This window comes from Saccopteryx bilineata, chromosome 1 (genome assembly GCF_036850765.1).
Source record: "Saccopteryx bilineata isolate mSacBil1 chromosome 1, mSacBil1_pri_phased_curated, whole genome shotgun sequence".
NCBI classification, from domain to species: domain Eukaryota; kingdom Metazoa; phylum Chordata; class Mammalia; order Chiroptera; family Emballonuridae; genus Saccopteryx; species Saccopteryx bilineata.
Window position 1 is genome coordinate 127,404,738 of NC_089490.1, and position 70,907 is coordinate 127,475,644.

General features: G+C 46.5%; 1 protein-coding gene, 1 non-coding gene and 1 pseudogene across 10 annotated transcripts; 2 read left to right on the plus strand and 1 right to left on the minus strand.

Moving 5' to 3' along the window:
* Positions 1-4,836: 4,836 nt before the first annotated feature.
* On the minus strand, positions 4,837-38,760 carry GALNT6 (polypeptide N-acetylgalactosaminyltransferase 6). 9 transcript variants are annotated; one of them, XM_066265227.1, is made up of 14 exons: positions 38,703-38,760; positions 35,139-35,275; positions 31,127-31,250; positions 27,618-27,702; positions 26,525-26,931; positions 24,791-24,963; positions 16,166-16,315; positions 14,926-15,160; positions 11,536-11,653; positions 9,974-10,174; positions 9,308-9,439; positions 8,568-8,669; positions 7,355-7,507; positions 4,837-6,408 (listed from the first exon to the last, which is right to left on the minus strand). In XM_066265227.1, the coding sequence occupies exons 5-14, from the start codon at positions 26,845-26,847 to the stop codon at positions 6,295-6,297; spliced, it is 1,701 nt and encodes a 566-aa protein (XP_066121324.1). In that variant the 5' UTR covers positions 26,848-26,931; positions 27,618-27,702; positions 31,127-31,250; positions 35,139-35,275; positions 38,703-38,760; the 3' UTR covers positions 4,837-6,294. The 9 variants fall into 9 exon arrangements, with proteins under 9 accessions (XP_066121324.1, XP_066121310.1, XP_066121277.1 ...); XM_066265213.1 differs by having other exon boundaries at positions 26,525-27,018; XM_066265180.1 differs by having other exon boundaries at positions 26,525-27,117.
* On the plus strand, positions 19,568-19,643 carry TRNAV-AAC (transfer RNA valine (anticodon AAC)). The gene has a single exon. It is a non-coding gene; the product is annotated as a tRNA-Val (tRNA).
* Positions 22,002-22,106, plus strand: LOC136321459 (U2 spliceosomal RNA; annotated as a pseudogene).
* Positions 38,761-70,907: the final 32,147 nt, after the last annotated feature.

Genomic DNA, 70,907 nt, shown 5'->3' on the forward strand with positions numbered 1-70,907 from the left:
TTCATTTCAGTTATTTTCTTCATTTCCAACTGGTTCTTTTTTATGTTTTCTATCTTCTTTCTATTTTTACAACTTCATTGTTGAAGTTCTCACTGGGATAATCTATTATTCCCCTAATTTAATTGAGTATCCTTACAACCAGTGTTTTGAACTCTGCATCTGATAGATTGCTTACCCTTATTTTTAGTTCTTTTTCTAGAGTTTTGTTTCATTCTTTCATTTGGGACATGTTTCTTTGTCTCCTCACTTTGGCTGCCTGTTTGTTTCTATGCCTTAGGAAGATCTGCCATGTCTCCTAGTCTTGGCAGAGTGGCCTTACGTAGTAGGTGTATTGTGGGGCCAAATGGCACAGTATCCCTGTCTACCTGAGCTGGGTGCTCCAGAGGTGTCCCTTTTTTAAGTCGTGTGTGCCCTCTTGTTGTAGTTGAGCCTTGATGCTGTTGGCACATTAGTGGGTGTGATTGACCTTCAGGCTGACTGGCTCTGAGGAATGGCTATGACCATAGTGGACAAGTTATTGTGTGGGGGCTGACGCCCATGAAGTGGAATTCAATTTAGGGAAGTCTGGTGCCTGCCAAGTCCACCTCTTGGGTGTCTCTTTTGTGGCACTAGTTCAGTGGTGTGGTCTAAAGCTGACCACCAAGTGAACTGGTCCTGGGGCCTCTTGTGAGGGGCTCCTGTGCAGGCCAAGGTCAGCTGCTGCCTGTATCCAGCCCAGGGCCCCCTGATAGGAGCTACAAAATGATCTTGGTAGCTGCTTGTGCTGGGCTTGGAGGTACCTGGAAGTGGTTATGTTGTGAACCAAAGCTGGATGCCATTAGAGCTGGGCTGGGGGCCACTTAGTAAGAGGTAAAAAGCACAGTGAAGCCAGCTGCTGTTTGCTTGGGATCTGTAAACCTTTGAGAGATTTTTAGGAAAGTCCTCAGTAGTGGTTCAGGCCAGCAGCTTGTGTGGATCAGCCTCTGAAGAAGGTTCAGGCAGACACATGAATGGGGTGAGGATCTGAGGGAATCACTATGGACTGGGTGAACTGTGTTAGCCAGGTGGGTGGAGACACTGATTTGGTTCCTGTCTGAGCCTGCCTGCTATGTGGGGGGAGGGACAACAAAGGAACAGTGGTGCACTTTAGTGGGGAGAGAGCTGCCCCTCCAGCTCTTGCCCTGAATCCAGTTCCTCCCTGTAATTCCCTGGTGCTTTTTGAACAGCTGTCCCTTCTCTGGAGCTTTGGGTGTTTGTGAGTCTGTGCTTGGCCCCTTTAAGAGGGTTCCTGGGTCTACAGCAGGCCTGCATTTCATGAGGATTGAATCTCTGATTTTCACAGCCAGCTGTTGTGGGGACTCTTCTTTTCAGCACTGGTGGTCTGGGCTGGGGAGCCTGGTGTGGGGCTGGGATCCCTTGCTCCTTAATGGGACCTCCACAGCAGGATATCCCTCCCAGTTTTTAAATGCCACTCATGGGAATGGGACCTTGTTTGCACCCCTCCTACCAGTCTCCAATTGGCTTCTTTTTCTTTACAGCCTTAGTTTTAGGAATTCTTTTCAGGCAGTGTTCAGGTGATTCTCAAGGATGATTGTTATAGAATTTAGTTGTAACTTATCTGGTCATGGGAGGAGCTAAGCACAGCATTTAGGCTTAACTCTCAAGGCACTGCATTTCTTCTAAGCAATTCTAATTCCAGGAATGAATCCTTTTGAAATAAGCACAAGCACAAAAATAAATGTATAAGGAGTGGGTTATAGTATAGTTTGTCACAAAACTTTGATGCAAAATTGGGGAAACCTTAAGTATTCATCAATAAGGGGAGGTTAAAGAAATTGGATATAACCATTTTATGGAATATTATGTAGCTTTTAAAAATAACGAGTTAGGCCCTGGCCGGTTTGCTCAGTGGTAGAGCATTGGCCTGGAGTGCAGGAGTCCTGGGTTCGATTCCTGGCCAGGGCACACAGGAGAAGTGCCCATCTGCTTCTCAACCTCTTCCCCTCTCCTTCCTCTCTGTCTCTCTCTTCCCCTCCCGCAGCCAAGGCTCCACTGGAGCAAAGTTTGTCCAGGCCCTGAGGATGGCTCTATGGCCTCTGCCTCAGGCGCTAGAGTGGCTCTGGTTGCAACAGAGCAACGCCCCAGATGGGCAGAGCATCACCCCCTGGTGGGCATGCCGGGTGGATCCCAGTCGGGCACATGCGGGAGTCTGTCTGACTGCCTCCTCGTTTCCAATTTCAGAAAAATACAAAAGTAATAATAATAATAATGAGTTAGACTTAAATAAACTGACATGAAAAGCTGTCCTTGATATATTAAAGAAATCAAGTTGTAAATAGTATGGCACTGGGTACATGTATATTTGTAGATTCATAGAAAAACAGTATGGAAGGACTTATACCAAGCTGTAAAGTTACTACATCTAGAGAATGGTTCAGTAGGTATAGGAAAATTGTCAGGATGACATTCACTTTTTAAACATTTTCTGGATTAGATTTCTCTACAGAATTACTTTGTAATTAAAAATAAGTAAAGAATAAATTCTGGGACATTTAGCTATTTTTGGCAATGGCACCAATACTTTTTTTTTTTTTTTTTTGGTATTTTTCTGAAGCTGGAAACGGGAGGCAGTCAGACAGACTCCCGCAAGTGCCCGACCGGGATCCACCCAGCATGCCCACCAGGGGGCAATGCTCTGCCCATCCGGGCAGAGGCCAAGGAGCCATCCCCAGCGCCCGGGCCATCTTTTGCTCCAATGGAGCCTCGGCTGCGGGAGGGGAAGAGAGAGACAGAGAGGAAGGAGAGGGGGAGGGGTGGAGAAGCAGATGGGCGCCTCTCCTGTGTGCCCTGGCCGGGAATCGAACCCGGGACTCCTGCCCGCCAGGCCGACGCTCTACCACTGAGCCAACCGGCCAGGGCCACCAATACTTTTCAAGAGGGAAACATCCCCAAAGAGGACCTGCCATTTAATGCTAAGGTAAGAAGCTTCTGGAGCCAGGAGATAGTAGCACAGGGCTAGCATCAAGGTTTTAAGGTTTTAGGTTAACTCTGAGAGTAGTCAGAGGAGTGGATTTTAAAGAAGAGTGCAGATGTCAGGTAGGGCAAGGCCCACCTCGGCTAAAGAGAGGCCAGGAAGCTGGTTTCTTGAGCCTTTCAAGCACTCTCATCAGTGCTCTCTCCATCTTCTTGCCTACCTCCTTTCCCTAGTCTTCTCCTCACCCCCAAACCTGAGCCCACTCTATAGGTATGTCATATGTTTTGTTCTCCTCTGCTGCATCTCTCACCTTCAGTGAGTTACTCTTAGCTGACTGCCTGAGGAGAGGCAATGATGTTTTGGGTAGAAGTGAGAAGTCACATCAGGTGTCTTGGCTGGGCATATATAAGATTGGGCTGGAGAATGACTGAATTGGTTCGAGCACATTGCACCTGGATGCTGAGGGTGGCTCTGTGGAGCCTCTGCCTCAGCTAAAAATAGCTCAGTTGCGAAAATGGCCCCAGATGGGCAGAGCATCAGCCCCAGACGGGGGTTGCTGGGTGGATTCCAGTTGGAGCACATGCAGGAGTCTGTCTCTCTGTCTCCCCTCCTCTCACTTAGAAAAGAAGAAGACGAAGAAGAAAAAAAAAAAAGATTGGGCCAAAGAGCTGTTGGGTGATATTATAGACTATGAGGAATTGATTGAGATGTGGCAAATAATGCCTGATAAATGATTGCATGTTTAATGCAACCAAGAGTAAGGCTAGGATTACAGTTAGGGACTATGGCTCCCTATGGCTTACCTGACTTATTAGCATGACATTCAAAGCCTTCTCAATTAGGCCCCAATCCCCTGCTCTATAGGGCTGACTTACCCAGTAGACACAGCAGGCACAGTACCTAGGGCCCACAATGCATTTAGGAGCCCCACAAAAATGTTTTTGTGTATTTTAAAATCAAAAGAAATAATATGAATACCATAACCCTGGCTTATATTCATCTTTAAACCAATGCAGTAACAAAACAATTTTTTTTGAGGGGGTGGAGATGAGAAGTATCAACTCATAGATGTGGCACTTTAGTTGTTTGTGGATTACTTCTCATATGTGCCTTGACCCAGGGGCTCCAGCTGAGGCAGCTCAAACCAGCGACTTTGGGCTTCAAGCCAATGACCTTTGGCCTTAAGCCAGAGACCCCAGGATCATGGTGATGATCCCACATTCAAGCTGGTGAGTCTTGCGCTCAAGTGGGCAACCTAAGGGTTTTGAACCTGGGACCTCAGTGTCCCAAGTCGACACTCTACTCACTGCGCCACCAGTCAGGCATAAAACATAATTTTAAATCTTTTTTTATGAAGGCAAAAGTGCCCATGCAAATCACAATGTGGCTCTGATCTAGCTTCTACATCCACTGCTCACTTACCCTGATGTCCTCTTGGTTTCCCAGATTCACTTGTACCTTTGTCCCTCTGTGACTCTTCATGTTAAATCATTTCTTGTCATTACTTACTGAGCCTTCCCATCCTTTGAGGTCTCAAATCAAATGTCACCATCTTTGTGTGGCCTCCCAACTCCTTTAAATAGAAGAAATTGTTCTAACACATCTAAGTACATCTCTGAAATTTCCATGACTTGCTTGTGTCTTTGTTTCCCCAACTAGAGTGTGAGTTCCACAGGGAAAGAGCATCTTATAACATATCTACATGTGCTTGATGCACAGTATGTAGGCTAGATTGGGGGCCAGAGGATGTTTAGGAACAAGAGTCAGTGGCTGTGACAGAATTTTTCAGATATGCATAGTTTTTCACAACCTGAATCAACTGGTTCTCCAAAGGGACCGGCTAAGGAACAATGTAGGGGGAGCAGGATTCCATGCAAACTTCCTTTACTGATGCCATAAAACCTTTATTTCCACTGAGATCTCAGGTCCAATCCTTTTCTCTTTTTGGAAAATACCATTACCCTTTCCCACTCCAGGCCACATCCTGGGAGAGGATATGTTGTCTTCTCCCTTTGGCTGGGTTACTCCAGAATATGTCCTCTACACTGTAGACTCTACAGGGTCCTAAAGATGCTTCAGGGACCTAGGAGACCTCCTGCAGCACTCAGCTACTGGGAATGAGGCAGCTGTGGTCCCATGGCACCCTCACGTGGTGACACCTGACAACCTCTACCAAAAGTCAGAAATCCTCCAGGAAGGAATTGTGAATCCGTGTGTGTGGGGTCTAACTTGCTTGGAAAAGAGCTGACATGCATGTCAGGTCTGCTCTACGTGGCATCTTCACGCAAGTATAGCAGACAAGGCCAGTCACGCAGTCATGTTTGACGATACACTGTCCCTGATTCCTCAGACTTCTCAGGGCTCTTGTTAGCCTTATCTGGGTCCTAGGCTCAGGGATGCCAGTGCCTTGCTGTGTGGCCTTGGTCAAATTACTTCACTCGTTTGCCCTTAGTTTTTCTTTTTTTGTTTTTTTTCCTAAGTTAGAAGCGAGGAGGCAGTCAGACAGACTCCCGCATGCCCACCAGGGGGAGATGCTCTGCCCCCCTGGGGTATTGCTCCGTTGTGGCTGGAGCCACTCTAATGCCTGAGGCAGAGGCCATGGAGCTGTCCTCAGCGCCTGGGCCAACTCTGCTCAATGGAGCCTTGGCTGTGGGAGGGGAAGAGAGAGACAGTGAGGAAGGAAAGAGGAAAGGGTGGAGAAGCAGATGGGAGCTTCTCTTGTGTGCTGACTGGGAATTGAACCCGGGACTCCTGCACGCCAGGCTGACACTCTACCACTGAGCCAACCGGCCAGGGCCGATGTTTTATTTTTTTTAAATGACCAGATTCCCTCTGTTACATCCGTCTAAGACTCATTCTTGACTCTTGTCTTGGTCACGTGATACATTTATCCGTCCTACCCTAAAGGCCGGTCCTTTAGGGAAAATATTTTCTGACATTAAACCGGTCCATGGCCCCAAAAAGGTGGGGGACCACTGCTCTAGATGACCAGGGATTCAGGACATGGCTGCAGAGGTACTTTTCTTGAATTCAACATTGCTGCCTTGGGCCTTAGCCAGGAGCTTTTTCTGCTTTGGAAGCTTCTGTTTCTAAGACAGAAGGAAAGCTCAGGCCAAGTGTTATATGTTCTACAGTCTCTTCTATCAATGTGGAGAAAAGGAAATGGGCCCAATGCCGTTGCACAGAGTAGGAAAATCCTGCTGCCTTGATATCTGAAATTTGGCTTAGAACTTCATCTTTAAGGCGTACAGAGAAGCTGGTGAGTGGGTTCCAACACATCAGGTTCCCAAAACCACCTTTTCCTGAGAGGCTGTGGGAACTCCCACAGGGATGATCTGGGCCTAGACAAAGAGCCAGTGCTGGTGCGGGTCACTGGGATTGCAGGAGGCCATGGCTGGCTTTTTGTCCTCAGACGTCAGGCAGGTGCCAGATCCCGAGTTCCTCATAAGGTGGTCCTGAAAGATGACATAGCAAAGGGTCAACCTGGGCCTTGGTCCTGTAACAGTGCTACCGAGGGCAGTAAGTAGCACTGTTTTAGGTCCGGCATCGTGCCAGACATTCTGATGGGATGCATTCCTGAATTTCCACCTGGGTCTGGTGCCAATTACTCACCCCTAGCTTTAGTCTGAATGGCTGGAATAGAGCAGGGACCTTGGGCTAACTGAAAAATGCTTTCAGGGCCTGCCTCCGCCAGATGGTCATTCTGAATGACCTGGGCCACTGCTGCCTACTTCCTCTTTCTCTGCCTCGGATCATAGACTCCTCCCTTCCCTATTACCCCAAAGTAGGGCTTCACTTTCCCTACGCCAGGGACTGGGGATTGAGGTAGAGTAGGGTGTGGAGGCCACTGGGGGTGCTACTTTAGGCTCAGTACCGGAGGAGTTACATTGTAAATCTTGAGACAGTGTGATATAAAAGGAAGAATCCGTGCTTTCAAGGCAGACTTATCTGGGTCTGCATCTCAGGTCCACCACTTAACAGTGATGGGTCTTGGGCCAGTCACAAGCTTGCTGAGCTTCCATTGGCTCATCTATAGAAATAGGAACACCACCTACTTGGGAAGAGCCTCTGAATATTAGCCATAGTTTCGTGCCTGGCACAGGCAGGCACCATGAGTGACTCTTCACTTTCATCTACTTAGGTTCAGTCTAAAAATACTTGAGTCATGACATAGCCGGCCACTGACCATAACCTCTGATCTTATCTTCACATCAGCCAGAACCAGTCATCACCAAACATGACTCAAGCCCTGGAAACCTCGCCTGTAATCAAGCCCACGCTCCATACTTTCTACATTGTCCTGATCCATTCCATAGTATCTCAGGCATAAGATGCAGAAAATATGGAGGGGGGCAGGGGTAACCTCAGGTTCTTGATACTGAGCTTTCTGGGATTACTTACCTGGGTCAATTCCCATTCCTCATCCTTGGGCACTTGGGTGTTTTTGCCAGTGAAGTGACAGCTCCTAAGGCCCAGAGTGCCAGCTCTAGCATGTAGACACAGCTGCTTTGCAACATTGTGGCGAAGGTCCCTCTGGGTTGTGTATTCAAAGTACTAGAAGTCAAGACAAGAGGTCTGAGGGACAGGTAGAGAGTTTGCCCACCACCTTCCAAAGCCATCTACCTTAAGATACCAGCCACACGTGGTCTCCTGGTGAGGCAAGTGAGCAGGTGACAAGATCTGGTAATTCACGTGTCACCTTCAGGATTTTAAAAACCTTATATGGTTTATAGTGGGATTATATTTACCTAATTTTTAAATTTAATTAACACTTTAATTTAGCTTTGTTTTAAGCATTATCTGAGAAGTCATGTGTTTGATACACTAGTCTTTGTTGTTTTTGCTAATAGATTTCTAGTAAAATAAAGAGGTTCACCAACGTACCACCTAAAATCATTGTGCAGGTGAGTGGTACAGGGAATTGCTTAAGAATGACTTTGTCTTCATATACACATGCTGGCAGCCTACTTAGTGTCCCAAGCCACTCCTGTCCTTGTTCCAGTTATGGTTCAAGTGCTTCTTCCTTACGAAATGCTGGCCATTTAGGGAAGGTTGAGGGGCTGAGGTCAGGGAGGTTACCAGCTGCTCCTCAGAGAAAGCTGCAGCACTGTAAAGCACGGAGTTAATTTCCAGGATGCCAGGTGACTGAGATGTCAGGAGGTGTTTGTTTTGTGATCATATTTTGGTGGATAAGAATGGTATGATCTGGGCAGAGGAAACACTGAAGATGAACTTGCATGTACAGCAGGGAAAGTGCCCAGAAATTTCCCATACTTACCCTAAAGCATCACTCAGCAGCTGGCAACCTCCAGCAAGCCGCCTCTGCTGAGCAGCCCCACCCTCCAGCCCTCTCTAGCACCCAGCTAACTGATGCCCAGTGCTCTCTGGATGTCCCTAATTCAGACTTCAGATCTTGTCTGTCTGTGTCAAGCGTTCTTCCTCAGATGGGAGCTTTCTGAGGGCAGGGATTCTATTTCTTCCTTTCTGGATTTTCCCCATCCTAGTCCTTAGAAAAGGACTAAATGGAGCAGAGAAAGGGGACTCATTAAGAGAGAGGAGGTGCCCAAAGACAAGGCTTCTCTTGGGCCTGCCCCAGTAGTGCTGGGCTGTATACCTGGTTGCCGCCAAGGCCGTGGCAGGCATACATGATGAGGGGCTTCCCTCCACGGTTGTTCTCACCCACGTCCAGGCACTGGCCGATGCCGAGGTTCTTTATCTGCAGAATGGTGAGGAGACAGGGGAAGCAGGACAGCACAGTCAGGAGTTTGTTAGTTCGTGGTGTTGGGCCCAACTGGAATAAGTTTGCATGGCTGAGTTTCTCTGATTTTTTCCCTCTGTTCATTAACCCAGATGCCTGGAATTAATAGCAAAGTGAGAGGTGCAGAGCCCACAGACTGGCTAGGGCAGGCTGGGCAAGCTCGCAAGTTGCCAGGTCCCTGGGAGAAAGCAGTCAGCACATGGGGATTTCTTTACCAGTGATGGCTCTCATAGTATGATTCCCCCAGACCATCAGCATCACCTAGGAATTGGTTAGAAATACAAATTTTCAGCATTTCTGACTTCAACCCAGTCCTATGGAATCAGCAGTCTGTGTTTTAACGCTCCTTCCTAATGATTCTGATGCAGGTAAGTGTTTGAGAACCACTCCTTATGAGTTTTTTTTCCTCTTACAATGAGTTTTTTCCCTCTTACAATGATTTTTAGCTATATCTAGAAGCCCCAAAGTCTTCCCTCTGGACAGAGAAGTGTGGAGAGTAAAATTCAGTTCTCATTTGCCATCTCTCTGCGGGGTAAGTGATCCTGAACTTCTCTAGGGGATTCTGTGATGATGGCAAAATAGTTCTCAAGACTCACAGCTCCGTAGAAGGTGGGCTTCAGGTCAGGAACAAACATCTCTGGGTAGATGTTGTGCAGGAACCAGGAAAAGTTATGACAGTGTAGTTGTTCCCTCAGCTGCAGTCGTTCCGAAATGTCACCGAAGGATTTCTGTCAACCAAGCCAACCCACTAAGGGTCAGTTCCACCAGCCATGACCTTCTTGTCTGGGTTGAAGCAGTCCAGAGTTCCTGTGGTCACCTTCTCCAAGAATGGGTCTCAGGCTCACTCTGCTCAGGACCTATTAGAGCTACTGACCCAGCCTCACATCCAATCCCAAACCCATCTTGGCTTTGGAACCTCTACCTACAGCCTCTTACTTCCTCATCTCCCTCACTTCCTAGTCAGCTTCCTCCCAGCCCCATTCTGAGCCTCTCAGAGCACAGCCAGTCCTCCTGGAAGACGTTCTTTCTCCAAATCTCTTTGCTCTCCCCCCATAAAAGATGCTGGGCTCTCTAGCCAGGAACAACAAAGCTCCTCTCCTCACTCTCTAGCTTCCATGGGCTCTGGCTCCCAGGGTCTAAGGTGTAAAGGGAAGCACCAGGTGGTAGCCATGGGTAGGCATCTACTATTCAGTCCTTGACAGGGGTTTGGGGTCCTGTACTTCTCTTCATCCAGACACCTCCCGAGCACCATTTCCTCTCACCTCTCGGGCCATCTTGGCTGCCTGCTTATTCCTCCGGTAGAATATCTCCTTGTAGCTGTCCATCCAGACCTCAGCCAGACGCACTTGGTTGCGAGCAATAACATTGATACCCTTGGGAAAGGTGTGGGGGCTTTTGGTACGGAACACGTGGCCTACCACAGAGCAGGGGATGATCTCCAGCTGGCCCCCACACTGCCATACCTGCCATAAGAGGATACAAAATGGAGTCTTCAGGGGTCTGGGTGTGACAATATCCCCCCAAAGAGCTCTGTTTTATTTTGATAGTGCCAGACCCCTGGTCTAAGAATTCAAAGAAATGCTGCTCTCTCTCCTAGAAGAAAAGACATTGACGAGGCTTTTTCCTAGGCTATGACTACACAATCCCTAGCTCTCTGATATTGGTTCACTCTGACTTAAACAAACAGAAATTTGCAGGCTCTGGAGTTACCAGGGCCTACGTAAGAGAAAAGACAGTTTGGCTAACTTTGTGTCCATACGTCTACTTTGAGAGCTCTGGTCACTTGGCTTTTTGACCCGAAAATGTGATTTTATCAGCTCACTCAGGTATTACTGGAAACTCAAGTTTCCTCAAATCAAGACAGACTTGTGACCCAATTAGAGCATCAGTGCATTAATTATAGCAAGGTTAGTCAACTGCAAGGTAGCCTGTGGTAGTCACCTGGACCTTTAGCACACTAGCTTCCTAGGAGAAACTGAACAGAGGTCAGAGGCTCATGGATGAGCCTAGAATCAGAACCCTAGGAGTTACAGGGCCTGAGCTGATGACAGTTCTGTTTAAGCCCTCCCACTTGTGTCTTCTCTTTTTAGGTTTTAAATTAGGATGTATGTTGTTCATTTTAGTATAGCAGCAACAGAAATATATAAGCATAGTAATAGCAGGTATTAAAGATGTGCTTAATATGTGCCAGGCACTGTGAGAAGTGACTTCATAAATGAGCTCAGTTACTTATGAATTACCTCTCCAGTGGCATGGGGATTTGTATAGATTTCATGGAGAGGCAATCCTTTCTGCCTAACCTAATCCTGATTTACTTTATTCCTAGAATCACTCAGAATTCTGGGGTCCACCAGAATTTGGGCCATCATCTTCTCCTATAGCATGAAGAATTTTCTGAGAATAAGGTAGGGAAACTCTAAAGACCACCAGAGCATGTGTCCTCTGACCTGGAAAGGGGAACCTGATTTGTCTAGAGAAAAGGATAGCGACTGCGTAGTGACCTGCTCCAGGGTCCTCTACCATTAAGCCCTTGACCAGGGTCTAATCCTTTTTCACAGACACCATGAAAAATGTCACTAGTCCTCAGATGTCCAGTTCCTATTATCACTTTTATCCCTTCTCTCTGAGTTCTTCCCAATTATCTGTTTCAAGTTGTCTAATCTGATTCCCAAAGCCCTACTGCCAGGGACAGGGGGGAGGGGAGCAGAGGAAAAACAGACTCATGACAGGAAACCAGCCACCTTTTAAGATCAGTTCCAGTGTGATATCTCTGCTGTCCCCTGGGATGTTGTGGTTCCCCCCTTGAAGCCCTCTTCATTCTCACCCGGAAGGACATTTCCACGTTCTCCCCTCCCCAGATCTCCATCTGATTATCATAGGTACCGATGTGCTCAAAGTAGGACTTGGAAATGGAGAAGAGGCCACCAGCAAACGTCGGGGATCTGGAGAGACAGAGGAAGAAGCATGTGCATCTTCTGGGGGAAAGAGGCGTGGGAGCCTGGCTTGGGAAGTCGTGGACTCACTGCTAACGCCTCCTAACCTATCCACACTCCCTTTCCCAGGAGGTATAGCCCCTCTTCCACTAACTTGTTCATTTAAGCACATGTTTTTTGAGCTATTATGTCTTCTTTAACTTCTAGGAACCAAGTCAAAGAGAAATGTAATTATCGTTACCCTCTTCTAAAAGGCACCTATTCATTTATTCAACCAGGAGTGTATTAAATGCCAGCCACCAGGGCCTGTGCTACATGTTAGGCATACAGAGATAAGAAAGACAGATCCCATTCTCTGAAAGCTCAGTCTAGTAGCAGAAGGTAAAGCTACCATCATTTGTTCACTTTTTCGCAGCAAGGTTCCTGAAGCATAGTAGATACTCAGTTATTAGAAGCTATGTGAAACTGTTTTTGAAATGGGATTCAAACTATGAATAAACTAGTATTATGAGCTGGACTGACCCCATTCTTTCAGGGTCCCTGGCCCTTCAGGGACTAGAAAGCCACAGTTTTAGTAGGAGCCCAGCCCTGGTGCTTAATGCTGCATGAGCAACTAGCTTTGGAGAAAACCTGCTAGCAGCTTTAAACAGAGGAAACTCCCGGAAATAGAATAGGAAATGAGATGACTTCAAGCTCAACTTGCACTAAAGGGAGCATTTGGAGCTTACAAAAAGATTCTGGCTTTCAGACAAAAGCTGGGAAGCACAGACCCTTATGAAGATAAATTAACAAAAACATATCATTCCTAGAATTTAGATATTGTGTTGCTCTTAAGGGGGTTTGGGCTAAAGGTTGAAGGCGGGCTAAGGGCTCGGGGAGACTAGGGCGACTACTGGATATTTAATCAGTGTTGGCCTGGCCAGGCTCACTTGGATGGGGCTTTGCTGCCCCCTCTGTTGCTTCTTTATGTAGTACAAACAGGCAGAAAGACACCGCCAATCTCTGCCAGTCCAGAACAAATCCAAGTGCCTTATAGAACATAGGGGCTCAGTCAGTGTTCATTGGACAGATCCGTCAAGGTGACTGCAGAGGAGCCTGACCTTCGTGTTAACCTTGTGGCTTCTGCTGTTGCCCTGAAGTTGGCTCCTGCAGCTGCTTTCTGGGAGAAATTTCAACTGGGAAACCCTTATGTTCACACCAGCTTTTCTGTCACTTGTTCTAACCTAGGGTTTCTAAGCCAGGCCAAAGAAGGCCTAAAAAGGCTCAGAGAGTCTTGGAACTCCAGACAAGCACTTTAGACCTAACCTACTTCTTCAGAGTCTCCCTGATGTGGGCTTGTCCCTTGGCTTTGAAAGGTCTCTCTGACCCAGAAAACACTGAAAAATTACCTCTTAGTATAAACTCTACACAGGGAACCTCACTGCTAACCCACAACCAATAGGCAACACCCTGTATTTCCTGGCCTTCTTCATAGGACCTTCTGGGTCATTTACCTCTTTACTTCTCTCCTCATTCTCCTGTTAGCTTTCAGAGTGGAGGATGGAAGGGCACTGCCTGCAGGCCTCCCAGTGGGGTACCATGCACAGTGCTGGGAGCAAGCCACGCATGCCACCAGGGAGCAATTGCATCCCTCAAACACTGGACCAGTGAGCAAATTCATTTCTCAAACACTGAAGCTTTATCTTCCATCTGTATGGTTCTTGGACATTGGTGCCAGGAGCCCTGTCCCTTACTGTGCCACTGTGTGCCTGACCTCAGTTTGGTGTGGGGAGGGACTTTGCTGCTGTACATACCGAACAAAGAACATCTATGAAACAGGCAGATGGTCAATAGGGAGTTCTAATTTCTCCCCTCTACCTTCTCTTTTCACCTCTCTCTTTTTAATTTGTTTTTATTTATTCATTTTTTTTTAGAGAGGAGAGACAGAGAGAGAGAGAGAGAGAGAGAGAGAGAGAGAGGAGAGAGAGACGGGAGGAGGAGCTGGAAGAATCAACTCTCATATGTGTCTTGACCAGGCAAGCCCAGGGTTTCAAACCAGCGACCTCAGCATTTCCAGGTCGACGCTTTATCCACTGTGCCACCACAGGTCAGGCCTTCACCTGTCTCTTTTTTGTTGCTCTTTCTCCTTCTAATGGAGACAGAGCAGCTACTGGCTGTTCAGGATCCGCAGGACTACTTCCTGTGGCACCCATCTAAGCCCTCTCCACTGACTGGGCAGCATTTTCTTAGGATTTGAGCATGTGGAAGAGGAGGAACTCCCAATGCTCTCTTCCTTTCAAGCCTTCCCTCTTATCTCTACTCACTGTACCCTCTACCTTTGCTTCCCTCTATCCGAGATATTCAGTTAGCTCTGAAGTTTTCTGGCCAGTATAGGAAAACAATGACATAATCACAGGATACTCTAAAAGTCACTCCCCAACTCTGTTTGGCTGAATCATCTGTCAAAATTAACTTATGATCTCTAACAACATACAGGCAATCGGAGAGGGAAGGACAGGGTATGAGGGGAAGGTTAACCCAGGTGGGCATTAAACAATGGGTACATTTTTATGCCTCTACCCTATAGCTCAGGGGTTGGCAAACTATGGCCCACAGGCCGAATCTGGCCTGGCTTTATATAAGAATGATTTTTACATTTTAAAAGGATTATTTAAAAGAAATACAAACAAAGGATATTATGTAAAAGACTGTATGTAGCTGGCAAACCTGAAATATTTACTATTTGGTCCTTTACCAGAAAAGTTCAGGGCAACTGCAACAAACTGCACACTACAGAGCACTTGTCTATATTGTTTTCAAAGAGAGTGATCCAGGAGCACACGCCACCTCCTATTACAATGTATATTCAACAATGGCCATGACCTGTCTCTCAGCACCTCTGTAAGCACCAGTCGTGGCCTTCTACATGCACGGAGGAATAGATGACATAAAACGGGTACAGCCCTTAGTCCAGTGCCTGGCACACAGTTAGTGGCAGATAGGAGAAAGCAGTCTAGTCCATGGTTAGGAGCATAGGCATTGGGTCAGACAGGCCAGGACGGGTACCCCTGGTACAACTTTTGTTAGCTGCATGATCTGAGGCCAGTTGTTTATCACTAGCAACCTCAATGTTCTCACCTATACAGGTTAATCGTAAGGGATGAGGATTAAATAAAATATGTCAAGTGCTTGATAGAGCACCTAATAAATGACCTGAGCTGGCACAGATCCCTAGAACTGGGTGGGTCTGGAACCATGGAGGCCAGGTTGGTGGAGAAGGCTCACCAGGCTGTGGTCCTTACTTGATTGGGTAGGTCTCATCCTTGCGCCTCTGCTTTTCATGTGGAGGTAGAGTCTCCCAGCCGAAGGTCAGGCTCCAGTCAAAGTTGCCACGGCTATGGATTTTGCCCTTCTGGACGGGCTTGGAGAACTCAAACGTGTTAAGGTCAATGGTGACAATGTCTGGGCTCACCACCGCTGTCTCATCCTCGGTGATGCGAGCTACGAGGGGCTCTAGCCAGCCATGGAAGCACTCACCTGGAGGCTCAGACCATGAGATAGCTGTCAGCTAAGCCCATGCCCCAGGCCAGCGGGGACACCCAAGAAGACAAGAGAACTATCCAGCCATTTCCTAGCTAAAGGCAGAGAAACAGAGGTAGCTGTACAGAGTACAGGGAGATTTCCTGCGAACCTCCTACCTTCCCCTCCCCCCACCTAAAGATGCAGGCAGCTTTGGAGGGGAGAATGGAGGCCTCGAGGGAGTAAACATGGTCAACTCAAATGATCCAAAAGCACAGGGAAGGCCCTGGATGGGATCCCAGCCTACCCACGGAATCAGCCCTCCCTACCCAAGTGTGGATTTTAGAAGCAGGTGTCCCCTCTCCCAGGAATATCAGCATCTCAAGCTGCAGCTCCAATTATAGAATAACAATTTCTTCCATTTGCCTAGCCCTTTGATATTTCCAATTAACTATATATTTATTTAGCCCTCAGAGTAATAAATGTTGGTAAGGTTGGTACCCTCTTCGCATCTTACAAATGAGGACACTGAGGCTTTGCTAATGGCAGAGCCAGAATGCAAACCCAAGTCTTCTGACTCCAGGTCTAGGGCTTTACCCAAAATATGCCACTGCTTTTAGGGAAGTTATTTTTTTCTGGCAATGGTGGGAGGTGTTTTAGTTTGGGGCAAGAGGGAGGCCTTTTTGGCTCCAGGTGGCCCTACAGGAAAGCTCCACACAAATGAGTTTCCAGTGGTAACAGGAGGCCTCTCTGAGGTGTTGAGTTCAGAATGAGGTACAGATCAGGGAGAGGGGAATTTCTGGGGCCGGGCTCCAGAGCACACTCCCAGCGACTGTAGGATGACCAATTTGTTTTAGGGCTGTGTGTGCCTCTTGATAAAACATCCTTGGGATTGGGATGAGTAAGGGCTAGAAGAAGTGAAGAGAATCTCAAGTCTCCTTCAATCCTGAACAGAGCAGGAAGGGTCGTTGGCTATGCTGAGCTGCCAGGGCGGAGGGGTGCCAGGCCAGCACACTTACTCACAGTGGGCATCCAGGAAGGTGAGCACCTCTGCCTGTGCCACGCTGGCTCCCAGCAGTCGAGCAGTGATCAACCCCTTCCGCTTCTCCTGCCGCACCACCCTCACAATCTGCAGCTGCTTCACATACTGCTCCAGTTGCTCCTTTAAATACTCTGGAAGGAAGTGTGGTTGTCAGCTTACCACTTTGTTGCAAACCTAAGCTCCCGTTGGCACCAAGCCCTGGTGCTCTCAGGCCTCCAGCAGGCCTGAATTTTTAACCCTTCCATACTTATTGCACTAAGCAATTCCATGGAAGCAGCTGGTAGGGACAGGGTGAAAGAAGGAAGTCCTGCACGTGGCCAAGGACACCCTGCCACCCCAAGCCCACCTTGCAAGGACACGGGCTCTACACTGTTGATCCTGTGCCTGTTTACCTATGCACCTTCTCCAAGTCCAAGACAGGAGCTCAGAGTTGTTTCTTTGGTCTAAATCAAGTATACACTTCCAACAAACTCTCTTCAGATGCTTCTCCTGGTCTCTGCACCTGTTCAGCTACCATCTTTCAAAACTGTGATTCCAACCCCCTCTCCTTTCCACACCTCGTGGTTGTGACAGTTCTTTCTGTGTCTGACTCCCAGGCTCCTCAGAATAAGTCTGCCAGGTAGAACACACAAATGTTGATTTTTTTACTTGCTGGATCAGCAGCAAGAAATCATACTCTAATATTTTTTTTTATTACTTCCTCTGCACGTGGAATTTTTTAAGAAACGAAAAGATGCCGCACAGCTTTTTAATTAAATTTAAAACGTGTACCAAGTGCCTCTCATTGGCCAGGCACAGTGATGAGCCTGGCCACAGAGGGAACAGGTAATCAGTGACCTGCCAGAGGTAATGCAGGGGCAACCATCCTGAATTTGGGGGTGGGGAAAGCTTTGTGAAGGGAGGGGCAGCTCTGCTGAGATCTTCAGTTCCTTCTGAGTGAGGGCTTACTTCATAACCCTGTTATTCAGTCTGAAATCTTCAGAGCATTAAAAAATAGCTCTATTCTGAAGCAATTCATCTTGAAGCATTCCAAATTTTACTTATGTTTTCTTAACTGTGATTTTGATTTACCCATGCCATTGTTCTGTTCCTGACTATGCAGAATGGAGCTGCTTATAGTTTCCGAAGTGGAGGTAAAGGTCAGGTGTGACAGATGACTGTGTCCTTTCTTTTTCGAGCTGTGGGATCAGCCCTTGCTCTGAGCACAATGCTATACAAACTGCGGGGCCTGAAATCAACTTGGGTGGGGGTGATCTCTTTCTCTCTCACACACACACCCACACAATGCCCAACTACTTGAGAACCTACTACGTGCCAATCATTGAAGTAGGTGCTTTCATGTTGTTTATTTGACATTTTCTATGAAGATCGAAAGACTATAAAATAGGGAGTACTGTCCCCAGTGATTATACAGTAAGTCAAAATAAGCCTCATTTGGCAGCTTCAGCCGAGTACTTGCTTAGCAATCACCTGCTAATTCACTGCTCAGGTGCCAGATACTACCCTGGGCAGGGAGGGGCCTGGTCTGGGTCCTGCCTTTAAGGAGCTCCCAGACTCATAATCCAACTACAACCCCAAGTGCTGGCCCTAACAGGAAGGAGGGAAGAAGCCCAACCAAGAGCCTCACCTTCTCAGTGTGGCTGACATTTCCCCTGAGAACTCGCTTAACTGTGTTCACAGGAAGTTCTGGTGACGGAGATAACTCAAGGACTAAACATCACAGGAAGTGGGTTTTGTGGTAAGAGACTACAGAGCACTGAGTTGTGAACCTCAGGGGGGCCTGAGCTCTACAAGGCCCTTCTCCCATAGCTTCCTTTCCAGCTCAGGTGGCTAGGCTGGACCTGGGGGTTCTGAACATGAAGGCAGGCCCTTCTAGGAAAGTGAGACAACTCCTCTAAGTTATGCCCCTCCTGACAGTCTTGCTGTCACACCCCTGGACTCACTGGACACAGGCAACAGAGACATGCATGGCAGAGCTGAGCATGGATACCAACATGCCTATCCATACTGTCTTATGTCCCCCAGACAATAATTTAACTCCCCACCACCAAACCCAGCTTCATTCCTCATGACTGGAGTCTGTAAGACTCCCATGACCCCCAACACACGTGCCGTAGTCTCATCAATATGCAGGTGGCTCCTAGGTCTCCTTTCCTGGCCTTGCCATCTTTACTTGGGTGTCTAAAAGGAATACAAACCAAATTTCAGATTTCCTCCTAAGCTGCACCCCAGGCTCCCATGTTAGGACACAGTACCTGCATCAACCCAGCTACTCTAACCTAGGAGTCATGCTGGATTCTCCCTTTTCTCATCCTTTACAATTAGTCTATCTGTAAGTACTTCCAATTCGCTCTCTTGGTTCCCACTATCACTTTAGCAATAATGTCTTAACTGGTCTCTGGGTCTCTATACCACTCTTCCCAACCTATTCTTGACATAGCAGCCACAGTGGGCAGCAGAGTTATCTTGTAAAACTAAATCAGATCATGTCACTACAATGATATAAAATGGCACTTCTATCCAAACAATATGGTGGTTCCTCAAAATATTAACAGAGGCACAGGAATCTAAACCTGATCCAAAAACACTCCTGGAATGCCTTATCTGAAATCTCTCCCTCCCTAAAGAAAAAGAAACTGTTGTTCTTCTCCACTGTGGCCAGGCCACAGAACCCACTGGATAACCAGACCAGGTGGCCCCCTGAAGGGACTTTCGTCTTTAACACCCTCACCAATTATTACCACAAAACTGGGAACTGGTTGGAGATCCCTTATGTTCAGGGCTTCTAGTATTCGCTCTACCGTCCAAATCTCTATGCCGCCTGCTCCACAGTGCAGGCCCTTTTTTGCCAGAGAAACCTCACCTAAACCCTCCACTCCTGGTCTTTCCTTCTCAGTGGACCCCCAACTCTTCCCCTCTTGTAGGGCTCTCTCTGTCCTATCAGGCTCCTCCACTTCCTTTGCAGGATCCTGTTTCTCATTCACCTGCAAATACCAGTCTTTCTTTCTCCTCCCCTGCTGGCCAGGGGCCCCTCCCTTCTCCTCTGTGTTCTTAAGCCCCTTCCCCATCAGGCCACCCTCCACTAGCCATTGGCCCTCACTCTGGTTTACAGGGCTCCTGATCCCATGGCCCAGCCCAGTCTTCTTGCATGAAGCCCTGGCCCAGTAGCTCAGTTGGTTGCAGCATTGTCCTGATATGCCAAGGTTGCAGGTTTGATCCCCAGTCATGGCATATATAAGAATCAATCAACCAATGAGTGCATAAATAAGTGGAACAAATTAATGTTTCTCTCTCTTTTTCTCTCTCTCTCTACCTGTCCCTCCCTCCCTCTCCCTTTCCCCCTTCCTCTATCTCTAAAAATTAATTAAAAAAATTAAACATAGGCCCTGGCTGGTTGGCTCAGCGGTAGAGCGTCGGCCTAACGTGCAGAGGACCCAGGTTCGATTCCCGGCCAGGGCACATAGGAGAAGCGCCCATTTGCTTCACCACCCCTCCGCCGCGCTTTCCCTCTCTGTCTCTCTCTTCCCCTCCCGCAGCCAAGGCTCCATTGGAGCAAAGATGGCCCGGGCGCTGGGGATGGCTCTGTGGCCTCTGCCCCAGGCGCTAGAGTGGCTCTGGTCGCAACATGGTGACGCCCAGGATGGGCAGAGCACCGCCCCCTGGTGGGCAGAGCATCACCCCTGGTGGGCGTGCCGGGTGGATCCCGGTCGGGCGCATGCAGTAGTCTGTCTGACTGTCTCTCCCTGTTTCCAGCTTCAGAAAAATGAAAAAAAAAAATTAAACATAGAATTACTACATGGGCCCGACCAGGCAGTGGTATAGTGGATAGAGCATCGGACTGGGATGCAGAAAACCCAGGTTTGAGACCCCGAGGTCACCAGCTTGAGCACAGGCTCATCTGGTATGAGCAAAAAGCTCACCAGCTTGGACCCAAGGTCATTGGCTCAGGCAAGGGGTTACTCGGTCTGCTGAAGGCCCACAATCAAGGCACATGAGAAAGCAATCAATGAACAACTAAGGTGTCGCAACAAAAAACTGATGATTGATGCTTCTCAGCTCTCTCCATTCCTGTCTGTCTGTCCCTATCTATCCCTCTCTGACTCTCGCTCCGTCTCTGAAAAAAAAAATTACCACATGGTCCAGCAATTCCATCTCTGGGTCTATACTCAAAAGAAGTGAAAGCAAGGACTCAAACAAATATTTATACACTGATATTGAGGGTAGCATTATCCACAATTTCCAAAATGCAGAAATAACCCCCAGTGTCCATGGATAAATGCACAGATGAACAAATCCAGTTTATACAATGAAATATCCAGCTAGTCCAAAGTGCTCCCCAAATATCTCCTCCCCTGGGTTTCACACAGTGCATTTCATGACTTTGGGGCTGTTCCTTCTCTCCTTTCCTTTGTCTGCTGATCCTTCTACCTTTCCTTCCTACAGTGCCCCTTCCTGGTCAGCCCCACCTCCTTACTCTTCCTCCATCTGTAAAGAACTTACTAAGGGTCCTGTTCACTTCTCCACTCTGCTGGTCCTGGGTATGTGTCTGATTTTTCCCATTCATCTAGCAAATTCTCACAGGAGGGAGGCCTAGGCTCAGTCTAACTTCTGACATGGAGGTGCCCTGTTTGGGACACAATAGACCGATGGATGTGGGGGGCCAGTTTTCATAACCTTGGGGAGTGTGCCAGACCAGGAGTAGACCTGGCATCAGACCTGGCCACACAGGAGTACAATCTGTGCCCACAGTTCAGACTCTGAGGTAGGTAAGAAGTTGTTCTCCAACCTGCCCCTGCACCTCTTTCCTCCGCCCCAGCATCAAATGTCTGTACACCCGTGGTCAGAGAGCACTGCCAAGGACCTCAATTGGAGGACAGAGAGCATGGACATTGTATTTCAGCAGAGACACAGCTGTTGTCTGTGTGTCTGTAATGAGAGCCAGTTAACCTGATCAAATGGCCAATTGTGTGGAAAATTTATCCTGCTATGGACTGCAGAGACTTCTGACCATGGATCTGAGTTTTGTCCTTTTCCCCACTGAACTCAACATTGCCAAAAGTATCTCAGGAGTCTAAAAGCCCTCATAGTAGGGTTGTTTGTTCTAGGGTCCACAAATTCCCTGGAATTACATGCAGAAATGTGGGTGTATGCACACTGTTGTAGTAATTCTGCACTATTATAGGGAGAGGGGCAAAGCCTTTAACAGATTCTCAAAGGAAGCCAGGCCCCAGAAAACTAAGAATGACAAATTTAGGATTTGGAGGCAGATGATTCCAAGATGCTGGAATTGGCCCTAAGAGAGAGTCCAGGGGACAACCAGAGAGAATGCCTGCTTGGGGCAGCTACTTTGGAGGGGCTGTAAGGGCTACTGCAAAGTCCACCCTCCTAGACACAGGCTGCTATGCCCTTTAGATGCTGCCCGTGCCAGCCTGGCATTATGTTACTGTCTAGCCTCGTCAGAGGCGTTGCCCTTGTACCTTATTATAGACTCAAAAAATTCTGGTGACAAGTAGAAACAGTTTAGAATTTCCACCCCATGTGATTCGAAGGAAGAAGCATCTGAAGGATGGGTAGCATAGGGTTGGGGGAGGTTTATCAGAGATCCCAGTTTTAGAGGAAGAGCAGCTTACACACCTGCTACCCATTCCACACAACCATTTCATTGCTACTAAGGGACCACTCTCTAGCCCCTCCCATCTCTGCCAAACTCTTTGCCTCTCCTTTTCTAGAAGCCTAATCTTATGCTCCTTGTCTACCAGGCTCTCTCACCACATCCCTGTTACTTGTTTGCCTTTGCTTTTTTAAAGTGCTGCCAGAATCGCTTCTCGGCCTTTTGGCTAAGATCAAGTATAGTATCTGTTCTTATCAGCTTAATAAAGTGCTGCCAGGTGTCTGTCCTCTCTGGGGAAAGGTGAACTCCCCAAAGACGTGCACTCATCAGTACTCACACTTAGCTCCTCCTTCCTCAGCCTTTCCCAGCCTATTTTACTTTTTAGCATCACTGCTAATGAAGGCAGGAGAGAGGCTGGGGGAAGGTCAGGAAAAGGAGCAGCTCTACTGGAGTGGCCCTGGGGCATACACTGGGAAATGTGGTGTTAGTTTCTGCACTCAGTATGGGAGCATGGGCACAGGAGGCCAACCTAGGAGAGCCCTAGACAGACACTATGTGCCACCTGGTGGAGGGCTCAGCTCCTGGAGACTCCCAGTCTAGTGATGACGTATCAATCCATCAGCCCCTTTCCTAGTTCTGGCCCTGTCATCTGCCTCTCGGGTGACAATAATAACTTTTTCTCTGAACTTGGGGTCCTCTGCCTCCCTTCCTGATAATTACCCTCTCCCCAAACTGCCATCCTTCTGAGACAAAATCACTCTCCATCTTAAACACTTTTCAATGACTCCTAATTTTCTAAATAAATACTTTGAGCATGGCATAAATTTCAATTCAACATCTTTTTAGTGCCATTTCCTAAAGTAAACCTAAGCTTCAGCCACATCAAAAGTCTCAATCTTTCACAAAATATGCCTGTCTCTAGGACTACGTCTATATCATTCTCTCTTCTGGGAATTCCCTTCAATACCTCTTCTTTCTGTAGACCAGCGGTTCTCAACCTGTGGGTTGTGACCCCGGCGGGGGTCGAATGACCAAAACACAGGGGTCGCCTAAAGCCATCGGAAAATACATATTTATTTAAAAATGTATGTATATTTATTTAAAAATGTATTATATATTTATTTTAAAATGTATTGTATATTTATTTAAAAATGTATTGTATAATAAATATGTATTTTCCGATGGCTTTAGGCGACCCCTGTGTTTTTTTTGTGTTTTTTTTTTTTCATTTTTCTGAAGCTGGAAACAGGGAGAGACAGTCAGACAGACTCCCGCATGCGCCCGACCGGGATCCACCTGGCACGCCCACCATGGGGCGACGCTCTGCCCACCAGGGGGCGATGCTCTGCCCATCCTGGGCGTCGCCATGTTGCGACCAGAGCCACTCTAGCGCCTGAGGCAGAGGCCACAGAGCCATCCCCAGCGCCCGGGCCATCTTTGCTCCAATGGAGCCTTGGCTGCGGGAGGGGAAGAGAGAGACAGAGAGGAAAGCTTGGCAGAGGGGTGGAGAAGCAAATGGGCGCTTCTCCTGTGTGCCCTGGCCGGGAATCGAACCCAGGTCCTCCGCACGCTAGGCTGACGCTCTACCGCTGAGCCAACCGGCCAGGGCCAACCCCTGTGTTTTGGTCGTTCGACCCCTGCCAGGGTCGCGACCCACAGGTAAAATAAATATGTATTTTCCGATGTCTTTAGGTGACCCCTGTGTTTTGGTCATTCGACCCCTGCCGGGGTCGCGACCCACAGGTTGAGAACCACTGCTGTAGATATTCGTGGAATTGCTTTAAAAGGTGTGGGTGGGCCCTCGCCGGTTGGCTCAGTGGTAGAGTGTCGGCCTGGCGTGCAGGAGTCCCGGGTTCGATTCCCGGTCAGGGCACACAGGAGAAGCGCCCATCTGCTCTACACCCCTCTCCCTCTCCTTCCTCTCTGTCTCTCTTTTCCCTTCCCGCAGCCAAGGCTCCACTGGAGCAAAGTTGGCCCAGGCGCTGAGGATGGCTCTGTGGCCTCTGCCTCAGGTGCTAGAATGGCTCTGATTGCTGCAGAGCAACACCCCAAGAAGGGCAGAGCATCGCCCCCTGGTGGGCGTGCCGGGTGGATCCAGTCGGGAGCATGCGGGAGTCTATCTGACTGCCTCCCCGTTTCCAACTTCAGAGAAATACAAAAAAGAAAAAAAAAAGGTGTGGGTAGAAGTTTTGGTGAGCAACATCACTTGCCTACTACCAACTATAGCAATGAGGGCTTTTGAGGTGGACCCTTTCAGGAGTAGAAAAGTGGTCTAACAGGTAGGAAACAGAGGGAAGGCCCATCCCCACTCTCTGCTCTGACCTCTCCCCAGCATTTCTGACCTGGGGTTAGACTTAGAAGCTCTAAGAAAATCTTTCTCTTTTCTTTTTTTTTTAAACAGAGACAGAGAAAGGGACAGACAGGAAGGGAGAGAGATGAGAAGCATCAATTCTTCATAGTGCATCTTAGTTGTTCATAGATTGCTTTCTCATATGTGCCTTGACCAGGGGGCTCCAGCAGAGCGAATGACCCCTTGCTCAAGCCAGGGACCTTGGGCTCAAGCCAGACCATGGGGTCATGCCTATGATCCCATGATCAAGCCAGCAACCCCACACTCAAGCTGATGAGCCCATGCTCAAGCCAGTGACCTCGGGGTTTCGAATCTGGGTCCTCTGCATCCCAATCTAATGCTGTATCCACTGTGCCACCACCTGGTCAGGCTCTAAGGGAGTCTTAAAAGCAAAAAATTCTAAGCTTTTGGGGCTTTTTGGGTGAAGTGGGAATGGAGTCTAGGTTCTAAGAATGTGGTCTCCCTGTCTCCTATCCCTAACCTTCCTGTTCCTCACTTGCTTTCTCCCTGCTTCTGGCCTTTATGATGAACTGTTATGCCAGGCAGCAGGCAGTGAGGGTGACGGCTCCCTCAAGAGAACCTGCCCTTGTTCCCAGAATACCAGGGAAGGCATTCGCCCCCTCCTCAGGGCCACCTCTAGCTCACCCTCAGTGCTGGCATCATCCACCAGTATGATCTCCTTCAGCAGGATGGCAGGAGTGGTGTGCAGAACACTGTACACTGTTCGCAGCAGCGTGGACCAGGCCTCGTTGTGAAACACAATGATGACACTGGTGGTGGGCAGTGACGGGCAGCGCAGAAACTTCTGATCAACACATCTGGAAGGATGAAAATGTAGATACAGCTCTCCAGGTCTCTCAGAGGTCTGGGAGTAGGGAAGGCTCTCTGCACAGATTACCTTAACCACCTATGCTCCTTGGAATGACCAGCCTACATTCTCTGTTGTAGTAGGGAATAGTTGCTGCCTGTTCCCACCTTACATTGTATTTACCACCTACTCTGAGCTTCTGCATAGGTCCTAGCCAACCTATTCCAAAACGGGTTTCCCCCAGAGCTGGCTCGGTGCTCCAGCTGTGATGCTGAGGGCTCCTCACCTCGTCTGCTCTAGGAGTTCCCAGGACTGACTCTCTTCCTCAGTAATATGTGTACTCTATAATGTGTAATCCAATCCAGATGTCCCAGAGGAAAAGTAATCAAGGGCAAATCTGACATCTGAGAAAAGCAACTACAGTTTTTATACTCTTCTCATTACAGTTCTTCTCTAATCCATTCTCTCATTAATTCCCTGTAATCTGATACTACTATCACAATCCATTTCCTGTGACGGTTTTTCTATCCTCATCCACTCCAACCATTCTCTGGCACTTGGTCATGCTGCTATCCTCTTGACACTCCATGTGGGGTGGGGTGAGAATGTGTGAATCTTGGATCTCAAGGAATCAAGTGAACCAACATCCTTTCTTATCCCCTCTGCTGGTCAGAAAGATTTCTCATGAAGCCTCCAGAGGAGACTCCCAGACTTCTTCCATTGGTTGCCATATGGCCCAATATGCTCTCCTGCTGAGAAGCTCATGACCATTCTAAGTGGCTCCAATTTCTAGGACTATAACACTTGATCCAATTCTGAGGAACCCCAGGTTCACAACCCTAAAGAATCATGAATTTGGGGACAGGGGCTCTCATGTGACAAAAGGTCAAAAAGGGTATAACTCTTGAGTTGGGAAAGACAAGTCTAAATGAGAAAGACACAAAATCTTTGACTTGAGGACAGTGTGAGCACAGTCATGACCAAATGATTAGAGTAAGGTGGCTTAGAGTTCGAAGTGCTGGTTCATTGCCCAGAATTGAAAGTATGAACAGCTTCAAATTAAGGCTGGAATGAATTCATGGTCCTATGCGCCTTCACTGGAGGAAGGAAATCAGGAGGTATGGGGACAGTCCTGACCACTAGGGCCATTGTCAGGAACCATCCCTTTCCCAGCAGCTTGGCAACACAGTCCCACAGTTTCTGGGGTAGGCCTCAGCAGAGGGCAAGACTGCCCAATCAGTGGCCTGAAATCAGTCCCTCTCAGTCACCCCTCTGCCAGGTCCTGGTCGCAGGCCCTGAGTTGTGTTTTCTGTATCCTGTTACCATCATAATTGTGTTCCACTCTCACAGATCTCCCTAGGCCTCTGGCCTGACCAGAATACTTGTCAACCCCAAGTGCTGGGATAAGGGCAGTTGGTCAGGCAAAGGAGTGAGGCTATAGAAGAAATCCTTGCCCATATTCTAAAATCTCCATCAGCTCTTTACCTGGCACTTGGCCCATGGCCATGGCCATATAAGCCACACCTTTGGCAGAGTCCTGGCCTCACCCCATGAATCTGGGCACTACTTACTCAGGGGGTCGAGTGTCTGGCCCCAGGGCTCTCTGCAGGGAGATCCGGTCACTGGCAAAGGCATTGAAGCAGTGCTTCTTGTAGCCCTCTTCCTTTTCCTGGGTTTCCAGGGGGGTCCACTTATCCTTCTGGAATGCTTTCCCATCTGCCCCAGGGCCATTGGGGTCCTGTGGTGGCCGTTCCCAGAATGGCTTCAGCTCAGCTGGGGTATAGAACCCAGGGAGGCAGGTCTTATTTGTGGAGGCCAGAGTCTCCTGGGGCTCTGGAGCCCTGATCTGGAGCTTAGGCATTGAATCCTTAAGGTTGTTCATGGCCCCCAACATGAGGTCCAGGACGTGATCCTTCTGGCTCACCAAGGACTGTAGCCATGGTTTCTCTGTGGCCTGTTCCCTGCTGCTCACATCCCTCTGCAGGATGAAGAGGAAGAGCACAAAGGCGCTGCCCACCACGGCCAGGCGCAGGGGCATGTGGCGTCTGCGAAGGAGTCTCATCCTCTAGAACCAATGGGGACCCTGGCTTAGTCACTGCAGCCGCAGAGCCTGACCCTGGAAATAGCTTGATGTGTCCTGGTGGCCTCACCCTGGGACCTCAGCCTGAGAAAGGAGAAAAATAAGCCAAGGCAGGGGTGCAGAGGGAGCCATGGGGTTTAGGGTTCAAGACCAGGCTCTGTTGCTGAAAGGTGACATCACTTTATTCAATCAGTTAACTTTCCTGTGCTTAAATTTAACTCTATCCATAAAATAAAACTGGAATCAGTGTTTCTTTCCTGCCCTAAGATTCTGGCATTGGCCCTGGCCGGATGACTCAGTGGATAAAATGTCATCCTGGCACTCTGAGGTCGTGGGTTTGATCTCTAGTCAGGGTACATACAAGAAGTAATCAATGAATGCACAACTAAATTGAACAACTAAGTGGAACAATGAGTTGATGCACCTCTCTCTCAATCAACAGAAAAATTAAAAAACAAAAAGATTCTGACATTAATGGATCTAGAGTAACCAGAACACTGAAACTCTAAATGCAGAGATTTAATTGATATAACCACTTTGGGAAACAATTTGGCATTATCAAGTAAAATTTAAAACATACACACCCTATGATGCTGATAATCCACTCCAGACAAACTCCAATGAACATGATCCAGGAGGCATATACCAGAACGTTTCTAGTAGCGCCGACTAAAATGGCAAAAATAGAAACCCTCCAAACGTCCATCAGCAGTAGAATGAATAAACAGAGTATGAAATAGGTCCACATTATGGAGTAAACCATTATGGAATGAACCAATTCTACAAGCAACATCGTGGATGTTGAGTGAAAAAAAGCAAGTAGCATAAAGATACATATAGTATGACCCCTTCTATAGAAAATTGTAAAACTAGACAATATATTGTTTATGAAAACAAAAGAGAATACAAACTATTGTTCATGAGTTAAAAAAATAAGTGTGGTAAAGCTATAAAGAAAACTAAAGGAATGATGAGACCAAATTTTCTGAAGGAGTAAAGATGTAGGAATAGAGGCCCATGAGGACTTCAAAGTCAAGTGTTGTTTTCTTTTTTTTTTTTTTTGACAAAGCCAGAGAGAGGGACAGATAGGGACAGACAGACAGGAAGGGAGAGAGATGAGAAGCATCAATTCTTTGTTGCAGCACCTTAGCTGTTCATTGATTTTTTTTTCTCATATGTGCCTTGACCAGGGGGCTAAAGCAGAGCAAGTGACCCCTTGCTCAAGATAGCGGCCTTGGGCTCAAGCCAGCAACCTTGGGCTTCAAGCCAGCGACCCCATGATCAAGCTGGTGAGCCCACACTCAAGCCAGATGAGCCCGGGCTTAAGCTGGCGATCTCAGGGTTCTGAACCTGGGTCCTCCGTGTCCCAGTCCAATGCTCTATCCACTGTGTCACTGCCTGGTCAGGCTAGTGTTTTTTTTTCTTAAAGTGGATGGTGGCCACTACTGGTACTGTTATTCCTTATACTCTAAACATGTTTTATAAATATTCTGTACCTACTGATATTTAATAAAAAATATATAAGCTTCTGTGACAACACTTTCCAGGCAGGACTGAGCTTCAGTGTTCATCAGTTTACACCCTCAGGCACATACATGATCCCACAGCTCAGAGGATGAATGTTTGCAAAACTTTCTGTGGAGAGCTCTGGAAACACAAGGGTCCCTTGTTAAGCACCAGACGTTCATGGCAATAGACCTGGGCACAAATCCCACTTTGCCCTTCTAGTAATAATAGAACCTATCTCCTGAGGTTGTCATATGATTAATAAATTTAGTGAATTAATTGTGGAAAAAATTTAGTAGTCTCTGCACATAGTAAATTTGGAAAAGAATTCCTTTTTATCATAAGCAGCTGTGTGACCCTTGGACAAATTACTTAATCTCTCTAAGCCTCAATTTCCTCATCTATAAAGTGGGGGTAACTAACACATAATTCACAGGGTTGTCATGATAATTAAATCACAGATAATGTATGTAAAATCCTCAGCAGAGTACTTGGCACATACTAAGCCCTCAATAAATGGTATCAGCCCTGGCCGGTTGGCTCAGTGGTAGTGCGTCGGCCTGGCGTGCAGAAGTCCCGGGTTCGATTCACGGCCAGGGTACACAGGAGAAGCGCCCATCTGCTTCTCCACCCCTCCCCCTCTCCTTCCTCTCTCTCTCTCTCTCTCTTCCCCTCCCGCAGCCAAGGCTCCACTGGAGCAAAGATGGCCAGGGCGCTGGGGATGGCTCCTCGGCCTCTGCCCCAGGCGCTAGAGTGGCTCTGGTCGCAACAGAGCGACGCCCCGGATGGGCAGAGCATCGCCCCCTGGTGGGCAGAACGTCGCCCCCTGGTAGGCGTCCCGGGTGGATCCCAGTCGGGCACATGCGGGAGTCTGTTTGTCTCTCCCCGTTTCTGGCTTCAGAAAAATACAGAAAAAAAAATGGTATCAATTATTTCTATTATTATAATTAGTAAATCCCTGCTCAGCTTTCCAACAATTTTCCTCAAGTATCTAGTCCTTGGTCAAAGCCACACTCATTACCCCGTGGCATGTCTTGCTTAAAAGTAACTTCAGGCCCTGGCTGGTTGGCTCAGTGGTAGAGCGTCGGCCTGGCGTGCAGGAGTCCGGGTTCGATTCCTGGCCAGGGCACACAGGAGAAGCACCCATCTGCTTCTTCACCCCTCCCCCTCTCCTTCCTCTCTGTCTCTCTTCCCCTCCTGCAGCCAAGGCTCCATTGGAGCAAGGTTGGCCCAGGCACTGAGGATGGCTCTGTGGCCTCTGTCTCAGGCGCTAGAATGGCTCTGGTTGCAACAGAGTGACGCCCCAGATGGGCAGAGCATCGCCCCCTGGTGGGCATGCCGGGTGGATCCTTGTCAGGCGCATGCGGGAGTTTCACTGCCTCCCCATTTCCAACTTCAGAAAAATACAAAAAAAAAAAAGTAACTTCAGCCTGACCTGTGGTGGTGCAGTAGATAGAGTATTAACCTGGAATGCTGAGGTAGCTGGTTCAAAACCCAGGGCTTGTCCAGTCAAGGCACATACAAGAATCAATCAATGAGCAACTAAAGTGAAGCAACTATGATCTCGCTCTCTCCCTCTCTCTAAAAGCAATAATAAAATATTTTTCATTAAAAGTAACTTCAGTTAAGCTACTTAATGCTCTTGTTGTGGAGAAGCCTGGTATTCAGAGTCACTTGAATCTGGGGAATATGATCTCAAGGGGGAACATGGGAGTCACTCTGAGCTGGGGAGACAGGTGGTTTTCTTTCATAACATCATATTGAGCAGCAGCAACAAAAATAAAATAAAATGAAATCTCTTTGAGCATCTATTTTATATTAGATGTTGTCTAGGAGATGGGAGAGGGGGTTTGTTTATTCTGCTAGTACTGATGGAGCGTCTTCTGTGACAGGTCTTCTGCCAGATAAGGGGGGGGGAGTGCAGAGATGTGCAAGCCCAACCTTCGAGGAATGTACAGTTGACTGGGAGAGTCATTTTAAACAGATCACTCAGTGAGAAGGTAGCATAAGAGATGCACCTTTGGGTGCTGAGGAATAAAGAATACAGGAAACTCAGCAAGTAGGGGAGGGTAACATTTGTGAAGAGGTCCTATAGGGGTCGAGCTGGGCACTAACCCACGTAGTTGACCAGGCGAGATGAGTACACACAGAGGCCTAGAGGCAGGAGACAGTATAGCCAATCAGAGAACAGCAAGTAGATTGGGCTAGTGGGAGTATGAAGTCTGATTGAAATAGCAAAGGATGGGCCTGAAGAGGCAGCTGCCACCACGTTATCATGCCAAGGAGTTTGCTGTTGACTTGAGGTATGAGGAGCAATATAGGGTAGAGGGAGAGACCAACATTACAGGAAGGCACCTAGGAGACGGACCTGACTGGCAGCTAGACGGCCAGTTAAGGGGGATTTGAGGGTCTGACCCAAGATAGCAGCAGGGCTGATGGAGGAGAGAGAATGTGGTGCTGGGAACACTGCCTTCCCAGCAATGACTTGTGGAACAGTTTATTCCAGCTGGAAAAGAGGGAGCACAATTAGAAACAAAGGCATGGTAACAGCTTAGTTATCAGCTGCTGCCAAGTGCTCAAGACTCACCTCCTTCCAGGAAGGCCTCTGTGATCGACTCACTCAGAATCACCCAGATCACTTCAACTCCCTCTTCCTGGCATTGCGCTGTGGTCCCTTGAAGTGGGGTTGGCCTTTATTCCTTTTATTTCCCCTGGAGAAAGAGACCTAGAGTTAAATAGAGCCCTTCCCAGGCATCTATTCTCTCAATCCAACCTGGCAGTCTAAGGCCTACTCTCTGGAGCCTGCAATTCCTCAAGGTACTAACCACATCCTGAAATGAAAGAAGACACCTGTGATTAGCCTTGGCAGTGAGGGACTGGGTCTCTAGTTTATTTGTTCAGCATGCAGACAATAGGAAAAGAGTCACTTAGAAGAGACATATAATCTGATGGAAGCCAGAAGACTGAGTTGAAGGATTCCTGCTCTCTGTGTAGATGAGTCTCAGAAATGTGGCTAGCAAGTTCGAGGAGGTCACCCCTCCACCTGCCTTAGTGAAGGAATAGCCCTTCTTGCATGCAGTACTTTGTCAAGCGCAGGGCTTTACAAGACCCCCCCCCCCCAGTATCTTGTGTAGTGTAGCTCCCTCACCTTTGGGTTCCCACAGTGCGTCCACCAGGAGCACTGGCAAGTGTGCCCGTAGACCTCATCCGTCATTTCCCTCCAGCTGCTGATGAGTGTTCATTCCCAGTCCCTTTTCCTCCAGCCACTCTTGGAATTTCAACACATGGGGCCCATGTTGGTTTCTTTACTGAGATGATTCCAGCACACAAATTCACCTTCTCTTACTGGTCTAAGGAAAGTGAGCATTCATCCAGCTTTGTGTCTATCAAATTGCTGATTGCAACCCCCTATAGGATTGTGGAAGAATTCTTTTTTGTATTTTTTTGTATTTTTCTGAAGCGAGAAGCAGAGAGGCAGAGAGACACATGCACCCAACCAGGATCCACCCGGCATGCCCACCAGGGGGTGATGCTCAGCCCATCTGGGGCATTGCTCCATTGCAACTGGAGCCATTCTAGCACCTGAGGCAGAAGCCATTGAGCCATCCTCAGCACCCGGGCCTACTTTGCTCCAATGGAGTCTTGGCTGTGGGAGGGGAAGAGAGAGATAGAAGAAGGGGAAGGGTGGAGAAACAGATGGATGCTTCTCCAGTGTGCCCTGACGGGAATCGAACCTGGGACTTCCATACACAGAGCTGACACTCTACCACTGAGCTAACCAGCCAAGATGAAATTTAAACTGTTCCAAATCAGCATGGAAACAGTTCTTTAAAAAAAAACACAACAGAATGGAATAGAACAAAAAAGAAAATACCGAAGTACTTTACATGTAATATAGGCATTGTTTTGTTATAATTTCGTTTCAGTTATTTTACATAGAGTGTTTCAAAAGTCTTAATGCAGTTTTAAGCTTTAATAACTCCAGGAATAGAAATACTACAGACTTTCAGCCCTGACCAGTTGTCTCAGTGGTAGAGCATCAGCCTGGCGTGTGGAAGTCCCGGGTTCAATTCCCAGCCATTTTCCAATTGTGTTTCTTTTGTAAGTTTGTAGAGTTCATACTTATGATGTGATTGAAGTGTAAAACTGCCCTAAGACTTTTGTGATACCCTACCACACATTAAATGGGTATGAAATTTTGTTGTAAAATGTCTTTCTTACTTTGGTCCAGTCATAGAAATCTGAAAGTCAAAGACACAGTCCAATCCCTTCAGCTGAGAGCCTACTACCCCCAAGAAGCCTTCTTAGGTCTCGAGCGAAATTCTCTCTCCTGTCTGGCCCTGAGCAGATGTTTCACTTCTGCCCTGGCCCATGACAGCCCTTCCTGTGTGGGACAGGTCTGTTCTCTCTCACACTTCTGAACTCCTGCACCAGAGAGGCCAGGCTGTTTTCAGCTCTTTACCACTTGCAAAGTCTGGCACAAGTTTGGTATGTAGGAAGTATTCCATAAACTCTTGTAAAATGAAATGAAGACAGACAGATTAAAACTAAAAGGGTAAGCACAGGCTTCACCAAGTGATGTTTTGAATGCACTGATTCCAGCAAGCATTGAGATGCATGAAATTCTGTTGTTGTTTTTTTTCCTGTATTTTTCTGAAGCTGGAAACGGGGAGAGACAGTCAGACAGACTCCCGCATGCGCCCGACCGGGATCCACCCAGCACGCCTACCAGGGGGCGACGCTCTGCCCACCAGGGGGCGATGCTCTGCCCCTCCGGGGCTTCGCTCTGTTGCGACCAGAGCCACTCTAGCGCCTGGGGCAGAGGCCGAGGAGCCATCCCCCAGCGCCCAGGGCCATCTTTTGCTCCAATGGAGCCTCGGCTGCCGGAGGGGAAGAGAGAGGCAGAGAGGAAGGAGAGGGAGAGGGGTGGAGAAGCAAATGAGTGCTTCTCCTGTGTGCCCTGGCTGGGAATCGAACCCGGGACTCCTGCACGCCAGGCCAACACTCTACCACTGAGCCAAGCAGCCAGGGCCTGAAATTCTGTTGTTATACATTAGCATGCTACTCTGACTACATCTATGAGTCCAGCACCCTAGTTTTACAGGTGAGGCCAGAGTGGTTACATGGCTTCTCTACTGTCACACAGCCTGTGGTTCCCCGGAGCAGATGGCAGCCTCCTTACTCCCAGGCCACTGTTCTGTTTCCACATCTTACCTACCCCTGGACAGTTTGAGGACTGGGTTTGGCTCTCCAGAGCCTAGGGCAGAGCTGTTTTCCTGAGTGTCCCAACTTTACTTTCAGACCTTCCACCCCAACTCCCACTCAGGCCTACAAATGCTTTCAAGATGCCCAAACTGGAAGTCCCAAGCAAAGATTCAGCTTTTATGAAAGCCAGGGTAAACTATGTGAACACACCCTTGCTGGCCACCTGGCCTCTTTGTAACAAAGTTTCTTTCTGTTTATCAACTGAGCTGCTTACCTCTGGGAGACGTGGCAGACAGGAAGTAAGACACCACCACAAGGATGTTTGTTCAAGTTAGTCAGGCTAAGGTTCAATTACAGGTTTCTTTGAAAAGAGATAACTGTGGGCACTCTCACCCAGGGTGCAGGCATGTGGAGCTGGACATCACGTTGGGGAGAGGATGGGCCGATCTTAAACTATTGGTTGGGGCAGGGGGCCAAGAGGCTGCTGTGGCCAAATGATCATCCCTCTCTTCCTTGCCATCATATACAGCCCATATTTCATTTCCTCTGTTCTCATGCTGTGAACAAAGTAGCAAATGATCCCCTTCAATCTCCTCCTCCCAACTCTGACTCTTCTGATTACAGAAGGCTGGGAGGTTTTCACTTTTCTCCATAATTACATTTTTAAGACACTTCAGCTACTGTGGCTTATCTTCCTAAAAAGACACACTGAGCCCTGGCTGGTTGGCTCAGTGGTAGAGCGTTGGCCTGGCATGCAGGGGACCCGGGTTCGATTCCCGGCCAGGGCACACAGGAGAAGCGCCCATTTGCTCCCCCCCCCCCCCCCACTTCCTCTCTGTCTCTCTCTTCCCCTCCCGCAGCCAAGGCTCCATTGGAGCAAAGATGACCCGGGCACTGGGGATGGCTCCTTGGCCTCTGCCCCAGGTGCTAGAGTGGCTCTGGTCACGGCAGAGCAACGCCCCGGAGGGGCAGAGCATCGTCCCCTGGTGGGCAGAGCATCGCCCCTGGTGGGTGTGCCGGGTAGATCCCAGTCGGGCGCATGCAGGTGTCTGTCTGACTGTCTCTCCCCGTTTCCAGCTTCAGAAAAATACAAAAAAAAAAAAAAAAAAAGACACACTGAAAGTTATTCCTGTAGCTAGTCTATCAAGTTTTTACCCCAGGATATCTAGGTTCATTTTATGTTTGCATAACATTTTAAGCTTGTTATCCAAACAGAGTTTTTAAATTGAAATAACCTACCCCATATTTTGTTCACACTGTATACTTAGAACATATATATACATAGCACTCAGTCAATATTTGTTACAAATTTGTAAAAGTCCCTGAAAATCAAAATAATATGTAACCAAACAGGAAGTTCACCATCTAGCTCAGATTTCACTGGCATTACTTACAGGCCCTGACAGGTGAGGCTGGGATGTGCAACTGCACTCAGTTTGGGTGTTGAGACTGCTGGCTGCTAGGAATCCAAGGATGGAGAAACAAACTTCATGTGGGCATGAGGTGGTGTTTTCTAAACCCTGGTGATAGGCTGTGTTTGAGAAGGCAAAAAAAAAAAGGAACTTTAATTAAATCTTACCATCTGTTGGTTGGCGGGTGAGGTCAGGGCGAGAACTGGAGGTTAAGAGGAAAGGTATTCCTGAAGGTTTGGACTGGTCTCCAGATTGGGGTGGGGGTGATAGGAGAGGGCAGAACTGAAGTTTTTCCTTTTCTCCTCACCTCAGTCGACTCCTGCCTGTAGGCCTTTTACTCAGGGCCACCAGATACTTAACATGCCACACACTGAACTCAGGGTCTGTATCCTGCCCCCTAACCTAGCCAAAATCCTAGGAACAACCCCTTCTCCTGCCCCTGCCCCACTCCTGGGTATCTAGTTTTAAATCCCTTTTCAATGTCAGGTTCACCCTACATCCATGCCAAAATTCTGCCGATTCATTCCCTGCTTCCTGTATCCTCCTCTTCCTTTCTGCTCAAAACCATCATATTGGAATGTGTCCTTATCACCCAACATCTGGAGGCTAAGCAGAAGCATCCAGCCAGCCTCCTTTGCCTAGGGCCTCCTTCTCCCTTTCACAATCAGAACAGCCATATTCATATTTCTTTTTTTTTTTTTTCTTTTCTTTTCTTTAGCACCATTTGATTGCATGTTTCTACATGGCCTGGGCAGTCTAAAATTTCTGTTTGCTACTCTAAGGGTATCTTTTCCTCCTCAAAACCTTTCCCTTATATCCTTGCTAAGCAAGCCATGTTTCTTTTCTCTTTCAGATTCTTACTCAAAACTCCCCTCCTCCAAGAAGCCTTCTTGGACTAAGGTGCGTCTTACTGCCCTCAGTATCAAGGTTCATTTGTTTCCAAGTTTCACTACCCATGTTTCCCCACATGAGACTTTCCCCACTGGATTTTATGGAGGAGGACCAACAGGCCACCTAGATCCTGTGTTCTTTCTCCTTCCCACTCCTTCAATCATGGTCCCTAACCTTCTGCCTCTGGAATGCAATCCACCTAGCCTCAAGCCCCTGTCGTATCCTCTGCCCTGAAGTACTTGGTTATGCTCTTCCACTGCTCGCATCTGTCTGCCCTTTGTTCTCTGTTATGTCAGGTATAGAGCTAAGAATGAAGATTGGGTTTCTTTCTTCAAATCTGTACGTGGGGCTCGGGACCAGGCTGCACAGGGTACAGGAGAATAACCTAACCCCATAAGGCTCTTAGGTGTCACAGGAGTCTGCGAACAGTTCTTTCTCTCCCCAGACTGAACCCATCCTTGTTCACTGTGCAAACCTTTTACACAGCACAATTACAGCATTGAGTTAGACACAGAGACAGTCACTGCCCTGCACTTGACGTTCTTTATTCAAACCCTCACTCTCATTCCCATCAATTGATAATGGATATTTTGGGCGTTCCCAGAGAGGAGCAGAGGGCTGTATGAAGAGCAAACCTTTTGCACAGCCATTCACTAGGTCCCTCTGCTGTGTAGACACCTACTCTGGTCCTCAGCTTTACTTCCGGGGCTGAAGATGGTGGAACATGTCTGTGAGAGCCCGAGGAGGTTTAGGACAATACCACCACTTCTTAAATTACTACTTATCACATCAAGTCAAATAACAGTTACCATCTCCAAACTAAAGCACCAAGAAATGAAGTAACTTGACCAAAGTTCAAACAGCCAGGAAGTAGCAGAGGCAGGATCTGCACTCAAGCCCACATCTCTCCAAAGCCCACTCACTGCTTTAACCGTGATACCACACTACCTTGCATTTGGCTGGAGCTTGGAGCTTTGCCAAAACACTTTCATATACACCTTCTCACTTGCTCCCCCTCACCCAGAGACTGTTTATGTGATTTGACCAAGGTTAGACAGCTAAATAAGCACAGGGCTGAGTCAGCTGCCTGCCTCCATTACACCTACTGCTTGGCCCTCTAGGGTTAACTGCCCCTCCTGTTCCTGATTTCTAGGTAATGGCCACCTGGACTAAGCCCACGGTCACATAACCTGTCTAGATTTCTCCCACCTGAATTTGGGGTAAAATGTTTCTGATCTTAGAGGGCATTTGACATATATCAGAGCCTTGCCTTCCATGCCTGAGTTCTTCTGTGCTGCTCTGGGTGGGAGTCAGCTGTCCTGCCAACTGTGGGCAGTGATTACCAGGCCATCCTGGGCAGCTGAGTAACCTTTGCTGTCCCACCAGCTCCAGACTACCTCTTCCCTTTGACAGTCCTGTCCTGTTTTCTGCCCTTTTGCCCCTGAAAGTGTTACCTCTGGATGGCTCAAGTGAATGGCATTTCTGAGGACCAGGAGTTAGGGAAGTGCCTGCAATGATACTGATTTCCACTGGATAATTTGAACCAAAGTATATTTCAAACTCCTGACGTTAGTGTGTACTATTCATCACATGAACGTGCCTGTCTCATCCTTTTTACCCTTCCTGTGATGAGTATCTATCTATGAGGCGAACAGAGCCTGGGTAGTGTACACACATCTCCAGTAGAAACGAACACGAGCCCTGAGTTCTTTGGTATGTCCAGAATCGTTGACCTTTGTGGGTCTGGGGGTGTGCTGACAGCACAGCATCAAAACCCTCCCTTGGGGCTGTTATAGTGGGCTGTTGGCTAATAGAGGGGGTCTGTTCTAAGCTTTAGTGGCAAACTGACCCCTCCGCACCCTCACACAGGAGAGCTCTTTCCTACCTTCTGCCGAGGTCAGGGTCTGGGACAACTGGCTCTGGGGGGCAAATAACTGTTTCTCCTTTTGGTTGGGCTGGAGTTTGGAACAAGTGACAGGGTAATCAGGAAGTTTGGTGACAGTCACAATCATGAACACCCATCAGATTCCCTCCCCACAATACCACACAGCTCCCACCTGCAAAAGGTCCAAGCTTCCAGAGGGAGGACATCCCTGATGGAACCCCTCTAGGAGACTTCGCTTGGCTTGCCCCTTCTGTTCAGGAGCAACATGGCACTGGCAGGAGGGAACCTCTCTGAAAGATTTTCTGTAGCTGGGCACATGGAGTGACCCAACCTAGGGAGACGGGGCACACAAGAAATGCTGCCGGCAGCATGGGTGGGTAAAAAGAAGAGGTGTAGAGCCCCGGAGGGAGTGCTATGGCTTGTTCCTCTCCCACCCCACCCCTACAAGACACAGAGGTCCGAGCTTTTCTTCCATCCATCCTTTAATAAAAGAAGGCACAAAAGTAGGGGTATCCTACCGAGAGAGGAGCTAGGGGCCACGATAGCAGAACAGGACCAGTTTGGCCCCTCCTCTTCATTTTATAGTGTGGGTGGTAAAGAGGAAGAGGAGGCAGAGAAGGTCAGCAGAGAGCAAGGACTTGGCAGGAGCGAGAGATGGAGGGAAGTCCCGAGAAGGGGACAGGTCTAAGTTCCAAGTCAGGGAGAGGGTTGCAAAGGTGGGGGAGGGGCGCAGCTGCCTGTGGGGGTCGCAGGCTGCTTCTGCTGCTTACCTGTAGCGCCAAGGCAGAGCCGCAGCGGCGCCGCTGAGCTGCTCAGGGGTTTTCGGACGAGACATCCTGGAAGGCGGGATCGGGGCGGGGCTTGCAAGTCCGCTGGGGCGTGTCCTACCGGGCCTCCCAAACTAGGTGCTGGCGGCCCCCCGCGGTGCCTCGGAGCGGCTGGTCCAGGCCAGGCAGCTCTCTTAGCAGCCGGGAGGCTGTGACTCGGGTGGGGACCACTGACCCCATGCATTCCCCACCTCCGCCTGCTGGACGCAGCTGAGGATCCAGCTTCCCCAGAGCTCAGACCACCCCGGGGTACAGTCTGCGGCCAGGCTCTCAGTGCTGGAAAAGATTGGAGGGTCCTAGCCACCTCAAAGACAACAGTCATTTAGCAGTGCTGCCGGTGGCGCGGGACAGCGTATGCGGGGAGCCGCACACTCCGTGGCAGCGCGGCAGCGCTGGAGGATTAAAAAGCAGCCAGGCAGTGAGGAGCCCGGGGCAGGGTGGTCTTGGGCAAATGACTCCTCCCCTCCAGCCAACAGCAAAAGCAGGTATTAACTGTGTGCCACGAACAATGCTAATGGCTCCCTAGCCAGGTTTTAGGTGAATCCCCTCCCTGGCAGACGCCTTACAATTGTTCACAATATACAGGGAGGAGGCAGATCACACAGCCACAGTGATGCTCAAAGTGTGGTTCCTGGACCGGCAGCATCAGTATCAACTAATAATTTGTTAGAAATTGGGTCCTACCCCAGACCTAAATAATCTGAATCTCTGGGGGTAGGGCCCAGAGATTTGGTTTTTAAAAGCCCTCCAGATGATTCTGGTGCACACTCAGTTTTGAGTACCACTGAGCATGCGGCGCATTGCTGGAACTGGAGTCCAGGTACATCGAGTTCCTAAACTCATGCTCTGAATCGTCCCTCCAGGGCTGCTCACTGGTCCTGTCCAGCTCTAAGGTTCTGTGAAATAAAGTTTGGGTTTTTATCTCAGTAATAGAGAAGTAGCTTAGTCGACTCAAAATAGCAGATAATTTGGAAATTTTCTATGGTAGAATCTTGGACCACTAATTCTTTTTGTTTTGATATTTAAACAAGTTTGTATTTCTGAGTCCCTAAGACCTGGGAGCAGGCGTGTGGGTGAGTAGATCTGAGCAGGAAGACAATTCTGACATGAACTGGGACAGACAGGGAAAGCCACTTGGGGATGAACAGTTGGATAAAGAATTCATCTTGTTTTCTTTCTTTTTTCTTTTTTTTTTTTCTTCTTTGTATCTCTCCGAAGCTGGAAACGGGGAGAGACAGCCAGACAGACTCCCGCATGCGGCCGACCGGGATCCACCCGGCATGCCTACCAGGGGCCGACGCTCTGCCCCTCCGGGGCGTCGCTCTGCCACGACCAGAGCCACCCCCAGCGCCCGGGCCATCTCCGCTCCAATGGAGCCCCGGCTGCGGGAGGGGAAGAGAGAGACAGAGAGGAAGGGGTGGGGCGGAGAAGCAAATGGGCGCCCCTCCCACGTGCCCTGGCCCGGGTCCCCCGCACGCCAGGCCTACGCTCCACCGCCGAGCCAACCGGCCAGGGTTTCATCTTGTTTTCTAATCTGGGCCCCCATGGTAGGATTGAGCTATGCAACAGGAGGCAGAGGTTTTCTAGTGATGGAGTCTGGAAAGACATGGCCAGTGAAGGATGGAGAAGATCTTGCCCAGCTACATTAGATCAGGGAAATGGTGAAAGGGGGACATTCCCAAAGGAGTAGAAAAGGAGGTGTTCACTCTGTCTTGTCATGGTCACCTATCTTCCCTTACTCCGAGTAGCTGAGTAATCCCCCACCCCTTCAGCTCCCTTTCTTTCACACAGAGACTTTCTGGGGTTTACGTTTCTAAAGAAATTTCTCTAGTGTTTACCTTGATCATCCAGTTTAGCCTCTTTATTAAATACTCAGGGCTCATTTTAACTCCCACTGCTCCTGTTGCAACCATTTTAACTCCCATTGCTCCAGCTGTCACTTGGCTTATTTGACAACTATCTTTCTCAAAATAAGGGCATTCTCTCTTTCTGGCGGCTGGACATTCCTGTAGGGGTCTGTCCCTACGATCTTTGCTCTACCCTTCTTCGAACTCTGTTGTGAACCCCATGGGTCGTGTGGGTCTGACTTGGCCCTGGAGCTTGAGTAAGGACCCAACCTGACCTGAGTGCAATAGGCTAGGCTGGACTCACAGCCTCTGTTCTTCCCCAGGACTAACACTAACTTCACCACTAACCCCAACATAGAGCTTCTGAGAGGGCGGTGCCCAGTTTCTCAAGGAAGCAGCGTCAATCTATTGTGTGCTCCACTTTCCAGAAGCAAATTATTCATCCAGTTTTACTTCAGCTGACTCTGATTTTAAATGTGACTTTGAGTCCTTCAGAATCATTAGCTGCCTAATTTGGAGGTGCATGTAGTCCGTAGGATGTGGGACCCACCCCTAATGTGTCATGCACTGAGCTGTTCTCTCCTAGCAGGAAGGGCGGTTCAGGCTCCCTGCCTGGAGATGAACGACTGTAGAATAGTAAATGTGACCACAGCTTGCCACTGGTGGCAGGCCACTTTTAAAAAGTTTTATTTACTTGAAAAAGTTATATAAGCACATGGTCAAAAATAATTAAGCACTGCCTGACCTGTGGTGGCGCAGTAGATAAAGTGTCAACCTGGAATGCTGAGGTCGCCGGTTCAAAACCCTGGGCCTGTCTGGTCAAGGCACATATGGGAGTTGATGCTTCCTGCTCCTCCACCCTTTTCTCTCTCTCTCTCTCTCTCTCTCTCTCTCTCTCTCTCTCTCCTCTAAAATTAATAAAAAATAATAATTAAGCACTATAAAAAGGTATACAATGAAAAATATATTTCTTTCCTTCCTAGACCTTCGATTCTTCTCTCTAGAGATCACCTATGCATATTTATGACCAAAACTCTCCCTATCATTAAGCATTTTTGCAGGGCATGCCTGAATTCTCTGTTCCTCAGGAAGTCCTATGAATTTCTTTTTTTTTTTTTTTTCTCAATCTTATTTTTATTTCTGGGCCATTTTAGTTTAGTTTTGTTTTGTTTTTTTTGAATATTGATTTTCACTTCTCATGTCAGTGGGCTTCAGGGGGTTCCCGCATCATACAGCAGGAAATGTGTTGTGGTGGGAGCAGAGCAGTGGAAACAAGTGAGACAAGAGGAGCTCTGTAAGGCTACTGACATCAGCTTTGGTCCTTCCTTCTCAAGTCTCTTCCATGTGCAATCCTGGTGAGGGTACACCACCTCTGGGTGGGGCAGAGTGAGGGAAATTTGCCCATCAGGAGGAGATGCTGGATGCACTTAGCAGGGGCAGTTTGCAGAGGAAGCTGCCTAGAACTTGCCTGGGAAGTTACGAGGGAGGGCAGCGGGTTTGCTGACAACCTGTACCCTCCCCATTATCTCCCCCACCCCGGAGGGTGGTTAACCATAGTAGGAACCAAACAGGTCCCTTTAATTTGCTTACATCTCAGTTTGTTACCTATAAAGTGGGGTTAATGATGCCTAGATTATTGTGAAGTTCAAGCAGATAACTGAGGTGAAAGTATGACAGTTTAGTTCTTCTACTACATCTGTTTCATCTCTTTTCTCCCTCTGTTCCCCCTTTTTCCTTCTCATCTCATTCCTATGCCCAGAAGAGAAACAGTCAAAGCAAGAAACCTAAGCAGAGCTGTTCCAAGTTCTCCCACAATCACTCATGCATTACAATTCACTCACCTCTGTATGCCTCAATTTCCTCATCTGTGAAATGGATATAATATTATTTTTATTATTGAGTTGTTAGATTAAAATAAGTAAAATGTTTAACCCACTTCCTGGTACACAATAAGCACTCTGTAAACATTAGAATGTTAGTCATTATCATTAGCTGTTTCCCCCTTCCTTTCCTATCTTCAACAAAATGATGTTGAAGCCCACTATGGGTAGCTTGTGTACTAAGTACTGGGTAGAACACAGGAATACAAAGGTAAATAAACTGCATCTTTCTCCTTGCGCACCCAAAGTCTAGGAAAGGAAGTTGATAAATGTAAAAAGGATTATGACTGGGACAGAGCCAGGACTAAGGTAAGGTGAGTAAAGCACTTACTTTGGATACAAAATTGAAGGGGGCACCAAAATACACAATAGTCAAGTAATAATGTAATATGTTAAAAAATCAAACTTAATGCAGAAAAATCTGTGATGAACAAAATATCAACAATTGAAAATAAAAAATAGCATTCTTTTTTTTTTTTTTTGCATTTTTCTGAAGCTGGAAACAGGGAGAGACAGACAGACTCCCGCATGTGCCCGACCGGGATCCACCCGGCATGCCCACCAGGGGGCGACGCTCTGCCCACCAGGGGGCGATGCTCTGCCCATCCTGGGCGTCGCCATGTTGCGACCCTCCTGGGTGTTGCCATGTTGTGACCAGAGCCACTCTAGCGCCTGGGGCAGAGGCCACAGAGCCATCCCCAGCGCCCGGGCCATCTTTGCTCCAATGGAGCCTTGGCTGCGGGAGGGGAAGAGAGAGACAGAGAGGAAGGCGCGGCGGAGGGGTGGAGAAGCAAATGGGCGCTTCTCCTATGTGCCCTGGCCGGGAATCGAACCCGGGTCCTCCGCAAGCTAGGCCGACGCTCTACAGCTGAGCCACTGGCCAGGGCCCTTTTTTTTTTTTTTTTTTTTTTTTTTAATTAAATGAGAAGAGGGGAGGCAGAGAGACAGACTCCATCCACATGCACCCTGACCGGCAAGGCCCATCTGGGCCATTGTTCTATTGCTCTGTAACCAAGCTATTTTTAGTGCCTGAGGTAGAGGCCATTGAACCATCCTCAGCCCACCGGTGCCAAGTCACTCAAGCCAATCGAGCCATGGCTGTGAAAGGAGGGAAGAGAGAGAGAGAAAGAAAGCAGAGGAAGAGGTGGAGAAGCAGATGGTCGCTTTTCCTGTGTGCCCTGACCCGGAATTGGACCTAGGATCCACATGCCAGGCCCACACCCTACCATTGAGCCAACGGGCCAGGACACGAATGACATTCTGTTGAGCCATGTTGGAGCTTGAGGCAAAAGAAAATATTTGGAACCCATATTCATGTTTTTCTGTATTTCTTAAATGGTTATTTTTTCTAGTACATTAAAGTAGTTGAAGCAATTATAAAAAATTGAAAAGCAAGTTATTAAAACTCACATTAGGCCCTGGCCGGTTGGCTCAGCGGTAGAGCATCGGCCTGGCTTGCGGGGGACCCAGGTTCGATTCCCGGCCAGGGCACATAGGAGAAGCACCCATTTGCTTCTCCACCTCCCCTCCCCCTCCTTCCTCTCTGTCTCTCTCTTCCCCTCCCGCAGCCAAGGCTCCATTGGAGCAAAGATGGCCTGGGCACTGGGGATGGCTCCTTGGCCTCTGCCTCAGGCACTAGAGTGGCTCTGGTCGCGGCAGAGCGACGCCCCGGAGGGGCAGAGCATCACCCCCTGGTGGGCAGAGCGTAGCCCCTGGTGGGCGTGCCGGGTGGATCCCGGTCGGGCGCATGCAGGAGTCTGTCTGACTGTCCCGTTTCCAGCTTCAGAAAAATACAAAAAAAAAACCTCACATTAATTTTAGTTTAAAGATTTTTATACCCAAACAGAATTTACTATGATTTTATTTCAGCTTAAGTTAATGAAAATTTATTTAAGATCACCACTTGGTCAAGAGAAATATTCAAACATGACAGTTTCTCAACTGAAAATGGAATAAGCAAAAAATTATATTTTGCAAATATCACTGATGAGTTTGCTTACATTAAAGCCAATTTTCTTTTTCCTTAGGCTCCAATATGGCTCAGCATGGCACTGGCTTGGGGTCTGGATTAAGAACCTGAGGAGAATTGTAGGGAAAAAGAAGGAGAAGGGTTAGAAGAATTGTAGCAATGGGTATTATAGTATTTAGTGTTTTTATTAATCACCCAAATATCATATTTAGAAAGCACAAGAAATCACAGAGATGAAAATAAACTACCCATAATTATGGTACCTAGAGGTACCATATGGTACCTATGATACCACTAATTTTGGTGTAAGATGTCCTATTTTTTTCTAATAGATATATTCACATGCATATGTATTTCATCAATTCTAAGATGCATATTTTTTTCATTTTTTAACATTTCTGAAATCGGGCTGTATCTTAAATTATTGGTACCATAATTTAATTAGCAGTGTTTTTCCTTTACTGGTATATAAAATAATGATTTGTCTTACTATCTATGTATATTGTATTCCTACATATGAAATTACATATGTATGTAATTACTATATATATTACAAACCTGGAATCATATTGAATATACTGTTTTATGACCTGATTTTTTTTTTACTTACTGTATTATCTATTTTTCAAGGTAATGAAATAATCTCACATAAGATCATCAATCACTATATAGTGGTTTCTTACACAGATGAACTATATATGTGTATTTTTTCCATTGATTTTTGAGGGAGAGAAAGGGAGAAAGAGAAAGAGAGAGGGGAAGGGAAATATAGAGAGAAAAGCATCAACTTGTTCCACTTAGTTGTATACCCACTGATTTCTTCTTGTGTGTAACCTGACCAGGGCTTGAACCAGTGACCTCTGACCTAGCCAGCCCCTGAAGGATCAAGCCAGCGACTAGTGCTCCAAGAGGACACTATCTACTGCGCCCTGGCCTGGGCTCATACATACAGGGTGTCTTCAGGTTATGACAGTCTCAACATACGATGTTTCAAGTTTATGATGCTCACTCCCATAAAAAATTTAAAAAATTGAGACGTGAATGTTTGAGCTTACACCGTTAGTGTTGTACTTAGGGACTACATGGGCGAACTAGTTTGGTTGCGTGCAGTGGAAGAATATGCAGTAACACGGCATGTTTGTCTTTTTATGTTCTAGATCAGTGGCAGTCAACCTGGTCCCTGCCGCCCATTAGTGGGTGTTCCAGCTTTCATGGTGGGTGGTAGTGGAGCAACCAAAGTATAAATAAAAAGATAGATTTAACTATAGTAAGTTGTTTTGTAAAGATTTATTCTGCCAAACTTAGCAAAAAGCCGACATAAAGTACTTGGTAAGTAATTATTATTATATGCTTTAACTTGCTGTAACTCTGCTTTATAAATTTTATAAAGTAAAGTTACTTCCCTACTTTATAAATCACCATTACTGTGGAACCAGTGGGCTGTTAGAAAATGTTACTACTAACAGAGATAAAAATGTGGGCGGTGGGTATAAAAAGGTTGACTATCCCTGGTCTAGATGATGATTTTACAACTGTGTTAAGATAGGTAAGTAACTTAGGCTAGGGTGTGTTTCGACTTACACCAAAATTCGGATTACATCACTGTCATAGGAACGAAACTATGTCGTAACCCAAGGACCCCCTGTATGTATTTTTTAACCAACCATTCATTACAGGACATTTTTGCCTCTTGTGTTTTTCTGTTTTATGTAGCTGGCTGTGCCACTAGAGGTTAAGTTCATGTACATGTTTCCCTCTCTGTCCCACCTCACATGCGAGAGGAGCCAGAAAGTCCCTTTGATTGGTATTTGTAAGATAAATCACCTTGAATCCTTGAAGTAGCCCCCAACCCAGAAGTAAGGTGCCTGTGTGTGTGTGTGTGTGTGTGTGCGCGCGCGCATGCGAGCACACTACCCTGAGAAGCAGGTAGTCAAATAGCCTACAGGAAAGTGAGATTTTTGTCAGTCTTTTTGAGTTAAGAGAATCTAAAAGGAGAAATGCTACCTCTTGGAGGTGGATATGGAAAGGAAATATAGTTTGAGTTGTGGGTCAAGGAGGCCCCTTGTAGCTGGGAGGTGGCTGGGCTGGTTAATTTTATGTGTTTAACTAGCTGTGGTATCCAGTTGTTTGGTCAAGTACTTAGTCTAGAGATTTCTGCAAAGGTATTTGTGAATGTTATTAACAGATATAGTCAGTTGACTTTAACTAAAGCAGATTACCCTCCACAATGTGAGTGGGCTTCATCTAATCAGTTGTAGGCCTTAAGAGCAAAGGCTGAGGTTTGTGGGAGCTGGGGGGGGGGGATAAGGAATCAATTCTGCCACAAGACTGAGACATAAGAAACCCTGTCTAAGTTTTCAGCTTGCTGGACTACCCCACAAATTTCAGACTTTCCAGCATCCATAGTCATGTGAGTCAATTCTGTAAAACTATCTGCATGTATTTTGTCCTAGAGAGCCATGACTACTACAGTGACTATGCATGAGATAAGACTGGACACTGGGCAAGAACTCATAGCCCAGTTCCCAGTTGAAAATACAGCTTGTTACAAGTTTAGGCCCAGCTTGTCTTGGCCTCTCTCCTTTTTGTTGCAGAAAATGCTGGCATCTTTGTCCTTTGTGAAACCTGCTATGACACGGACAGTATCACAGGAAGGACTAGGAAGTGAGTACTATGAGTAACCCTGTTTTCTACAAGTGACCAGTATATAAGCTCATCCCTGGGACTCCAGGGTCGAGCCAGAACTTTCTGCAAGTCCCTCCATTTACTTGAGTCCTTATTTTTGGATCTTCAGAAAAGTTTTCTAGTATTCTTACTCCCCAGTCTACATAGTTCTTGTTGAAATTATTCCTCGGTATTTTATATTTTGGTTGCTATTGTAAATAATATCTTTTCCAGATACCATTTTTAAAAATAAAACTGAAGGCCCTGGCCGGTTGGCTCAGTGGTAGAGCGTCGACCTGGCGTGCAGAAGTCCTGAGTTCGATTCCTGGGCAGGGCACACAGGAGAAGTGCCCACCTGCTTCTCGACCCCTCCCCCTCTCCTTCCTCTCTGTCTCTCTCTTCCCCTCCCGCAGCCGAGGCTCCACTGGAGCGGAGATGGCCCAGGTGCTGGGGATGGCTACTCGGCCTCTGCCCCAGGCGCTGGAGTGGCTCTGGTAGCAACAGAGCGACGCCCCGGAGGGGCAGAGCATCGCCCCCTGGTGGGCAGAGCGTGGCTCCCTGGTGGGCGTGCCGGGTGGATCCCGGTCGGGCGCATGCGGGAGTCTGTCTGACTGTCTCTCCCCGTTTCCGGCTTAGAAAAATACAGGAAAAAAAAAAATTAAAAAAAAAATAAATAAAACTGAAGTCTCATATCATGCAATGAGTAATTTTTCCTTTCTTGGGAAACACGTAGGATAGGCAGATTGTGACTCTAGACTTTTAAGTAACACACAATCTTCTTACAAGTACTCAAGATGTCCAGGATCTGTGTGTGCCTTTTTCAAAAGAGATGTTTAATAATTTTGAAGAATAAACAGATAAATGTTGCAAGTTTTGGTGTGAGAACTCTTTCTACCCCAAATTATGATCTTATTACTTAGCAGTTCTCTTTAAAAAAATTGGTATGCACATCAAACTTTCTGAAACAGAGGTAATTGGATCTCAATCTAACAATTATTTTGCTCAAAGGGAAGTAATAAAATGAGTAATAAATTATCCCACAGAGAAAACTACTACCCAATTAACAGCAAAACCTCTGTTAACTATCTCTAAAAAACAAGAAAGGAAATTATTTTTTTCTTAGACATCTGAAAAAACAATAAATTTAATTAGAAAGGTTTGAAATCTATCTGATAGCATCTGACTGTTGTTTAATATTGTTTTGGATTAAACATAAAGGAGAGGCCCTGCCAATATGGGCAATTAATATTTGACAAAGGAGATAAGAACATACAGTGGGGTCAAGACAGTCTATTCAATAAACAGTATTGGGAAAATTGGACAGATACATGCAAAAGATGAAAGTAGATCACCTTCTTATGCCATATACAAGAATAAACTCCAAGTGGTTTAAAGACTTAACTGTAAGACTCAAAACTACAAAAGTCCTAAAAGAAAACATAGACAGTAAAAGCTTGGACATTTCTCTTAGCAATAATTTTTTCTCCTTGGGCAAAGAAAACAACAACAACAAAAATAAACAAATGGGACTACATCAAACTAAAAAGTTTTTGCACAGTGAAGGAAACCCATTAACAAAATGAAAAGACAACTTACTGAATGGGAGAAGATATTCACAATGATACATCCCATAAGGCATTAATAGCCACAATTTATAAAGAACTCATACAACTGAATACCAAAAATCAATCAATCAATTACAAAATGGAGAAAGGACCTGACATACAGATGACTAATAGACAGATGAAAAGGTGCTCAACATCACTAATCATCAGAGAAATGCAAATTAAAACCACAATGAGATATCACCTCACACCTGTCAAAATGGCTATCATCCATAAATCAACAAATAACAAGTGTTAGCCAGAATGTGGAAAAAAGGTAACCCCATACACTTTTGGTGGGTATGTAGACTAGTGCAGCCACAATGAAAAACAGTGTGGAGAGTTGTCAAAAAATTAAAAATGGAACTGTCTTATGATCCAGTGATTCCACTTCTGGGAATATAAAGAAACCAAAACACTAATTCAAAAGAATATATACACCCCCATATTCACTTCAGCATTATTTACAATAGCCAAGATACGGAGGCAACCCAAGTGCCCATCAACAGATGAATGGATAAAAATGTACTGGTAACTATATACAATGGAATATTACTTGGCCATAGAAAAAATTAAATCTTACCATTTGTGACAGCATGGATGAACCTTGAGGATATTATGCTAGTGAAATAAATCAGTTAGAGAAAGACAACTGCCATAAGATTTCACTTATATGTATAATCTAACAAATATAAATGAACAAACAAAACAGAAACAGACTCAGATATAGGAAACAAACTGATGGTTGCCAGAGGGGTGGGGATTGTGGGACTGGATGTAAAAGATGAAGGGATTGGGAAGTAAAAATTGATATTTACAAAATAGTCACAGGGATGTAGAGTACAGCATAGGGAATATAGTCAATAATATTGCGATAACTATGTATGGTGCCAGGTGGGTACTAGAAATGCTGATGGAACACTTTGTAAAATAAATGATTATGTAACCACTATACTATACACCTGAAACTAATACAAAATAATATTGAATGTAAACTGTAATTTAAAAAGTAAAAAAATAATAGGCCTGACCTGTGGTGGCGCAGTAGATAAAGCGTTGATCTGGAATGCTGAGGTCACTGGTTCAAAACCCTGGACTTGGCCCTGGCCGGTTGGCTCAGTGGTAGAGCGTCAGCCTGGCGTGCAGAGGTCCCGGGTTCGATTCCCGGCCAGGGCACACAGGAGAAGCGCCCATCTGCTTCTCCACCCCTCCCCCTCTCCTTCCTCTCTGTCTCTCTCTACCCCTCCTGCAGCCGAGGCTCCATTGGAGCAAAGATGGCCCAGGTGCTGGGAATGGCTCCTTGGCCTCTGTCCCAGGCGCTAGAGTGGCTCTGGTCGCAACAGAGCGACGCCCCGGAGGGGCAGAGCATCGCCCCTTGGTGGGCAGAGCGTCGCCCCTGGTGGGCATGCTGGGTGGATCCTGGTCGGGCGCATGCGGGAGTCTGTCTGACTGTCTCTCCCCGTTTCCAGCTTCAGAAAAATACAAAATAAACAAACAAACAAAAAAACCCTGGGCTTGCCTGGTCAAGGCACATATGGGAGTTGATGCTTCCTGCTTCCCCCCATCACCTCTTTTTTTCTTTCTCTTAGAAAATAAAAAGAATAAATAAAAAATAAAAATGGAAGTAAAGGAGAAGCAATAGAACTCAACGGTTGTTCTAATGTCCTGAAATTTTTGCCTTACTACGTATTAATTGCCATGGAATATTATATATTTATTTTCAATAGATAACATATGAATATGGCACAAGAATTAAAAGTTCAAAAGTCTAGCCTTGGCCGGTTGGCTCAGTGGTAGAGTGTCGGCTTGGTGTGCAGAAGTCCCGGGTTTGATTCCCAGCCAGGGCACACAGGAGAAGCGCCCATCTGCTTCTCCACCCCTCCCCCTCTCCTTCCTCTCTGTCTCTCTCTTCCCCTCCCGCAGCGAGGCTCCATTGGAGCAAAGATGGCCCAGGCGCTGGGGATGGCTCCTTGGCCTCTGCCCCAGGCACTGGAGTGGCTCTAGTTGCAACAGAGCGACACCCCGGAGGGGCAGAGCATCGCCCCCTGGTGGGCGTGCTGGGTGGATCCCAGTCGGGCGCATGCGGGAGTCTGTCTGACTGTCTCTCCCCGTTTCCAGCTTCAGAAAAATACAAAACAAACAAACAAACAAACAAAATAAAAAGTTCAAAAGTCTAGTGAAGTGTGAGTCTCTTTTGTATTCCTACCCCTTGTCACCTAGTTTTCCTCCCCAGAGGAAGCTGTTGTTACTGCCCAGAGGAGTCATGCTGATTTTAATAAGTACCTTTAATAGTAACTTTTATCATGGTATTGTCTGAAATGGTTAAAATTATTTTAAAAGCAGTCAACTTACTGAGCTCTCTTTGTGGCTCTGATAGATTTCCAGTTGATTCTCTTGGGTTTTCTAGGTAGATACACACATCAACAGTGTGTGGTTTTGGCAAAGTGAAAACAGTTTTGGAGTGAGACATGAATCAAATCCTGGCTCTTCCAGTTACCTGCTGTCTAGTTTTAAATTCAGCCTTTATAAAATATTGACACTCTCCCAAGGCAGCATGTAGGTACAGCATAGTTCTTCACTCCAGGTGTGGTGGATAGAGTGGGCAGAGGCTACACAGAGCCAAACACTTGTCCCTTTGCACTCTCCTGGATTTGTTCTACCTGGATCTGTGGAGAAATCCAGAGGTCTTTGATTTCAGGGATTTCTAAGCACCAGAGATCAGGAGGAAAAACTAAAAAGGAAGCCTTAAATTAAAATAATCATTTCTTTCTTAATGAATGGAATGTGGGTTATGTTTGCTGAGAACAGATTAAAATAGATTTTGTTGTTTGAAATCAGGGATTCTCTGAAACTCTTTGAAGAGCTACTGATTATCACTGAGGCATTATAACCCCAGCCCCACCACTGCAGTAGTGGCTAAATGTACAGACACAATGGAGATGTATGCAGGTTTTCTCAGACTTGGGACCCACTGCCAGAGAGCAAGTTGGTGATATTTGGTGAGGAGTGGTACTAAGAAAAACCTATAGTTAATGAGGGAAAAAACCAAATTCTTATTTGTCTATGGAGTTTTATCAATTTGAAGGGATGTCCTAGAATATTTGATTCCTTCAATCCCTCCATGAAAAAGGTGATTAGGTATATTAATTATCTAGTTTGTCTATATGACATAAATTTTTTCAGCAGGACCTTAGAGGAGCATGAATGTACTGCTTCATATCTCATACTACCAGAAGACATACCACATGGTGCTTATGCCCATTCTGCCAGACCACAGTAAGATGTGACAGGCATCTATTGTCACAACAAAGTGATGAGCTCAAACTTGAAAGATATTGACTTTGCTTATTAATTATTAAGACTTAAAATATCCTGGGGATTCAACTGTTATAAGAGATTTATAGATCTGTGGTGGCACAGTGGATAAAATGTCAACCTGGAATGCTGAGGTCACTGGTTCGAAACCCTAGGCTTGCCTAGTCAAGGCACATATGGGAGTTGATGCTTCCTGCTCCTCCCCACTTCTCTCACTCTCTCTCTCTTTCTCTCCTCTCTAAAATGAATAAATATAATCTTAAAAAACAATAAAAACTGTAGACACTAACCAGTTGGCTCAGTTGGAGTGTCGGCCCAGCACATGAATATCCCATGTTTGATTCTCAGTCAGGGCACACAGGGGAGGCGACAATCTGCTTCTCCACCCCTCCCCTTCCCCTTCTTCTCTTCACCTCCTGCAGCCATGGTTCGAATGGTTCAAGTGAGTTGGCCCTGGGCACTGAGGATGTCTCCATTGCCTCACCTCAGCTGCTGAAATAGCTCGGTTGCTGAGCAATGGAGCAGCAGCCCAGATGGACAGAGCATTGCCCTGTAGGGGGCTTGCTGGTGGATCCTGGTCAGGGCATATACAGGAGTCTGTCTCTCTGCCTCTCTCACTTAACAGAACAAGAGAGACAGAGAGAGAGATTTATGGGAAACTATTGCAGGCTTGCCAAACCACTGAGTGACTTAACAGGTACAAAACAAGGATGCCTCAAGAATAGAAGAAGAAGCCCCACTGTAGGGAGCCGGAAATGGACTTTCAGGACCCTGATGGGTTCTGTAATGTATTATTCTATCCTGGCATTCAGTAACCTGATGAACCCACAGATACTAAATTGAAAGGTTATAGTAGTCAGGCTATCTGGTCTCTGGCATTTGTTGGTCCGTTGACCATTAGTCCAAGCTCAACATGGTGATCATTCTCTTTGCCAGTATTGAGCAAAGAAGGGTATCTGCCAGGGGCCTCTGGGAAAACTTCCATTCCTTTGGAAAAAAAGCAGATACAAAAGTAAAACAGTCCCTCAGATGACTACACAAGGACGAAGCCCACATAGTGGCAGAGGGAAGCAGAGGGATGATAGAATCTGGGCTCCTATTGACACTATTATACTGAAAGGCCCTGGAGGGTTGGCTCAGCGGTAGAGCGTCGGCCTGGCATGCGGGGGACCCGGGTTCGATTCCCGGCCAGGGCACATAGGAGAAGCACCCATTTGCTTCTCCACCCCCCCTCCTTCCTCTCTGTCTCTCTCTTCCCCTCCCACAGCCAAGGCTCCATTGGAGCAAAGATGGCCTGGGCGCTGGGGATGGCTCCTTGGCCTCTGCCCCAGGCGCTAGAGTGGCTCTGGTCACGGCAGAGCGACGCCCCGGAGGGGCAGAGCATTGCCCCCTGGTGGGCAGAGCGTGCCCCTGGTGGGCGTGCCAGGTGGATCCTGGTCGGGCGCATGCGGGAGTCTGTCTGACTGTCTCTCCCCGTTTCCAGCTTCAGAAAAATACAAAAAACAAAACAAAACAGAAAAACTGGAGCTTACACTGCTCTTGGGGTCCACCCCACCCTGATGTCTGTTATGTGAAATAACTCAGTGGGATGTTCTGGAGCCAAGGAAGGCCCAAAGAGGAACATAGAGGGTGCTAGTCCAATTGGACCCAGACTCCCTCCAAGAGTACTAAGATTTTGCTGAGTCAACCAAAACTGAAATCTTTTACAGAATCTGGAATGTGACAGTGAAAACAGTCCTATTTAGGGAGCTAGAGAACCTTACTTCTAGTGTGAAGTAAGGTTCTTTAGCCCAATCTTTTAGCCCAAAAAGCTGAGAAAACTAGTCTGAATGGGAACCTAGCCTGCCGCTATGGGAGCAGCAGCTCCTCTGAGAACTTGTAGAGAAATAAAGTCCTAGTGCTGGGGCTCATAACTTCTGCCTTTGGAACCAGAGAGTTGGAGCTCAGGGAATATTCTGGAGGCACCTGGTGACTTTACCTGTTTTTCAGAGTTATCACATGGCCAGGTACTGTGGGAAAGGCTGGGAGGCCCTGAGTGAACTCCAAATCAAAGGAGAGACTCGCAGAGGGAAGGCATGAAGTCCCTTAGTTAGCTTGCAATTCTCTAATTGTTGGCTTTTTTTTTTTAATTTTTATTTATTGATTTCAGCAAGAGAGGGAGAGAAAGAGAGAGAGAGAAACAGGAACATCGAGCTGAGCCTGTATGTGCCCTGACTGGGGATCAAACTGGCAACCTCTGTGCTTCAGGACCATGCTCTAACCAACCAAACTATCTGGCCAGGGTGGCAAGTTGTTTAACCTTATTTTGCTCTTTTTAAAAAGAGGATATTGCTATGAGTTTATTGTGAAATTTAGATGATGTTTCAAGTTCAACAACACAAGAACACAGGGCTATTCCTCTCTGCTTACAAGGAGAGCCATTGAACACTGATGTGCTGGGGGTACTCAAACCTGAAGAGAAGGGTCAGTGGAGCCAGCATGTGGCTTTCTTAGTATATACCTGTAACTCCACCTGAAACTTTTACCTCCTTGTTTTCAGAGCTGAGACAGGAGCTTAACAGTCATTGGTGAGCTTGGCTGATGTGGTCTGGTTTTAAAATTAAGGAACAATCCACTAGGATCCTGCTCAAAGTTCTTTCACTTTGGTTTACTCCTGAAGCAACTGAAAGCAGGGTAAAGAGTGGAAATAAGACAAAAATACAGCCAGTAGTGGTTGTTGCTATCCTATGGCCTGTGTCAGATCACAAAGCTGTATACAGCAGTGGGATTCAAATAATTTAACAACCAGTTCTTTCACAAAACAGCACAACTTGTAATTTTGTAAGTTTGGGGTGGGAACAGTGGAGAATTAGAAAATAAACAGGAAGAAAAAGGATGGTATCAGGAGGACCCACTGCCAAGTTGATGGCTTGCAAGAGTTCAAGCAACAGCTGGGGTCTGCTTTATTATATAGTGCAGAGCCATATGCAAATAAGGAAGTCTCTGATACAAAGTCACACATCTGAGGCATAAACAGGAATCCTCTTAAGGCATAGACAGAAATCCCCCACCATGCTTACCTGAAATCCACCAACATCAGAACAAACAAAGGGTGAGGGGAAGGGCATGTAAGTTGCCTCTACCAACTTAATCAAGCAAGTGAGGTGGGGGGATGGGACGAGTAGAAACAATCAGCATCACAGCTAACATGGAGGTGTGGAGAAGAGTTTAGCCTTTAGCTTAAGCCTTAAACTGTGAGGACTGTCAGCTTGCAGTCTCCCGCACAGTTCTCTGTCCTAATGACCATTTTAAGTATAAAAAACGATATACCTAAAGGTAGTTTATTATTTCGTGCATTTAATACTTAAATAAGAACAAAAAAGAGGTGCACAAAACTAGATTATAAGAATTTAAAAATATTAATAAAAGATTAAATAATACCTGACAAAAAAATAAAGTTGTTTTTAAAGATATTTCCATATTACTTCTTGATTGGCGTCCTCACTTGCAATTTTTTTCAACTGTGGATGCAGTGAACATTAATTACTATGGGGGCTTAGAATATGCTGTTGCACAGATGAACGATGAAAAAGAGTAAGGAGCCCTGGCTGGTTGGCTCAGTGGTAGAGCGTTGGCCCAGCGTGTGGAAGTCCCAGGTTCCATTCCCGGCCAAGGCACACAGAAGAAGCGCCCATCTGCTTCTCCTCCCCTCCTCCTCTCCTTTCTCTCTATCTCTCTCTTCTCCTCCACAGACAAGGCTCCATTGGAGCAAAGTTGGCCAGGGTGCTGAGGATGGCTCCATGGCCTCTCCTCAGGCGCTAGAATGGCTTTGGTTGCAATGGAGCAATACCTCAGATGGGCAGAGCATCGCCCCCAGTGGGCTTGCTGGGTGGATCCTGGGCGGACGCATACGGGAGTCTGTCTCTCTGTCTCCCTGCTTCTCACTTCAAAAAATACAAGGAAAAAAAAAAAGAGTAAGGAATGTAAATTTGTGATTTCCACACTCGGTGGCTGCCCTGATGCCCACCTTAGGGAGAACCCTGATTACAAGTGCCATTTTAACAACTGGTTCGCTGAACTCAACAAAAAATTAGGTATCAGTACTACTGAACTGGTGCAAACCAGCTGAATGCTACCGCTGGCTGAATGCTACCGCTGGCTGCACCCCCCAGAGTGTGGTGGTGGTGGCAGCCAGTGTGGAGGATTTCAGGCCTGAGAGGGAGGAAGCATAGAGAAACTCCAAAGAACAACTTAGGAAATAGTGCTTCTGACTCTCAAGAGAGCAGAGAAAGAGAGTTGAGTGGTAACTTACAGTGGGGAGGCAGGGACATATCACAGTGGGGATAGGAAAGGGTGAACCACCCATTTTTCTAGGCTTTATCCTGTAAGATACCCTTAAACCAGGCCACTTCCCAGGTAGTACTGGGAGATACATGAGAAACCAGGGGAACTGGTTTCTTCCTGGGGACTTCCCTGTGAGAGAGGATGTGATCCCAAGACTAGAGAAGCAAGAGGCTAGTCTAAAGTCAGGTCTATCTCCAAGGCTACCCAGGGCAGCTACTCCTCAGCCCCTATTAGTGCTGGCTGAGCCTGGGAGATCACCATTTCTCCATTGCATTACAACCTTAGACTCGAATCTGTTGGCATTCTGTGGCCAACCATGTCCCTTGTGTTTGCTTGGAAGAGATTGCATCATATTCCCCAGTGAAATCTCCTCTGTTACATATAAATAATGCTGTTGTAAAGCCCCATTTTCCTAGGGTAAACTTCTAGAAGTGGAACTTGCTGGGTCAAAGGCTATGAACATTATTAATGTATTTTATTCTTATTCCAGTAGAAAATATTATCCACTACTAAAAAAGAGATGTAAAAAGTTCCTGCCCTTGTCAACCAGGAGAGGGCTGATGGCCAAATAACTAATGTAAGAGGTGGCCTGTTTTTCTGAATAATAGGCATGACACAATGTCTATAATAAATTAAATTAAGATCCTAAAATGGGTCTGGGTGCAGCAGATCACATGGTATTAAACAAATTGGACTGCCTGGAGAATTATGGGATAGAAAGCATGAGAGAGACATAATGGGGTTATCAGATGCTTCCTTAAAAGTAGGAAGTGTGGTGCTGGCAGCAGCTGAAGTTGCATTTACTTAGGGCAACATCTGTGTAAATGGGGTCAGGACTGAGGGATGGAAAGAACTAGAATTTCTCTCTCAGGAAACTCTTGTTTTGTTTGTTTTAAAATTTTTATTGAATTTATTGGGGTGACACTGGTTAATAAAGTTATTTAGGTTTTAGGTGTACAATTCTATAATATTTTAATATATCCTCTGTGTACTGTATTGTGTGTTACCCTACGTCAAGTCCTCTTCTGTCACCATTTATCCCCCCTTTACCCTCTTACACTTCCCTCTACCCGGCCTAGGAAACTCTTTGTTTAATGAGGGAGATCACCAGCTACAAATAAAATTACTCAGGAGAGAGATTTTGCCTTGGTATAAGCTAGATCATTCTAATATTCTGTCCACATTTGAAAGCACTGTGGAAGCTCTACAGCATTATTGGTGTGGGGAACAATGCCAGGTACTAGGGAGTCGGAGAGAGAATACAGCCTCTGGCACTGGCAAGTTGGCTCAGCGGTAGAGTGTCAGCCTGGGGTGTGGAAGTCCAGGGTTCAATTCCTGGGTGGGACACACAGGAGAACTACCCATCTGCTTCTCCACCCTTCTCCCTCTCCTTACTCTTTGTCTCTCTCTTCCCCTCCCACAGTCAGGCCTCCAAACTTTGAGAAAATACCAAAAATAAATAAAAAAAATTTTTTCAGGACATCACAAATTACTAAGAGGGTTTTGGAGGGGGGGTGGATTTTTCCAAAGTTAGAGGCAGGGAGGCAGTCAGACAGACTACTGTCTGTGCCAGACTGGATCCACCTGACATGCCCACCAGGAGGCAATGCTCGGCCCATCTGGGGCATTGTTCCGTTGTGGCCGGAGACATTCTAGCGCCTGAGGCAGAGGCCGTGGAACCATCCTTAGCGCCTGGGCCAATGTTATAAAAACAAATATCTTAGAGTAATATTTACAAATGCAAGTACAATTGTTTTTGTTTTTTTTTGCCTTATATACATAATCATCTTTGAAATGCTATAAGTGAGTTCTAACTGTGGTTCTTTTGAGGAGCTGCAAGTGCACAAGGGATGATCTACTGATTTACCTTCTCAAAGTATTCTTTGGAAGCCATCAGATGTGGCTTGATTGTAGGAGAATCTGGTGCTCAGTGTGCTGGGCAGACTTCTCCATGGATTTCCACAAACTGTAGTGTCTTCACCAGGTGGATGGTCTCTTCCTCCTTCAGCCTACCGGGAGATCATATGCTTGATGTCTCCATTGGGGTGAACTATGAAGAGACCTTTTAGTGCAACACCAGGACCTTCTATGGTACACTGCAGTCTGGGGAATTTGGTTTAGACAAATCTGACAAGAATGTGATGTTCATGTGGCCCAAACTGCCATTATTTCTTGGTATGGTGATCCAGGCAAGATGGCTCTCATCATGATGTTCATTGGATTTGTTACTGAAAGCAATAATTTTTTCAGGACACACAAAGATGAAATTCAAAGGATAGAAGACAAACACCAAACATTTTCTCTTAAAGTCTGCAAGGCTTAGTTCTTTGAATTCCCCATTGACAAGGGCTCTATGCTTAAAGTAGGGTTCATGCTAGGTAGTGGCGGGAGCATGGTATAAAGAATTGGCACTAAAGGCAAATTTTGCTTGCCTGATAGCAAACAACAATACTTTTGTCAAGAATGGTCTTCAAGAAGCAGAAAGCCTAAGGGCTGCAGAGGCAAAGATACCCGAAGGAATGGTGCTTACATGTTGTGTAGCTAGAGCCAGGAGAAACCTTTCCACCAAGGCCATCTTCAGTGCACATGGGAGCCAGGAAGAGTGTGATAATTCTTAACTAGTTTTTGGCTTTACTGGGACTGCTTGTAGTGTTTTTCTATTAAAAATGATGCTGGTGCCTAACCTGTGGTGATGTAGTGGATAAAGTATTGACCTAGAATGCTGAGGTTGCCAGTTTGAAGCCCTGGGCTTGCCCGGTCAAGGCACATATGATGAGCAAGCAATAAACAACTAAAATGAAGCAACTAGGAGTTGATACTTCTTGTTCCTCCCCACCTCCTCTCTCTGTAAAATCAATAAATAAAATCTTAAAATAAAATTTTAAAAAGATGCTGGCTTTCATTGTTCTGATTAGAATTGCCCATAAATCCATCTGGGTTTGAATTTATTTACCCTTTTAGCTAACAGTATTTTTATTAAACTTTCTTGTCCCTCCTCTCCCTATCTATAATTTAGATTTTCTATCTCTTCTAACAATCTTCACAAAACATCTGCCATTTCATTGAATTTTTCAGTTACTTACACAGAGTTGAGCAAATTGTCTTTATGTTAATAAGGTTATTTATTCTCATTTCTTATTTTTTGCCTTTATACTTTTTCCTCTTGCCTGTCCTTCCTTCCTTCCTTCCTTCCTTCCTTCCTTCCTTCCTTCCTTCCTTCCCTCCCTCCCTCCTTCTCTCTCTCTCTCTCTCTCTCTCTCTTTCTTTCTTTCTTTCTTTCTTTCTTTCTTTCTTTCTTTCTTTCTTCTTTCACGGGATCCACACTAGGGGGCCATGCTCTGCCCATCCGGGGCCTCGCTCTGTCGCGACCAGAGCCACTCTAGCGGCTGGGGCAGAGGCCAAGGAGCCATCCCCAGCGCCCAGGCCATCCTCTGCTCCAATGGAGCATCGGCTGCGGGAGGGGAAGAGAGAGACAGAGAGGAAGGAGAGGGGGAGGGGCGGAGAAGCAGATGAGCGCTTCTCTGTGTGCCCTGGCCGGGAATCGAACCTGAGACTCCTGCATGCCAGACTGACACTCTACCACTGAGCAAACCGGCCAGGGCCACCTGTCCTTTCTTCACACTATGTTTTGATTAAATGATAGTTTACCTTTTTCCCCAAAGAATTTGTTTTGAATATATTTTCCCCAGATTTATTGATATAACTGATATATAACATGTCATATAACTTGTATGTTAAGGTGTATAAGCCTGATGATTTCATACATCATATTGCAAATGACTACCACAATAAGGTTAGTTAATACTTTCATTACCTCACATAACTTTCAAGTATATTACAGTATTGCTAACTAGAATCACCATGCTCTATGTTAGATCCTCAGAACTTATTTACCTTGTGTTTATTTGGAAGTTTGTCAACCTATCTCAATTTTCCCCACCCCCCAGCACTTGACAACAACCATTCTACTCTGTTTCTATGTATTCTATTTTTTAAAGTCCACTTATAAGTGATACTATACATTATTTTGTCTTTCTCTGACTTATTTCACCTAGCATAATGCCTTCAAGTTCTATTCATATTGTCTCAAGTGGCAGGATTTATTTTTTCTTTTTTTTTTTTTTTTTTTTTTTTTCATTTTTCTGAAGCTGGAAACAGGGAGAGACAGTCAGACAGACTCCCGCATGCGCCCGACCGGGATCCACCTGGCACGCCCACCAGGGGCGGTGCTCTGCCCCCCAGGGGACGATGCTCTGCCCATCCTGGGCGTCGCCATATTGCGACCAGAGCCACTCTAGCGCCTGAGGCAGAGGCCACAGAGCCATGCCCAGCGCCCAGGCCATCTTTGCTCCAATGGAGCCTTGGCTGCGGGAGGGGAAGAGAGAGACAGAGAGGAAGGAGAGGGGGAGGGGTGGAGAAGCAGATGGGCGTTTCTCCTGTGTGTCCTGGTCGGGAATCGAACCCGGGTCCTCCGCACGCTAGGCCGACGCTCTACCGCTGAGCCAACCAGCCAGGGCTATTTTTTCTTTTTTTTATTTATTTTTTTGTGGCAGAGACAGAGAGAGTCAGAGAGAGGGACAGATAGGGACATTCAGGAAGGGAGAGAGATAAAAAACATCAATTCTTTGTTGCGGCTCCTTAGGTGTTCATTGATTGTTTTCTCATATGTGCCTTGACTGGGGGGCTACAGCAGACCAAGTAGCCCCTTGCTCAAGCCAGCGACTTTGGGTTCAAGCTGGTGAGCCTTGCTCAAACCAGATGAGTCCACGCTCAATCTGGCGACCTCGGGGTCTTGAAGCTGGGTCCTCCACATCCCCAGTCTGATGCTCTGTCCATTGTGCTACTGCCTGGTCAGGCAGGATTTTTTCTTTTCTTTTCTTTTTCTTTCTTTTTTTTTTTGTATTTTTCTGAAGTTGGAAACAGGGAGGCAGTCAGACAGACTCCCGCATGCGCCCGACCGGGATCCACCCAGCATGCCCACCAAGGGGCGATGCTCTGCCCCTCTGGGGCATCGCTCTGTTGCAACCAGAGCCATTCTAGCACCTGAGGCAGAGGCCATAGAGCCATCCTCAGTGCCCGGACCAACTTTGCTCCAATGGAGCCTTGGCTGTGGGAGGGGAAGAAAGAGACAGAGGAAGGAAAGGGGGAGGGGTGGAGAAGCAGATGGGCACTTCTCCTGTGTGCCCTGGCCGGGAATCAAACCCAGGACTCCTGCACGCCAGGCCAACGCTCTACCACTGAGCCAACCAGCCAGGGCCAGATTTTTTCTTTCTTTCTTTTTTCGGATTTTTTCTTTTTTAATGGCTAAATAATATTCCTCTCTTTGTGTATGTGTGTATGCAATCTTTATATATTCATCTGTCCATGGATCCTTAGGTTGTTTCTCTAGATATATCTCCAGAAATGGATCATATGGTAGTTCTATTTTTAATTTTCTGAGGAATTTCCATACTATTTTCCGTAGTGGCTCTACCAATTTACTCATTCCCACCAACAGTACAAGGCATCCCTTTTTCTCCCTATCTTTGCCAACTCTTATCTCATCTTTATTTTTATTTTTTTGTATTTTTCCGAAGTGGGGGGGGGCAGACAGATAGACTCCTGCATGCCCCTGACTGAGATCCACCAAGCATGTCCACCAGGTGGGCATTCTAATGCCTGAGATGGAGTCCATGGAGCCATCCTCAGCACCCAGGCCAACTTTGCTCCAATGGAGCCTTGGCTGTGGGAGGAGAAGAGAGAGACAGAGAGAAAGGAGAGAGGGAGAGGTGGATAAGCAGATTGTCGCTTCTCCTGTGTGCCCTGGCCCGGAATCGAACCTGGGACTTCCGCACGCTGAGCCGATGCTCTCTTATCTTTTTGTTAATAGCCATCCTAACAGATGTGAGGTGATATCTCATTGTGGTTTTGATTTGCCCTTCCCTGATGATCAGTGATGTTGACCATCTTCTCATGTACCTGTTGACTATGTGTATCTCTCCTTTGGAAAAATATCTATTCATGTCCTTTACCCATTTTTAAATTGGATTATTTTTTTTTGTTTTGTTTTGTTTTGCTATTGAGTTATATGACTTCCTTATACATTTTGCATATTAACCCCTTACCACATCTATGGTTTGCAGATACTTTTTCCCATTCCCATAGGTTCTATTTTTAATTTTTGAGGAAATTTTTCTCCCATAAGTTAGTTGCCTTTTCATTTTGTCTATTGTTTCTTTTGCTGTGCAGAAGCTCTTTATTTCAATGTAGTCCCACCTGTTTATTTTTTGCTTTTGTACCATGTGCTTTTGGTGTGATACCCCAAAATATCATTGCCAAGACCAAGGTCAAGGAGCTTGTCCCTTCTGTTTTCTTCCAGGAGTTTTATGGTCTCAGGCCATACATTTAAGTCTGTAAGGCATTTTGAGCTAATTTTTGTGAGTGGTAGAAGGTAAGGGTTCAATTTCATTTTTTTGCACGTGAATATCCAGTTTTCCCAACCAAATTTATTGAAGACAATTTTTTCCCCATTGAGTATCCTTGGCTCCTTTGTTAAATATGGGTTGACCAAATATGCATAGGTTTATTTCTGGGCTCTAGATTCTGTTGCATTGGTCTGTGTCTCTTTATAACAGTACCACATACCACATATATTTTAATTACTATAGCTTTGTAATTCAATTTGAAATATTTTTTTTTTTTAAGAGAGGCAGGAAGAGCTTGACCTCTGATGGTGCAGTGGGTAAAGCATTGACCTGGAACACTGAGGTTGCTGGTTTGAAACCCCAGGCTTACCTGGTCAAGGCACATATGCGAGTTGACGCTTCCTGCTCCTCCCCCCACCCTTTCTTTCTCTCTCTCTCTGCTATCTAAAAAGAATAAATAGCCTGACCAGTGGTGGCGCAGTGGATAAAGCATCAACCTGGAATGCTGAGGTTGCCAGTTCAAAACCCTGCACTTGCCTGGTCAAGGTACATATGGGAGTTGATGCTTCCTGCTCCTCCTCCTTTCTCTCTTTCTCACTCTCTCTCTTCTCTCTAAGATGAATAAATAAAATTTAAATAAATAAATTAATTAAAAGAATAAATAAAATCTAAAAAAAAAAAAAGAAGAGAGGTAGGAACAGAGAGACTAAGAGACAGGAACATTGAGCTGTTCCTGTATGCCCTGACCTGGGATCAAACCAGTACTCCAAGAGAGCACTCTAATCAACTAAAAACTGAGCTATCTGGCCAGAGGTTAATTTTTTATTCATTGATTTTTATAGAGACAGAGAGAAGAAGGGAGAGAGAGGGGAGGGGAAGGGAAGCATTCATTTGCTGTTCCACTCAGTCATGCATTCTTTGGTTGCTTCCCATGTGTGCCATGACAGGGGATCAAACCTGCAACCTTGTCATTTCAGAATGATGCTCTAAACAACTGAGCTAACTGGCCAGGGTGAAATATTCTTGAATATGTTTATAAGCTCTATTGTTTTTCTGTTTTCTCATTTAATAATTTCTACTTTTATTTTTTTTAGGAAGTCTTAGTTTTTCTGTGGCTCTATAACTTCTTGAGTACTGAATTCATTTATTTTATTTTCATATTTATGTGTAATTATTTAAAGCTATAAAATGTGGCTTAGTTTAGATCAAGACTTCCCTTATTCCTTCCCATCTCACTTCTTTCTCTCTCTCTCTCTCTCTCTCTCTCTCATTTACTTGGCATATTTTGTTTTTCTTCAGAGATAGAGAGTCAGAGAGAGGGATAGACAGGGACAGACAGACAGGAACGAAGAGAAATGAGAAGCATCAATCATTAGTTTTTCGTTGAGCATTGTGACACCTTAGTTGTTCATTGATTGCTTTCTCATATGTGCCTTGACCGTGGGCCTTCAGCAGACTGAGTAACCCCTTGCTAGAGCCAGCGACCTTGGGTCCAAGCTGGTGAGCTTTTGCTCAAACCAGATGAGCCCATGCTTAAGCTGGCGACCTCGGGGTCTCGAACCTGGGTCCTTGGCATCCCAGTCCGATGCTCTATCCACTGCGCCACCGACTCGTCAGGCTTGGCATATTTCTGCCCATTCTTTATCTTTCAGACTCTCTGAATAATCTTGCTTTAGGCATGACTTCTTGTAGTTTGGGGACAATCTGTACTTTTGGCATTTGGCCAGCTTGGGGCAGGAGATGTTCTGAAGTAGTGCCCACTGGCCTGAGAATTTGTCTGTTTGATGGAGGTATTCTTTGTTTGATTTGTGTTTTTGAAAATGTCTTTATTTCACTTTAATACCCCCATCTCTATTTCCAAACTCTTAATTATGAAAAATTTCAAACATAGAAGATGTAAAATAAAGACAACAAACATCTGTAAAGCCTCCACTAGATTCCACAAATGTTAATATCTTTCATATTTTCTTTTGTTTTTTCTCTCTTTCTATCTCTATTTAGGTATATTATCTATTTCTATATCTATATCACCATATCATTTGAAAATAAGTTGTAGACATCATGATACTCTATTCCTAAATACTGCAGCAAGTATCTCCTAAGACTAAGAGTCATTTCCTACATAACCACAAACCATTATCACATACAAAAATTAACCATGGCCCTGGCTGGTTGGCTCAGTGGTAGAGCGTCGGCCTGGCGTGTGGAAGTCCCGGGTTCGATTCCTGGCCAGGGCACACAGGAGAAGCGCCCATCTGCTTCTCCACCCCTCCCCCTCTCCTTCCTCTCTGTCTCTCTCTTCCCCTCCCACAGCCAAGGCTCCATTGGAGCAAAGTTGGCCTGGGCGCTGAGGATGGCTCCATGGCCTCTGCCTCAGGTGCTAGACTGGTTCTGGTCACAACAGAGTGATGCCCCAGATGGGCAGAGCATTGCCCCCTGTTGGGCGTGCTGGGTGGATCCTGGTTGGGCACATGTGGGAGTCTGTCTGACTGCTTCCCCATTTCCAGCTTCAGAAAAAAATACAAAAAAAAAAAAAAATTAACCATGGTGGAATCTTTTTTCTTGTTTTTTTTTTTGTATTTTTCCAACTTGAGAAGCAGGGGGTTGGGGGGAGGCAGATAGACAGACTCCCGCATGCGCCGGACCGGATTCACCCGGCATGCCCACCAGCGGGCAATGCTTGGCCCCTTTGGGGTGTAGCTCTGCTCCAATCGGAACCATTCTAGTGCCTGAGGCGGAGGCCATGGAGCCATTCTCAGTGCCTGGGCCAACTTTGCTCCAGTGGAGCCTTGACTGCGGGAGGAGAAGAGAGAGATAGAGAGAGGAGAGGGGGGAAGGGTAGAGAAGCAGATGGGCGCTTCTCCTGTGTGCCCTGGCCGGGAATCAAACCCGGGACTTCCACACGCCAGGCCGATGGTCTACTCCTGAGCCAACCAGCCAGGGCCCATGGTGGAATCTTTTTAAATTCTATATTTCATTGCAGGGCGTTCTAGTGGTCTAGAATCATAGGGATGCGGGGGGCTTGCTGGAGACAGTACTGCCATCCTGATCATGCCATCTCAGGAAGACAAGAACGGGGCAAGGGGGTATCATAACTGGCTATAGTATTTGAAGGGCTGTCATGTAGAAGAGTGAGCAGATTTTCTTTTTGGAGCATTTGTTATATAAAGAGTGGAAGTTTCAAGGAGGCAAATTGAACCAGGAATAGGGCTACTGGCCTACATTCATCAGTGAGTTCCTGGTTACTGGAAATATCCAGGGAAAACTGAATGACCCCTTCTTGGGAATGCTATGGAGGGAAATTGTGTTGAATAGAAAACTGGTTTATATAACTTTTAAGTCTTTTCTAAAAACTTTTAGGGGATAGAGACAAGAATTTCTAGAGAGACCCAAACTGATCTATAGATTACAATCAAATTGTAATGGCTCTTGTTCATTTTGTTTATCCCGACATAGGTGATTGTGTCTATTTCTATATTAAGGATGGATATATTTTTTTTTTACAATTTTATTTATTGATTTAGAGAGAGGAGGGGGAGAGAGAAGGAGGTGGAGGAAGAGCAGGAAGCATCAACTCATAGCAGTTGCTTCTCATATGTGCCTTGACTGGGCAAGCCTGGGGCTTTGAACTGGTGACCCCAGTGCTCCAAGTTGACTCTCCATCCACTGTGCTACCACAGGTCAGACAAGGCTGGATATTTTTCCTCTGATATTCACCGGTCATCTCATAGCCCTGGTTTTTCTTTCTTTTTTTTTTTTTTCTGAAGCTGGGAACGGGGAGAGACAGTCAGACAGACTCCCGCATGCGCCCGACCAGGATCCACCCGGCACGCCCACCAGGGGCTACGCTCTGCCCACCAGGGGGCAATGCTCTGCCCCTCCGGGGCTTCGCTCTGCCGTGACCAGAGCCACTCCAGTGCCTGGGGCAGAGGCCAAGGAGCCATCCCCAGTGCCCGGGCCATCCCCGCTCCAATGGAGCCCTGGCTGCGGGAGGGGAAGAGAGAGACAGAGAGGAAGGGGGGGGGGTGGAGAAGCAAATGGGCGCTTCTCCTATGTGCCCCGGCCAGGAATCGAACCCGGGTCCCCTGCACGCCAGGCCGACGCTCTACCGCTGAGCCAACCGGCCAGGGCCTGGTTTTTCTCATTAAACCTAGCAAATACTCTTTCATTTATAAGAAAGGACCATAGAAATTCTGCCTTCATTAAAGAAGAGGCTGGGTTTTTTTCATTTTGACTGTAGAGGTTAAAAAAAAATAATAAATTGATGAAATACTTTCAAATTCTATGTCTATTCTTTTTTGCCCCAACTCAAATGTCTGAGTCTCTTCCTTTTTATTAACTGAAAAATAAAAGGCCTCGAGGGGTGTTTCATGGGGAACAAGAGTAGCTTGGATTGCATCTATGTCTATGTCAGATAATGTGTCTCCACAGATAAAAAGCAGTAATAGTTATTCTCAGAACTTCATGAGAGTTTGCTAAGTAAACTTGTGACTAGGTATCTCTGGCAAGCTTTCCAAAGTGGAAATGATATGAAACTATCATCTAATAAGGAAAGGTAACAGAAGGAAACCCTAGGTTTCGCTATGGGGAATTCATGTCAATTCTAAAAGAAATTCATTTTCACTGTTCCATTGAAGCCAACTCAATTTTATACAGGAAGTGGCTGAATGGAACTATATTTCTAGGAAGCTACTCAATGAAGTGGAAAGTATCAGTAGTTCTTGACCCAGCCCTGCTATTAACTGGCCTGGCCAAGTCCCTATTCTAGCCACATTTCAGCTTCCTACTCCATGAAATATTCTGTGTACATTTAGAAAGCCATTGAAGGGAAATGAGATAAGGTGGTAAAGAAGTTAAGGGTATACAAAATTATACAAATGTGAGGTATTGACTTTGCTGCCACCTTAAGGATATCTCAGGTCTATTGGCTAAAATGAAGAACTTCCCTATTTAGTATAACAAACTCAAGAGGTCTTATCCCCAAGTAGTGTTGGAAACCTATGTTCACAGATCTGATTTCTAAGCAGGCCTAGGTTTGGTTAGAAACAGATAAGATAAATGTATTTAATTAATACAAATGTGTTCAGATCTGACATCAAGGACTTGGCAAGTGGTCCTTGGTTACCACCTCTTTCTCTCAAATATTGGAACTACTTCTCATCTAGATCTGGAGGTTCCATGGCATCTTACAACCAAGGCCTGCTTTTCTATTTTGTTCTGCTCCTGCTATGGGTCCTTCCTGCCCCTCTGCTTCTGTCTGAGAATCTTTTTAATTATTTTTATTTTATTTTATTTTTATTTTTCTGAAGTGAGAAGCCGGGAGGCAGAAAGACAGACTCCTGCAGGCGTCTGACCAGGATCCATCCAGCATGCCCACCAGGGGGCGATGTTCTGCCCATCTGGGGCGTGGCTCTGTTGTGAGCAGAGCCATTCTAGTGCCTGAGGCAGAGGCCATGGAGCCATCCTCAGTGCCTGGGGCCAACTTTGCTCCAATGGAGCCTTGGCTGTGGGAGAGGAAGAAAGAGAGAGAGAGAAAGAAAGGAGAGGGGGAAGGGTGGAGAAGCAGATGGGCACTTCTCCTGTGTGCCTTGGCTGGGAATCGAACCAGGGACTTCCACACGCCAGGCTGAGGCTCTACCGCTGAGCCAGCCAGCCAGGGCCTGTCTGAGAATCTTAATCGTGATTCCAGAGAAGAAAGAAAGTAGATTTTGTTATTTTGTGTTAAGTCTCTCCGAGCCTCCCTTACAGTGGAGCGAGATATAAATGAGTCAAGTATAAGGCAGGGGTCCCCAAACTACGGCCCGCGGGCCGCATGCGGCCCCCTGAGGCCATTTATCCGGCCCCCGCCGCACTTCCAGAAGAGGCACCTCTTTCATTGGTGGTCAGTGAGAGGAGCATAGTTCCCGTTGAAATACTGGCCAGATTGTTGATTTAAATTTATTTATTCTTTATTTTCAATATTGTATTTGTTCCCATTTTGTTTTTTAACTTTAAAATAAGATATGTGCAGTGTGCATAGGGATTTGTTCATAGTTTTTTTTATAGTCCGGCCCTCCAACGGTCTGAGGGACAGTAAACTGTCCCCCTGTGTAAAAAGTTTGGGGACCCCTGATATAAGGAATGGATAGTGTTGGTGGTGACAAATGAAGGGGGACTGATTTTCCCAGTTGAGAGTCAGTTTTTGTGGTGCTTCATTGTTCTTCCCTGTGATGTGCAGTGTTCTGGGCTGGCAACATGCTATGAACAAAGAAAAGTGTATTCTGTAGTGTCTTTAGATATGCTGTGACTTGGCAAAGGCTGAAGGCAAACCTGTGTAAATTTTTAGGTTCACAAAGAGTGGTGTCTCTCTCCTACTTTCCCTTCCTTCACAGGAAATGCTCCCAGACAACAGCAAAAACAAGCCCTAATTAAGTCTTTCCTCGGATCATGACATCTTTTCCCACCAACTTTTTCTTGGGTTTCAGATGTGTAATTAAGAGGAAGTGGGAGAAACTAAATCAGGTATGAGACACAGCTGGGAATTGGGAGTACCTACTGGCAAGTAAAGACTGGAACCTCTGTCTTGGTGGCTCTATGGATAGTTTAAACAGGGCAAGAGACAGGGTGAGTTGACAGAGGAATTAAGATGCTTTTGATGGAAAAGTTGGTTGCAATTATACGAGAACACCTTCTCAGATCTTTTGAGTTTCTTGTGTTTTTGCTTTTTTGTCTCTGAATAAGATAATTTCAATGTTTCTCAGCCAATATTTAAAGATAATACATGTTAGGTGCCTACTGCTTTCCTGGGAAGGCTGTGAACACATCTTTATAATAATATGCAAAATTTGAGGCTTTATGGCCCTGGCTGGTTAGCTCAGTCAGTTAAGAAATCATCCTGAAACGACAAGGTTGCGGGTTCAATATCTGGTCCGGGCACACTTGAGAAGCAATCAAAGAATGCACAACTGAGTGGAAAAATAAACGAATGCTTCCCTTTCCCCTTCCTCTCTCTGTCTCTATAAAAATCAATAAAAATTAAGCCCTGGCAGGATAGTTTTTTTTTTTTTTTTTTTCCCTGAAGCTGGAAACGGGGAGAGACAGTCAGACTCCCGCATGCGCCCGACCGGGATCCACCCGGCACGCCCACCAGGGGGCGACGCTCTACCCACCAGGGGGCGATGCTCTGCCCCTCTTGGGCATCACTCTGTTGCAACCAGAGCCACTCTAGCGCCTGGGGCAGAGGCCAAGGAGCCATCCCCAGCGCCTGGGCCATCTTTGCTCCAATGGATCCTCACTGCGGGAGGGGAAGAGAGAGACAGAGAGGAGGGAGAGGGGGAGGGGTGGAGAAGCAGATGGGCGCTTCTCCTGTGTGCCCCGGCCGGGAATTGAACCCAGGACTTCTGCACGCCAGGCTGATGCTCTACCACTGAACCAACCGGCCAGGGCTCTTCCTGCCTCTCTTTTAAAAAATGGGGTGCATGTACCTATCTGAAAGGAGAGTCCCATATATTTTGTCATGTCCCCAGGGGGGTTCAAGACCTCCTCCACCATGGGTATTAATGCAGAGAAGGATCTAGAGACAAAATCTTGAAGGACAGCCACATTTGGAAGCCAGAAAGAGAGGATGGAGACTCTAAAACAGGGGTTGGGAAACTTTTTGGCAGAGAGAGCCATGAACACCACATATTTTAAAATGTAATTACATGAGAGCCATACAATGACCCGTGTACGTTATGCATTAGCCAATAAAAATTTGGTGTTGTCCCAGAGGACAGCTGTGATTGGCTCCAGCCACCCACAACCATGAACATGAGCAGTAGGAAATGAATGGATTGTAATACATGAGAATGTTTTATATTTTTAACGTTATTATAAGGTCTACTGGAAAGTTCTGTTTGTTTTTGGAATAAAACAAAATACAAATTTTTCTTACCATCAATAAACTTTATTAAATAATATAATTGCTATTATTATTAATGATTTCTTGCCAGCGTGAGGGCAATTTGTATATCCCATTTTTGAAAAATGTTTTATCTTTTGATGCGAAAAATTAAACCAGTGCTTGTTTGATATCTTCTTCATTTTTGAATTTTTTACCCTTCAAAAAATTTTGTGAGGACAAAAACAAGTGATAGGCCCTGGCCGGTTGGCTCAGTGGTAGAG

Bases quoted from the DNA above. Each gene is read 5' to 3' on its own strand.
- GALNT6 (XM_066265220.1), bottom strand. From the start codon at position 27,015: ATGAGACTCCTTCGCAGACGCCACATGCCCCTGCGCCTGGCCGTGGTG. The intron at 24,964-26,524 runs GTAAGTAGTGCC...TCATCCTTCCAG, and splicing joins CCAGACACTCGACCCCCTGA to ATGTGTTGATCAGAAGTTTC. The intron at 10,175-11,535 runs GTGAGAATGAAG...CTCTTATGGCAG, and splicing joins ACGTGGAAATGTCCTTCCGG to GTATGGCAGTGTGGGGGCCA.